Source organism: Populus alba, chromosome 5, assembly GCF_005239225.2.
Source record: "Populus alba chromosome 5, ASM523922v2, whole genome shotgun sequence".
NCBI classification, from domain to species: domain Eukaryota; kingdom Viridiplantae; phylum Streptophyta; class Magnoliopsida; order Malpighiales; family Salicaceae; genus Populus; species Populus alba.
In genome coordinates, this window is record NC_133288.1 from 10777062 (window position 1) to 10848117 (window position 71056).

A 71056-nucleotide genomic window follows, 5' to 3' on the forward strand; every position below is an offset into this window, starting at 1 on the left:
AAAACATCGCAAGCAAAGCATATCTGTGCACTCCTCATCATTTGTATGCACGTGCTGGTGGGGTTGCAGGCTCGGTATGCAGAACTGCATTGTAATGTCCTCTGAGGTCTGAAGAACAATGACAAAACATTTTTATGATATAACAAGAAACTAGATATGTTGAAACAATAATAGTATTTGGATCTGCCATGTGTCATTCACTCTACTTTGTTTTCATTATATTTTTCTTCTCAAGTTGGTAGATTGCCCTAATTATATGACTGATGCTTTCAAATTTTTATTGCAATCTGGGATGCTGTCAATTGTTTGTGTATTAAAGACCACTGTCTACCTGGTTTGTTTGGGTGGGGTTACAGTTTTTTAAAAAATATTTTTTATTTAAAAATATATTAAAATAATATTATTTTTATTTTTAAAAAATTATTTTAATATCAGCTCATCAAATATTATATAAAATATTAATTTTAAATAAAAAAATTTCAAAATTTTTAAAAATATTCTAAGTAGATCAAGCTATTATAGAATGGGCATAATACAACTCTATCGGGCTTGTTATCTTCCGCTAAACGACTAGCATTTGACATTTCTGCTGTAGGACATTGATGAAAATGACTCCTAGGCATGGAAGAGGAGACCAAGGACACCCATCATTGCAGGAATTCTTTGTAATAAAAAAAAAAATGACACGGGCGGTGAAAGTTTTCGAAAAAATAACATAAATTAAAAATGTATTTTAAAAATAGCAAAATTTAAACATAATTTTTTTTTTTTTGTAGTTTAACGTGGGTGTCCGGGCCAGCTTGCGCGTACATCGACTAATCCCACAGACCCTGAAGTTAACGACCATATAAGCCTCCAGTGGTCATCATATAAACAACCCAGGGTTCGAACCTGAGACCACAGAAGAGAGCAAACCTCTTGGTACCAAGCTCTTACCACTTAGGCCACCACCTAGATGGTTCAAAATTTAAACATAATTATGTTACTGAATATATATATAATCAAAGTTGAAAATAATAGTTATTTTAAAATCCATGTCTTGTCTAAATTAATTAATATATACAAAGTCAACATAAATTTTAAAAAAATCAATGACCAATTCATCAAATTTTAGATCTAATAATCAAATAAAAGAGAGTACATAACTTGATATAACAAGAAAGATAAATGACAGAAGAGAAAGAAATGATAGGTCATCGGGGCATATTATAACTCTGTTTTTGACACACTTGTACTATTAGAAAGATCTTAATGAGATGATTGTAATTACACCTTGAAAGATCATTAAACAAGATCGTAATTACTCCAACTTAACCCCAAACAAAATCTTTAATCAATTACAACTTCATTTGATGATCTTTTAATTTGTTGTTAGATCATCTTATCGAGAGATCTTACTAACAGTATCAATTGTGTAAAAATCAGAGCCCCAATATATCCTCAATGACCTATTTTTTCTTTCCTTTTTTTTGTTCCCTCAATTTCTCTCTTTGGTCAAATTAGCATATCCACTTTTTTTTTCTTGGTCATCATTAACTTTTATACATGATGAGACATTGATTTGAAAATAACTCAATAGTAGTTGTGTATAAAACCAATATTAATCATGATTGTGCTAAAATTATTTTATTTTTCAAATATTTTTCTCCTTTTATTATTTTCTCAAAACTCTTATTAAATTGTGTTAGAATAATACAAAAAACCATCATAGCATAACTTCTCTTTGAACATAACTTGTGTGACCTACATGATAAATAGTAAAAAAACTCTTTGGAGTTATTTATTTTTGTGGTTGAAACTGATTTTTGTAATTTTTTAAATTTTTTTTGCTTAAAATTTTAAAAAATAATTGGTGTTTTTTATTTTTTTAATATTCTATGTCAAAAATAATTTTAAAAAATAAAAAAATATTATTTTTTTATTTTTTTAATAAAAATAATTAAAAAATAACCATTATTATACTCTCAAACATTTCTAGATACATGTAACGCACCACAAGTTCCTGCAGTTACTAGAAACATCACAGGATGAATTGTTAGGTATTCTCATTTATCATATTAAATTATATAATGAGCACCTTATTTTGACAAATCATGTTGCGTTCAATTTCCCCAGAATTGGGAATCAAGTTGAGGTGGTTACTGTTTTGTCAGTTAACAACCACAGTGTTTCTTATGTGAAAATGGCAACATCTGAGTGCGCAACAGAGTATGGGCTAAAATGACCCAAATAAGAGTAGAAAATGGAAAAATAAGAGAGGCCCATTTAGGGCAAAGAATGGGCTATGAGGATTTATTAGTTATTTGAGGGTGTGATATTTAGTTGTTTTTTTAAAATATTTTTTATTTAAAAATATATTAAAATAATATTTTTTTTTTTTTTTAAATATTAATTTTTTTTATCTACACATCAAAACTATTAAAAAATATAAAAAATTAATTTTAAATTAAAAATTAAAAATTTTACCTAACTTCTATTTAGAACGCAATATCATATTTTATTGGTTTTGGTATTTTTTTTAAGAAATATATAAAAATAACATTTATGAAATAGAAAAAAATATTTTAGTATTTTGTTTAACACTTCCTTTTGAAGTGTATAAAATAATTATGAAAGAGTGAAAATAATATTTTTTTAATATTTATCTTTTTATTTAACATTTGATGGAGATGCTCATAAGTCATAAAGCGTTCACAATGTTGTTTAAGAAATTTTGAAAACCAATCCACAAAACAAGGATGTGAAAATTCTTTAAAACTGAAAAAAAATAAAATAGCTTCAGACCAAACTATCAAAATACATGTGGTGTTAATTTTAAAGGGTTTACTTGGTGGTGGTCTTAGGAAATTTCAAGACAACAACTTTGAAGAATTTGTATTTTTCCTTTTTTGATTTAGTCACAATTAACATATAATTTAATTGAGGAATATCATTTCCAATCCCATAAAAAAAAATACTTAAATAGTATTGTTTCCAACTATATATAGCATGGTAATTAAGAAAATACATATTATGAATCTATTTTCCGAGTCAAATTTTTTTTATCATAACCATGTTTTAATAAACATAAACCAATTAAAATATATAATTTATGCATCGAAGCCGAAAAAGAATAAAAAAAATGAAAGGCCTGCATCCAATGGGCCTAATGCAGAGTGTTTGAATCTATTTTTTATTTCTAATAAACTTTGCTAACTTATTTGAGCCCCATATTAATTTTTCTCGAAACTTCCACACATGCCGCTCAATATTTAAACTGATTTAATATATATTGTTTTAAGTGAAATATAACTTAAAATAATGTAATGATGAAATGACTATTCAACCTATTTTCTCTAAAAAAATAAAAAAAAAAAATTTATAAGCTAAAAATATCCTATGAGTTCTTTAAACTTCAAGTTCACAATCTATATTTTCAATTGTATATATATTTTCAGAGCCTATTTTTCTAAAATAATATTGTATATTCTCTCTCTTAAAAAAAAAATACTTAAGTACTTAAAATTCTCAATTCTACAAAAAATCAAAATCTTTAGTATATATCAGTTACCGTCTTGGCCTACAAGATACTAGATATAAGCTACCAAGTACTTTAATTATCAAAAATAAATCAAATTATTAAAAATAAAAAATTAATCTATTATCCAACATAAGTATTGTTTATAAATTATATGTAGATTTTTTTGAACCTCTCATCAAAGAGATAACAAAACAAAAGGAGCATAAATATTTAAATTAATTCCATCAAATATTCTACAAGATCAAAACTTAAAAATTAGGCAGATTATTCTACAATATTCGCCAAATTATTAATGGACAATAAAGAGTTTCCAAGGGAAGAGTAATAGAGAAAACGAATCAATAAACTATTTTAAATTGCTAAATACAGTTTGATGTGGCTCGGTTTGAGTTCCAGCTGATGAACAACCCTACTTGGAGATGGTGTATCACCTAATAAAATATCAAGGGAGGATAATCCTAGGCTTCCAACCTTGATTAAAAACAAAACCATAATGCATGCACGTAATGGATATGTCATACAAATTTAAATAATACAAGAAAGATAGCGAGTACAAAAATACTAAAATATGTTGAAATAAAGTATCAAATATAAATTAATATTATAAATTTTATTACTAATGTTTTTCCCTATTTTGGTTTGTCTTTTTAAGATGTATATAACTCTTTAAATAGGCTATAAACCGAACTTCACAAGGTAGAAAAATCATAATTCCAAGTCAAAATGAAAAAAACAAATATGAAATATGAAATTAAGCTAAAACTACAACAATAATAATAAAATTGTTTTAAGCAATATCTTGCCTACATTATACCAAGGGAAACTACTCGTGAGTGCTCCCACGCCACAACCGAAGCACTGAAGCAAAACAAAAGCAAAGAATCGAGAAAAAGATGCATAATGACACGGAAGAAAAAAACGACGCGTGCAAACATGGGATGGCCATAAAAGAAAGATTCTACTTGACTGTGAACCACAACCTGCTAATAAGACAGAAGCAAAAACAAGCTCAAGGGTGACCGTGGCATTAACATGAACCAAGCAAAATGTCTTCAAGCATAAAGAACTCATCAGTGCATGTAGTTTGAGCAAGATTCAACTCGATTGAATGGCATTCCATTAAGTTTCAGAAAAATGTTTTCCTTCGCAGAAGGATTTGCTGTGTGAGCTTTTCTTTTATATTTTGATTTGATGCAAGAACTCTTCAGGAGACTCTCGTCGATTACCTTTTCTTTCCATCATTCCATGTGAGGTCTAATGAAAGTCCTTCGCCACCAGACCTCAAAGGCTCTCTGAAGATTAGGACAATTATCACCGGACTTCAAGAAAGTTCCCAGCCAAGAGAGCAAAATGGTTTGTTGGTTCTGCAGGGGTAATGTGAGAATCGTCCTCCCAATCCCTTCCTCCACTACCTTCCCATCAAATGACCTGCATCCATGTTGCAACCAACTGTAGTCGCTGATCAATGGCTGCAACCAGGTTTGTAACAACAAGTGACGAGTGTCTTTTGAAGGTAGCAGCTCCCCTCTTCCGATTCCAACAAATAGCCTTGATGTGATGCAGCTAACATGGTAACGAGACACTATAGGTAGCTTTGAATGCAGGGCTGTCAACTCTTGCTGGCGAGACCACATTAGAGCAAATTCATCCGCTGCTTGTCTGTCAGCTAAAATCTCAAGCAACCATGAGAGATTATCAGCCTCGAGAGCTATTTTGCTTTACTACAGTTTGCTTACTGTTTACAGGCTTATCAGTAAACTCGGGTTCAGCTGCTTTCTTAAACAGAGATTGTAGTGAATTCAAGCAAATTCTGCAGGAGCTATAAATAGCTTCGTTGCAGATATCAGATGAACCTGCATAACCTGGAAGGCTGCTATTTTCATGAAGGAGCTTCAGTACTATGGATTTTATTTCACGGCGGCCTTTTTCCTCGTTGCTTTTGAGAACAAGTTCCATTATGTGGGAAATTGTATCTTTTAGATGGATTAGAAACATTAGAAAAGACTCGTTTCAAAACTGGTGTGACCCCGATACCTTCATTCTGGAGCCGTGTAACCAAGGAGACCACTTTCGCTTCTTCTTCTTCCCCAACCCATGGAACTGCTTCCAAATATTCCAAGCATGACTGGATGCATGTGTCGAAGCTAAGAAGGTCAGCGAACTGCAAAAAAAGTTCCATTTGATGATGGGTCATTAATGGATGTAAAACAGTATCACAAAATTCCAGATGTATTAATTTCTAAAGGCTGATTCAATACATGAAAATAAGGCCACATTATCCAGTATAAGCCGTATATTAGAAAAGAAAGGAACTAACACATGGATATCAAATCAGAGTATAACCAATATGTTGTTCCTGGATCTAGCGAAGAATGCACGGTGAGAAAGAGTACAAAAGTGGTCTCCTTGGTTACGCGGCTCCACATGATTCAGTACATGAAAATAAGGCCACATTATCCAGTATAAGGAGCTAACACATGGATATCAAATCAGAGTCTAATCAATATGTTGTTCCTGGATCTAGCGACAAATGCACGGTGAGAATGAGTACAAAAGCTGAGAGAGGAGAGAAAATATACATGTGAAGGAACTAAAGTGGTCCGTAGTGAAAAGCCAAGAGAATATCACATAACCACTACCAAATCACAACTTTGTGCCTTCAAGGCTTAGTTCTAGCCATTGATAAGATCTTGAACACAGTGGCCATGGCATGAATGGTATTATTCAACTTGAATTTGTAAAGAGAAGAAAAGGGCAGCCTATGCATAGTATATTTGTTAATGTTGACAACATATCTACCTCTTTTCTTTATAAAATCCCTTCACCTTTCATCTTTCTCAATCCCTAGCTTAAATCAATTTGAAAAATCAAGTTTTCCATCTTTGGCATTTGAGAATCATTCATAAATTTTACAAATTATCAGCCAAAATTCTGTTTAGTTGCAAAATGGAGACATGTAATGACTTCTCAATTTAAAAGTTGACCCAAAAAATTTTGGTTTCTTTGACACATGCCAAATTATAAGAAACATGATATAATGAGAGTGCTGCTGGAAGGGTTTTGTTACAGTATAGCTTAAGAAATGAAAGCAATTACAAGAGAGCAGAGGAATTGAAAAGATGAGAGAATAGTCAAACCACAACGTTAAGCTATACACATCAAGAAATCAAAGCCTGGTATGGTAAATGCTTATGTTCAACAGAGGACATGAAGCTTTAACTACAAAAAGGAGGGAGTTAGCTAGCAAGATACAGATATACAGTCCTAATAACAATAATGTTCCAGTCAAACTGAAACAAGGACAAAGAAGAACAGATAGATTGCAGCTAGCTCAAAGCAGTATAGATTTTCGATACCAAATTAATTAAGTTAGCCTTTTATATCTAATATAAGAACATATTTAATAAATAAATATATAAAACGAGATGTATACAGAAAAATTGCAATAAAACGTTGTGAAAAGAAGGAATTTGTTGCCAGTTAAGTACCTTGAGGATTCGAAGCACGCGTGAGACACTTTGCTTGATCAACCTCTGCTTCATCTCCTTGCAATACATCAGTCCCATAGTTTCAACATATATCTCAACATCCTCACAATCATCAATCTCTAGACAGGATAGATTAGACTCCTCTTCAGAAAGCTTGTTGGCAAAAAAGCTGCTATTCTCTTCTAGAACTTTTTTGTGGACACTCAGCTTCACACAAAAACCTTGCTTTCCTAGTAAGACTACCTTCATATCACTGGTTCCAGGTTCCCCAAATTCAATCGCCACCTTCCTTGGCAAACTTTCTATCTTAAGCCTTGGAGTTCTCTCGTTAACAATAGAAACACTAACACCAGGTGTATCTGAGCAACGATTTCGTTGATCATCGGAAACAACTGCTGATCTTAATGGAGTTGGTGGTGGCTTTCTCTCATTAAAAGGGGTCTGTTTCTTCTGGACAGTAGTCTTAGGTGTTGGTGAAGAGGGTTTGGTTTTGTTTAAAGGATTTTGAGCTTTAATGGTGTTTTGAAAGACAGCGGGAGAGGGACAACACCAAAAACCCTCTTGAGTTAAAGCAGTTGGGACATTTCTAAACTTGGTTTGACCTTGTCCTAAACTTGAAAGTCTAATTTCAGCCATCTTCAAGAACAACTTACAGCATTTATTCAAATCAAAATAGGATTAAATTTTCAATGATAACAAGATGACAACAACAAGCTGGTTTTCCTTCAAAAAGACTCCAGAGAAAATATAAATGTATATACATATTGAAACTGAAACGCTGTAATTCAAGTCAATCCTGGGAATCCGAATGTCAAAATTTTTATTTTCTCTAAAGCAAAGCAGCACTACAAACAAAAATGCTAGAAGCAATTGATAAGATTTTCAAGGAAAATGAATCACCTAAAATTCAATATACCCCAAATTACAACTTCAAGAAAAATAAACACAAGAATTATAGTTTAAAGTTGGTAAAAAGATAAGTACACAGTTCCAAAGAGGACCATGCTTGCAAAAAACTTATGCATGCAGAAATCTGCACTACCAAAACAGCAAAAGAAAAGAAAATATACAGGTTCTCCTTTCTACTCAAACTCTAAACTAGAACAGATTCTAGACAGAAATTCATAAGAAACGCTCATAAAAGAACCATAAACAAGCATGGAATTTAGTAACTCTGGAAGCCCAAAACACTAGAAACTTGCCAAAATTTGAAAATTTAAAGAGTTACTTGAAAACCCATCTCTTATCTCTTATTTTTGAAGGCCGCAAGTGCTTAAAATGGTTGAAAGATAGCTCTGGTGTCAAGCATCAAGGGAACCATGAACAGAGAGTTGCAGGGTGGAATAATGAGTGTTATGTCTCTTTTAACTCTCTTAAAAACAGAAACGAAAATAACCCCACAAAACATTCCCCCACTCCCACTCCCACTCTAATAAAAAGCAAAACAAAGTAGTTATGGGCTCATAGATTTGTGTCTATCTCATGCTTTTGATGATTGTATGTGATGCGGGTCTCAGAAGACACTCAGCCTGTGCATGTCTTTCCTTCCTTCTCTCTAAAAAACATATTTTCTTTCTTTCTCTATCTAAAAAAGCACTTTCTCGTTAGCCACCAAAATATGCTTGTCATGATATCATTAGTATTAACAAAAAAAAAATCTAATAATATCCAAAAATATCAACAGTGATCGAAATGAAGTATACTTATGGTCAAAGATGGAGATCACTCACTTGTATTTGGTATTAGTTCTCGCTAATTCTTGTTATTATTGGTCACCTTTTTTATATTATTTCATTCGATTCATTTAGAAAAAAATTCCCTTATCTCTTTTTATTGTAATTTATAAAAAGAGAAAAAAGAAATAAAAAAAAATAAAAAAAAACATTAAAGCAGACTGAATATTCGATTATAACATCACCAATAATATCTAAAATATCTCAATAAAACAAGTCTAATAACACCAATAAAAATCACAAATAATGACCGGAGTAAACCACACTTGTTGCTAAAGAAAAGTGAGGTAATTTTTATTTTTGGAAAGCTAGTAGATATATGGTCTACTCCAGTGATCATTGTTAACCTTCTTTTATATTATTAAATTCATTTTGTCAAACTTTTTTTAATTGTATTAATAATGTTATAATTAAAGCTTTTACATATATTTGCAGTCTCTTTCTTTATTCTTTATTTTTTTTTTCCCTACTCTCTTTTATCTTTTAATTGTAATTTATACCCCTCATTTTATACATTTTTTTAATTGTTGTGTTGAATGTTTATATTTTTCAATAGCAACATGTATAAATTATATTATTTTGCTAATTATATCTCATATCGTATCATTTTAACAATTAAAAAAAAAAACATTATGCTAATAAGAAAAAATAGTCTTGTTTCTTTTTTTCTTTTTTTTTTCATTTATAAGGGAATTTAGTTTAGGTGGTGCAACTGTAGGCTATTAGCTATATATAAAATGGATTTTATTTAAGCGAGGTGGCTCGGGTTTGCCCAACTCAAATGCCAAAAAACTACATTGTGCCTCCTATAGTTTAATCGTTTTTCCCATTTATCTCCCATGTTTCATAAATTACACTTTACATTATTAACTTAATAACTTTATATTACTTTACATTCTCAAGCTTTGGTGAAAAAAAATATTCAACAAAAAATATATAATTATTTACAAGTTTGTAGTATTATATTTAATGACTAAAGAGCATTTATATTAAATATTATAACTTTTTCATTGTATTAAAAAAAAAAAAAAAAAGAGGAGGAAAATGAAACCTACACTTTCCATTAAGCTCGGGAGGCACCGATTTCCATACAAAAAGAAGCCAAGATAAAATTATGGATGTCCTCTTTCATGGATGAAAATGTATCAACAAATGAGAATAAACACAGGCTACTTGCCGGGACATTGAGAAGATGATTGTAGCTCCAAGGACCACAGGCCTCCGGCTCCATTGCTTGGGACTTGGCCAATATCTTGTCAGCTTGATACCAAATCCACTGGGGCAGCTACTAAAAATTTGATCAGCCAATGAATAACAACCACAATACCCTTGAGCACATCCAATCTGATTCCTCCACATCCCATTATTTCGCGAAGGAGAGAGCACGATATATTTTAAGATTTAATACAGGCGGCCTCGGCACTTTGAAGCTCCACAATGGCAAGGATATCCTTCTCCAGGCAGCAGCTCATACCGATAGTTGTATGTCAGTTCTTCACCAAAAGCTATCTGCACATGATATGGTTAACCAAATAAATGAAATGTGCAAGTAATCTAAACAAACACAGTACTGAGACAATAAGTTCTATTAACAAATAGATGCAGTATGCTATGAACTGCAATAAAGTAAAGATGAACCCCTCATACATCATGCACCATGAATAAGCAAAGAGCCCAGAAAAGTATCCCACAAAACTTCCTTTGATAAGAACATCAATATTCTTAAAGTTGCATATAAGATTCAAGAAAAAATGTGTATCTCTACATCCCTCGTTCCATGCATACGAAAATTGATATTTAAGATGGAATGAGGTGATTACTTACATCCTGACTTGCATAAAGACCGATATGAGCACGCTGAGAATCCATGCTGTCAACCAGAACTTGGTGGTTCACAAGATTTGGCATGCAGCTTCCAACATGAACATATGTCAAGTGTGAATCAACAAGCACAGCCTAAAGCAGATAAAATAACATGCCAGAAAAGACTTAAGACAACTAATCAACTACCTGAACCCTATTCCATCATCTACCCCACTCTTGAGGCTTTTCTTCCCTTAAAATATGGGCGACCAGTCTATCCATGTGTTGATGCATTTGAAAGTTTATATGTTAAAATTACATGCCAAAAGCTAAAGCTTCTAATTTTGAAGAGCATGTCGTGAATTGACCCCGCTCCTTAGGTAGGAGAAGCAGGTGAATGGTAATGTGACTTATGGCATTGCTAAATTGTCATGTCCTTTTTCCCGTACCAATGTCTAAAACTAACCAGCCATCAAACTAGAAAAAAAAAGGCTACAGAAATGTCCTTGTGCAATCATAAGGATGTTGTTAACCATCACTTAAACATAAATATAACTATATAACTATATAACAAAATATGTCTACCTGTACTTCAAAGCAAGAACCTCGCATACATCTAGAGAAGTCCTCTAACAAAAATTCTTTTTAATATTTTGTTTTTTAGTTCAATAGAAATTTTCCTTGGAAAAACCAATGAGGTTATCGGTTTCCACTGGTTCGCAGTTCTGGCCAGACAGCTACTGCATGGGTTAAAGGTCATGAAGGGACTGGTTCCATGAATGGTCCACCCAGTACCCTGATTGGACAAGGTCAGGTCTTTCAAGAACTTCCTTCTGGAGTTGCTTGATGTTTCTTATAAGTTAGATCTTAGCAATTCTTATACTTCTCTTCTGTATAACTGGCAATCTACTTTGCTATCAACATTTCATCTGATAAAGACACATTAAGCTGCATATGATCATATGATCATATCAGACAGGCATCGTTTGGATTATGAAATGTTTTTAAGGCATTGGTATTGCTTTTTTTCATATGAAAATGGCAACTGAGCTTTGCAGACACATTTATCTCACAAATCCATCTTCATAAAGGCATCATGCTAATGCTAGGCATATCTAAAGATAGGCATCATTAAACCTAGATAACATCTTCACCTTACAGAAAATCAAATGGTTCAATCCAGTACGAGGAAATTTTAATTGCTTCACATTGATACATTTGTCTCCAAGAAGCAAATTTCTCAAACTATAGAGAAGACTACTGCAAGGAATAATACCTAACAGCATTCCCTACCTGTGATTGATGAATCGTGAAACATTCCCATACTTTGTAGCATCAATAAAATAATGGGCCTGTCCTTCAACCATTCTGCTCATATCATTGGTATGAGCATCAATTTTATACATATAGCTGCAACCTTCTTTGCCATACCTAAAAATCAAACAAAGCACATTCAAAACATAGCAAAAAAACCAAAATGAACAAAAATTGCATTTTTCAAAGTTTATAACCTGACACGCCTATTGCTTGCCTCCTGTTCATTTAAAACCTCTCCAATGTACTCACATATAAATGTACCACGTAGGATTGGTTCACCCGCCCTGACAGCCCAACCCTGTGCTTCAGCAAGACAAGTTAATATGGTACTATAGAGACAGTGAACAATTGAAAGCAAAACTCTAATTGGGAAGTATTGTTACTTTATTATTTGTTTTGAAGACTTCCAGTTTCACTCGTATTCCATTCTGCAAAACTCTATTTGGGCAAGTTTTATTGCAGTTGCACATACTATTGCACTCGTAAACAAGGTAACCTTCCTGCACAATTTAGCAAGAAATGTTTCAAATGCAAGTCTCATCAGCAAAACAAGGGTGCAGGCCACAAAATCCCCACCAACCTCTCACAAACAGGCAGGGAGAGAACCAAAACAAAAGGCTATATCTGCTTGTCAAATAGAGCTTGGGCATAGAAATGAGAAATGGAGTACAAAGTTTTACATGTTTAAGAACTATTTAACTCCGTCGGGGGAAAATTAAGACCTAGTGATCTCATGGGCCAACAGAATCCTGGTTTTTATCATTTATCAGATCAAATCTAGCCTGATACTAGATACTTGCAAGCATCTTGAACCAATACCATTCAGTTATCATATTTATACTTGAAGGCTTAATCAGAGGTGTGAGCAATTAAAAGATATGTGCTTTGTTCTGCATACTGTAGAATCATTAAAGTAGTAACATCCTTAACTTTGAGGAAACTCTAGTGGTACAGGGTAGCATTCCTCACTTCTTTAGGTTGTGATGCTTTAGGAACCTTTGGGAATGTTTACTTAGCTGAAATTTAATAGAACTTTTATGCTCTCGTGTTCCATTTTGTTTCTTCTATTGTTTTATGGGAGGGCGTCTCTTCTATAAATCCATATATCCATCCCATTCCTATACAGTTCCTCTTTCATCCCTCACAAAAAGAAAAAGAGCATTGGTATTAGTAGCATGATGTTTCATAACTAGAAAAATCTGTGCTCTTTTCAACTTTCTTGAAATTCAACTAGCTTTCATGCCATCTCCCTTCATCAGATCAAGTAAAAACTACTTATGAAGGGGGAATCGGTCAAGGTGGTGATGCGAATGGAAGCTAAATTTTTACATTATTTTCTATTACAGGATTCCCACATATACAGTTTATGGAATCAAATTGGCAAGTAATATAGAAGAGAGAAACAATAGCATGTATCAGTCACCACACCAGAGACTCTTAAAGCAGCAGGCCAATAAAAAATTTGCAGAGAATAGAAAGTTCAGGGAATGAGGAAGCTACTCCATATGCAGTCAATCATAGATACTCAGCTATCAAAAGAACATCAACTTCGGAGTGTAATCAGTAACTATTTGCACTGGTAAAAAGAAAATGAAATTACCTCCAGAACAAGCCGCCCCTTATAATCATACGGAAATCTGCCAAGCATGGATTTCCCATATATGTCCTTCGCATCTTCATAGTCATTATCAAAGAGATAGACATGATCACATGTTTCAGGACAGCACATTGAATATTGGCAAGAACACCTCAATTGCAAACCCTACATAAAAAGGGATGTGGGAGGAGAAAAAAGCAGTGTTTAATGCATTTCTAAAATTATATGGATATGCAGATGGCATGAATGAGCATATTTGTTTGGTGTTTGTCTTCCTTTCTCTCTATCTCTATGCATGTGTGTCTGTGTATATGTGTTTTATATTTCGAATTGCAGTGTCCTCAGCAGCCAATCAGGGTTCAATCATCTCCAATGTAGGATGACAACCAACAAGTGCATTCCACATCGATACAATTGGTCATAATCGAAATCAAATCAAATCTAAAAAACAAATTAGAAACCCAGCCAAAAGATACCTCAATGTCCAGACTATCACATTGATCATGAACTGGCCCTGTTACATAGGTAAAAGTATCCCAGGGCTTGGGGAATTTACTAATTTGACCATCATAGCCATCTGCCAAGACATGGAGGGAATCCAGGAGATCTTCATCTACAACACATGCCACTGGTATTGTCTCCTTCCCAAAGCTTATGTCAGGACACAAGACAGTAGCCTTTTTCTTAGGCCCCTCTGTAACATCATGCATATCTATAATATAGTGGCACTCATCCACGTCACACTCACTGTTTATATGATCAGATGAATGTATCATTTGTTTCCCCTTAAAACCATTTGGAAGAGCCATCAAGGGTGAGAATAATCCTGGATCCTTGAAACTCTTACATCCTCTGGAACAACTAAACTCCTCCTGGTGCCATTGTACTTGAATATTATGCTCACTGCAGAGCTTGGCGGCCTTCAAATAAAAGCGGTCTGGCAACACTCCATATTTCCCCTCCAGTGATGCTTTTAGGCTCACCTTGCAGCAAGCAGAGCGTGCAATAGCTAAGATATCAAGGTTATTAGGCCGAGGTTTTGTTTTCTGAACCTCAGAAAACAATATCTTTGCAACCGCTGAGCACTGAGATTCTGCTAATCTACCTAAAGCCCCTGCCTCAGTCAAATTAGACTGTATGCTTAGTCCCTGGCTGCTAAGTGATTTTGAAGCCTGGATACGTTTCTTCAGACCAGAAGTTATCCTGTTCCTGATGCTGCTATATGTTGCTGCCCCCGGACCTTTCTTAAATTTCGGGCGGCTAAGTCTTCCAGATTTTAATCTATAAGCATAATATCGAACACCTCTCTTTGGGGGGCGAGAGCTGAATAGATTTGGTCCCATATGAGCAGCTTGATGGTGGCGACCAAGATCAGGTAGTAAATCAAACTTCAGGCCACAGAACTTGCAAATGTACTTTCTTACACCACCTAAATTCTCAGTGTGATTTTGCATTGATGCTGCATTTTGCGGCTCAAGTTTTTGCAAGGAATCCTCCTTCTCTTCAGCCATAGACGGATTAAGTTGTTGAGCACCTTTTGGCAGCCTGAAATCAGCAGGGTGAACAGAGAGGACATGCAACCATAACTGGTCAGTGTTCCCAAAGTGGCTGGCACAAGGAATGCACTGGAACAGCATGCACTGTTCAACAAATTCCACATGATGTCTCTCCTGCACATGGGTTTCCAAACTTTTTCTGTCAGTAAAAGAATCCAGGCATATGGCACAAGCATGACCTCTGAAATACCACTGTGCTTCCTTTTTATGGTTGTCCATCCAGTGGTTTCCAAGCTCTTTATCATCGAGAAACTCCTTTGAGCATATTTTGCACCGAATAGAATTTTCATCATCATGGCTACAGTTGATAGCCAATGGAAAAATTGCTGGTTCTTCCATGACAGAGGAAATTTGTAAATCTTCATCCACAGCAAAGCCCCATAACTTTTCGAGTCTCTCCTTTTCAGAGAAAACTAACTTCAACAAGAGTTCCCCAACATTAAAATCTTTAGAAGCTTCAGAGAGAGCCCACTGAAGTTGAACCTCCATAGGAACTGGGTTTCTTAGAGAGAAAATGCTTTTGAAAAGCTTGTAGAAAAGCTCACATGCTTGATGTAAATGCAATTTCTGCTGCGATGAGCAACAATCCTTCAAAAGATCTATAAACACTTCTTTTGATATTATCCTACTTCTACCATTTCTAGCACGCTTGAGCCAACTAGGAATGTGTTTGTCACAGTACAATGAATAGCGCTTTGGACTCTCAGGACACAGGATACTACTATCAAGGGAGCTTGAGCCAATACAGTGCAGCATCTTCGAGCTATTGCAATCATGGTCAGGATGCTCAAGTTTCTCTGGTAAGCTTTTCCTTCCATGAAAGGCATCACCATCCATGGCTGAGACAGGTTGCACTTGAAGGGGATTTTCAACTTGTCCAGACAATACCATCTCTTTGCAATATGCAGTGTCTGAACTGGGAAAGCTCTCTTCATGTTTTCTCTTAAGGGGATTCTCTGGCAAATTTGAGGTCTTCTCTGCATCAGGCCAGGGTCTGTGTTTCTTGCAGAATGTGGTACCTGGTAGAGACCGATGTTTGCATCGAGTACCAAGAACAGTGGTACCTTCACACATGGGACTATGAACAGGACTTGCCTCTCCTCTAGTGGAGCTGCCAGCAAAACGAGAGGCCAGATGCACACAACAATAAACATCACCATCATTAGCCCACCTCACACACTGCCTTCCCTTAGATTCAATAAAAGCTGTACACTGGCGATTCTTACTCCCAGGTTCTATGCTTTCCTTAGCCAAAACTTCATTAACAGGTGTCATTTCTACACCTTTGTTCTGTACAAGCTCAGGATTTCCTGCTTCAACTACAATCCCATCCCATCTATCAGCCATGCTACACGGTGACTCTAAAGGTGCAGCTACCTCACCAAAACCATCCTCTTTAGAAAGCTCTGATTCTAAAGTATGAACATTGACAGTGTCTCGATTACTGAAAAACTCAGAGTCAATTTCGACATTCGTAGTTTGAAGTGGACTGCTGGACTCAACCTGGGAAGCATGTGTCTCTGCACGGCGAACTTCAAGCTTTGGCCTCTTACTTGTAGCTTGAAGACTGATGGTTGAGGGGGAGATATTGTCACAGTTCTGCTGCTCCATATCTCCACCACTTGTCACAGGTTGGGAGGTTGAGAACCACTTCATAGCTTCATGCTTCCAGGTTTTCCACTCAGATCCCAATGTCGATTGCACCGGTGCATCATGGAGAGAATCGACTTCATTCCATAGAATAGAATTGTACAATTCCTTGAATCACAGAAAGCCACAATCAACAAATGTTTGAAGACAAAGATAAAAGATTATACAACTTAGCACGAAAAGGGAGGTGGGCAGCGCAGGTGCAAGCTGAAGCCTAATGGCCCAGCAAACAACCATGTATCCTTGCACAAATGAAGCAACCCATGAGACAAGGTTAACCTAAATTAGGGACAGGCTTACTGTATCGAAAGTTCATATGGCCACAGGTTGTGTAGCATTTGCTTTCCATGTCAATCAGATACAATTGTGGAAATCACGTAGCACAGCTCTTACAACAATACATTAGATATGCATCAACTGGTTATTGAATAAACATTTTGAAGTTAATCATAAGAAGCAAAAACATGAATTGAATGTGGATGTTTTGCATAATAAATAAATTTTAATTGATTTAGGTAAGTAGACATTCGCATGCCCTTTTTTGTCAATTTTCTAGAAAGTATCATGCGGTAGATGAATATATCACATACCATATCAAGGAACAAAATTTATTCTATTATCATTTTGACATGACAGAAATGTTAACTCCAGCATGCCTTTTACATGTCAGAACAACCTGCAGTCAAATTAATGTGTCAGCAGCCAAGTTAATACATACCTCCCTAAGCAATTCAATGGATTCAGCACTACATGCAACTTGACACTGCTGTACCCAGGATTGAAAAGAATTCTGCAGCCAATCAGAACTTATGTACTGTTGCAAAATCATCTGCAAAGAAAGGACAAGTGCCATTACATCATCATTTACCAAGAGGGGGGGGAGATTGTTTGGTGTTTAAATTAATGCAAGGGAAAAAAAAAATTGGTGAATAGATGCAGAATAAAAAAATCCAGGTTTTAAAATGTGTAGGGAAAAAAGAAGTCTTCAAATGGCCCAATGCACCTAAATTATAGTCTACAAAGAAAAACACCAGAGCATGGCAACTTGACACGCGATGAAAAAAGACTAAATTTATAAACAAAAAACAAAGAAATGCAAAAGCAAACAACTTAATTTCCAAACAGTAAAGTTTATTCATAACTGCTTTCTCCCACGTTTAATGAACACATGTTTCAATGCATACAAAAGAAAGGAACAAATGCATAGCTTTAAGAAATCAGTTGGGGAGTTTGGCTTTTATAGATCATAAGTTCTAATTGCTGCATTGTAAAAAGAAAAGGAGGAAAAAAGACCTAGAACCTACACCATCGACAGGGAAAGGAGTTTACATTTTGAAGTTTCAGAAGCATTCTTCCAAGATCAGAATAACCACTACATCGTGAAGCCTCCATGGCAAATTCCTTCCAGACCATCACATCACGAGCTGGGTTTACTAAAGCCTATGACAAGTTTAAAAGAACAAAGAGAGAAATTGCAAGGAAACAGTAACAAAGGCATGAGTATCAATAAGTATTTGAAAATAAAAAAAAACAAAAGATCAAAAATCATACCTCAGAATGAAACTGATCGACAATATTCACCATGGCAACAGCCAGCTTTTTCATTATAAACCGCCGTGCAACACTCATATCTTTAACCATTTTTAGCCCAATTTTGTGAGTCTTATATGCAATAGGCTCTGGAAATCCATTGATTGGTTGGACAAGCAGCATATCTGCCCAGGAATAATTTCTGGTGTGAGGAAAAAATATCACAAAATACTGCTTTCGATCATGAGTTGGTTTGGCTCTCAAAGTTGACAATGGCCAGTCTGCCCGTGCACATCTGATTCCAGCCTGCCACTTGCCTCTCCACTATACTTAGAAAATCATACCAGTATCAGCATGAAAATCAAACTTGGGAAAAATCCCCAGTAATATACAGAAACTAACATGTGAAAGACAATGCCAAGGGGAGCCCCAAAAAACTGGTAGTGCACCACCAGCACAATCCAAGCCTCAAAAGATTAACATTGCAGGTGACATATTACAATCAACATTTTCTGTACAGCATTTGCTAAAGACCAACTGTTATTTCATGGAAGCAAGAATAGAGAAATTTAAAAAAAAAAAAAAAAAAAGTTACCTTGACCCATAGTGCCACAGATTCATCGTGTTCTAGCCAGTTAGGCTCTAAAAGAGATGGCTCTCCATACCTACAGCTGTTTGGTTCGCTTTCAATGGTGTCAACAATTAAATTAGAGTTTTCAGAGGCTGCATTGGGTTCTGTGTAATAATTCTGCACATTTATGTCCTCTTCTCCAAAATCCTGAGAATCACAGGATAACATTTGGCTCTCTACCTGACAATCAGAATATGAAGTTCCACCTTCGGAAATATGCAATTTGTCTACTGTCCCTAGTCCCTCACATTGTCTTTCTATACGAGACTCTTCTACATTTAGCAATAAGTCATTCAATCTGACATCATCCATTTCAACTTGTTCTACACGTTTAAAACCATTAGATTCTCCATCATAAGTAAAATCTGTCCCTGAACTCTGTCATTCACAATCAGATTCTCCAGCATACTGAACACCATTACAAGGAAGCACATCCATAATTTAAACTGAAATCTGCAGTCCCACAAAACATGTATTGGTCATTCCAAACTCATTTCCCTGTTCAAGTACAGGTCAATAAATCAAACAGTCAGAGAAATGTTCAGAAAAAAAAGCTGCCAGTCATAAATGGTGGTAATTAAAGGCGTCCTTGATAAGTAAACTTCCAAACAATCTGTAGTCCAGTAATTCAACATGGTGTGTTTTCTTGTTAGCTAATCAAGCCAACTATTGGCCCAACAAATTCTCAGATATGGAGGGAAAAACCACATGGAAGATAATCAATATGCATGCCAAATTTCCAGGTTTAAGCACATCAAATAAAAAGGAACCTCCCACCAACCCTGGTAATGAATGCTTTATCTGACTATAGTAAGCATGCATCAATTCAAGCCTTCTTCTCTATAGCAAGAGAAAAAGATAGTGCAGAAAAGTTTTCAAACACATAAAAATCAGCACTTTTTTCCACAGATTAGATATAGAGAGTACTACACTGTGGGCAAAAGCAACTTGCAAATACAAGCATACATAATAGCCTAATGGCTAGAAGGCTTGACAAAGAGATTGAAGAATCTTTAATCATAAATAATTTGATATTACAAAATCAGACTTAAAAAAAAATGTTCTAAAGCTTTCCATGTACCAGGGGACATTAGCAAGAAGAGCTCCGATTCAATACAACTTGGGAGCAGGGCCTATTGCTTTCATCAAGTATGAATTCCTAAGGTGCTAAGGCCAAATAAAATTCAGAACTGAACTTGGGATTTGTTTTTTCAATCACTCCACCATTGGGAAGCTCTCTTGTGATGAGGTAATTGGAGACCACATTAGAAAAGGAAGGCGATACAGGTGCAAAGGGTCAACGCTTGTATGAGGATATCATTGAATGATATCATTCAAAAGAAGCACCTAGAAAGGGGGGGTTGTGAATTCTAATCATTCTTGAGGTGGGGAAAGGAAACACCAAATTATCCATTAATATTGCAGGGACAGTACTGACTCAAGGTTTGCATATCATGACCTCATTCAGTTAATGACTTCTAATGTTTCACAAGACCACTACAAGAAAGGAAGATGGAATGATTGTAACCATCTCTAAAATAATGAACAACTCATCTTATCATTGAATTTCCACAGAAACCCACAACAATCTAACTGTAAAAAAGGTCATGTTTTCATCAGTTTGTGACCCATTATTCTGAATAAACAAAATTTCCCTAGTTTTCGCTTTTGCTAGTCATGTGATATCAAGTGAACATCCTTCAACAGTCGAAAACTGAAGTTATCATTCCTCTTTTCAGTTAATAAAACTCAAAGATACTGAGTTGCCTAATGATTCGAAAGCCCAACCTGGTTATTTGCAATTTCTACATCTTAATCTTTTTCTATATTAGTCCAGTAAAGTTCTATCACTGCATAAAAAAAAAAGTCAGTCTGAATGAAGTCACTTCCCTCTGTATCTCATCCAGGTCACCTTATGTGCATAACTTGCCGTGGTTGCTTATTTGTAATAAATTTGCAAGGTATTATCATTTTTTCCCCCTAAAACTGACCTCATTAAATGAACACAATGTGACTTCATTGATTAAAAAAAGGAGATATTGATATTTTAATATAAAAAGAGGAGCAAAATCTACTCCCATTACATTCAATTAAGAATCCCAAAAAAGCCATCTAATTAAAAAATGATTGAATTTTAATTTATCAAATTAATACAATGCAGATAAAAACAAATGCAGCTTTCATCAAAATCTAGGGGGTTTCCGCGCCTAGCAAAATTCAAATCAACATGCAAGCGTGCAGAACCCATGTACATTACAGAGGCTTACGAAAGCGAAAAATTAAATTTTGTTTTCTCTATGTACTCTTACAAACTTGTAAAACATAGCTTCTGCTACGGTACAAGACAAAGTAACACGACTAAATATCACATGAAACAAAACAAACATTATTAATTAATCGACAACAAATATTAAAGAAGGCCCAGATCCTTTTCAAAGCAGAGATTATCAGTTAAAACCCTAACCCACCAAACCCAGATACAAAACGTGCCATGGAACCGTACATTAGCATCATTTCACCATTAATCGTTGCAGTAACTGTAAGAAAACAACAATGGATTCACAATATCGAAAACCCACAACCAGATTTTTTTGTACATGATCAACATCATGTGAAACATGCATGACCTAGAAGATGATCCAAAATTAAATAAAAACCCCCTATTTAATTAACCAGATAGACCTAAAATCCCTAAACAAAAGTCCTTGTGCCCAAAGGGTTTGTTTTAATTGCATGTCTTCAATTTTTTCTCGGGGGTATTAAGGTGTTTTTGTACTTGTATAAATATATATTTGTTGGGACACCACCAGGCTCCAGCAGCAGCTATACACCAGACATACATGCATACCAGCAGCAGCAATAGCTAGGTCTTCCAATTGATTGCAAGAAAATAAAATGTGACACACATGCATAAAAATAATAATAAGTCGATGGACAAAACAAAAGAGAGAGACATAGTTAGGGACTGTAAATGTAGCTTTAAAGAACATGAGAGTGAGCTTGCAAGGAGAGATGAGATCACCTTTTTTTTCCCAGCAGTGGTATAATTGTTTTGGTAGGTTATGGCCTCGAGGGTTAAGGTTAGCGGGGCTGAGGGTGGTTTTTTTGTTTTTTTTGGTGCAAATGTCCCATGTTTTTATCAAAATTGGCCAGTGAGGTATGTGTTTCTGTGGGCAACTGGGGGGATATAGGTCCCGTGACCAAAAAATAACAGAGAGAGAGGAAGAGGAAATATATAATAAATCTAGAGAGAGAGAGGGAGAGAGAGGGAGCAACAAAAAGACGTGATCTTGGTGTGTTTATGAAGAGATGTAAAAGCTGGGTTAGGCAAAAGAAGTGCGATTCTAAAGGGCTGTTTTGTGGAGATTTTTTTTAAAGGAAAAATAGTACTTGCTGTTGTTGTGGTATGTATATAAGAGAGAGGTTGATTTTTATAATTATGATTATTTTTTAAAGTTTTTTTTATTTAAAATATATTGAAATAATACTTTTTTATTTTTAAAATTTTAATTTTGATATTATCATATAAAAACAATAAAAAAAATCAAATCTTTTCATTAATTTTAAAACACAAAAAAATTAATTTAAAATTAAAAATATACAAAAATTAATTTAAAAAAGATATATTCTTACAGCACAAAAACAAAAGCTCTTAAGGTTTTTTTTTCAGTGGTTTCTGTCGATGCTGTTGAAAAGGGTTTTATGTTTCCAAGATTACTAGGCATCGAGATACGAGATTTAGGGCACATCTTGTTGAGTTCTGTTTAAAGACCGTAGCCGAACTTTCAACAACGGCGTCGTAGCATCCCTTTCGTACTCTTTTTTTTTTTTTTTTTTTGGTTCAAGATTTATAAAATAAAAACTGAAAGGTAGAGTGAATTACGATTCGGTCTTTGTAGTTTTTATGCGTTTTGTAAATTAGTTTTCTAGTTTTTTAAAATTATAAGTTAGTCCTTTGACCCATTGTTGACTGTTAATTCTTTTTAAAATTCCCATACTGAACTCTTTTAAATGCATTTTAAATTTTGATTGTAGTAGGTGATAATTTGATTATAAATAAAGGATATTTTAGAGAAAAAAAAATTAAATGTTAGGAAAAACTAATAAAAGGATTGAGTTACAAAAAAATATAAAAATATAAGACTCAATATTGAGTTTTTTTAAATAAAAGAATAAACGTTTTTTTTTCATAAAAGGCAAGGATCAAATATATTGTACTAACATAAATTTCAAAATCTTTTAGCTATTTTTCCTTTCTGAGAGTGTGTTTGAGATTATAATAATGGTAACAGTTTAAAGTGTTTTTTGTTCAGAAATACATCAAAATAATTTTTTTATTTTTAAATATTATTTTTAATATCAGCACATCAAAAGTATCTAAAAATATATAAAAAAATTCATTTTAAGCAAAAAAAAAAAATCAAAATTTGAGAAAACACAGTTTGCACTGCATTCCCAAACGGGGCCTTAGTTTGATCTTAAATTAGGGAAACCACATTTGTACTTCTACTTTCATTAAAAAAAAAAAAAAAAAAACTTTTACTTTTACTCTGTACCCTTTGTTATTCTAACTATGGATGATAATATGGAACTAATTGCTATACAGCTAAATAACTAAAAATTTTTTTTTTACTATTTTTTTTCTATGAATATTATAAGCAGTTTCATTAGAGATAATGATGAATTCATGAAAATTTCTCAGCTAGATTTAGACTTTTCATAGTTATGTCCTAAGCTAAAGGTTTAACTCGCAAAACAAGTCTCGTATCATAATAGAATACTTTTTTATGTTTAAGTTAATAAATATAACAGAGATAAATTGTTTATGTGAAGACACAGTATATAGAGTGGAGAGTTATATATGATTTGAGTTTGAATGAGCTTATGTATAAAGTCTTATATTTAGGACTTGCTCTGCTTATCTAATGATTGAGTGTATTATACACTCAATCATGTAAACTTACCTCGTTGTTGTGTCATGCTTGTTACTGGTAGGAAAGGGTGGCCTTGAAGTGAGACAAATTGGAGGAGATAATTATTGATGTGAGAGGGCGTCTTTTACAAACTATGAGAGTAGGTACAAAGTCAAGTCAAGCATGCTAATGATGGTCATTTCAAGAAAATGTAGGGATTTTACACTATGATGTATCCATAAGAAAGATAGTCATTGGTAAAAGTAGGCATCTTTTAAGAAGAGGTTGAGAAATGGTGAGTAAGGAAGGTAGATATAATGTGAAATGGTAGTATTTAGAAGCATGTCATACTAACAAAAAAGATAGGTTAATGGGACTTTGCATTGTGGTGTGTGGCTGATAAGGTAGCCCTATAGCCATTTGTGGCCCGATACGGGTAAAGAGAGGGAGGGGTCTAGGTTAGGCCAATGAGAAAAAGGTTGGGTTAGGTTGGGCAGGGCCAACCAACCTTCTCTGGGCTTGTTAGTTGGCAACCTTAGTTAAACCTATTGTTAAATGGACTCGATTAGGCTTGCTAGTTGGTAGTCTTGATGGCTTGCTACTAGCTAGGATTAGTTGGACCTTTTTTTTTTTTTGTTCCACTAGATAATAATAAACTAAATATAAAGCAAGTCCTTATCAAATCATATCTAATAAATACCGATTAAAATTAGCCATCAGGTTTTGGGATTGGTGTGGGTAAGAGAAATCCTTACATATTATATCAATAAGTATAAGGTATCTAATTCATATCTTACTCATATATATTAGATACCAATGAACATTAAACAATGTAAATACATTAGATTCTTTTAATTGTATTGTTAAGCACAAAACTTTATGGAAAAGATTCATGTGTGGTGTTTAAACCTCATTATCTACAAGTTGTATGTTTTTTAAGTTTCAAGTATAAAAAATATTTTGAATTTGAAGTTATATATATCATGCATTATTTGAAAATAACATCATAGTATACATGCAATAAAATGATGAATATCTTTTCAAAATTTTTATTTTTTCAATTCAAAACTTTATTTTTATTAGTTGGAATGTAATTGAGTTTAGTAAGGTTGATTGAATTTTAATTAGATTAGTTAGGTTTGAAGAGATTAACATCATGCATAGTTTGATTCAAACTAATAAAAAACACATAAAAATGGCCTTAGTATATAGTTCCCTAACCTATGAATGTAAACGTTATAAAAAATCATTTTTGTTAACACTTTTTATGAAGAAAAAAACTGTCTTTTTTGGTAACTAAAACTAGCTCTAAAGAAATATAAAAAAAAATCAAACTCTAAATTTGATTTAATAAAAAAAAATCATTGACAACCGAAGTACAACAACATCAACCATGGTGATAAACTATCATTAAATGAAGAGCTCAGAATCCTTAACATCTAGCTACAAAACAAATGTTGCAAAAAAAAACATTAACAATGTTTGACAATCGAAGAAGAACATAAACCTACCAACCCCAAAAAACCCCAAATCATAGAGCAAGAAAATAGACCAACCAAATCAAGACACTAAGAACTTTGAAATTGTGCCAATAAACTGAATAAGGTTGAAAGAAATTATATACACCCTTTGTACATCTCTAAAAGAGAGAAGAAAGCAATTATATATAAAAAAGAAAACCAAACAACAAAATGATGAATGTCCCCGTCAATCACAAGCTCAAACTCCTGTAAAAATACATAGAATTCAACAATTTTAAAAGAAAGTAGAGAATGAACCAAACTAAAACAAGGAAAAAAGAACTCATCTCGTATAAACCAAATGGGAACAACTAACTACAAAGCTTATAAGGCATATAAACCTCAACCAATTTCATTCTAAATTAACAATACATCTAATCCTAAAGTACCAGCCAAACACTCTTCTAACAATCACCAAGCAACCAAGTACATTGTAGGTAGGGCGTGCATTAAATGCCACACTCAACAAATAAAAAATCTAAGAGGCCAACCAAATACCCGTTGACCAACCACAACTCAGTAACCAAGCCAAGCCTAAACCCAACAAACTCACCAGTTACACGAAACCAAATGATGCTCTTCCTGGGTATAGCCACCAACATATAGAGAAAAAAGATCAAAGATGCTGAAGAAACACACATAGCCACCAAAACACCCTTAACCGAGAAGTAACTGTCAAGAAACCCTTATCTCACACTAACAAAAGAACAGGGAAACAGATCTTTAGAAACCATCACATCGTATGAGAATACCATGTTGAAGCAAATCCTCACTCAAGAAAGATTGCTTCAGTCCACAATGTTTTTATTTAGTGACTACAATAATTTTTTGAGGTCTTTTTTTTTTTTGTAATTAACTATAATAATAATAACAACAATAATATAGATTTACTTTTCGGTCAGGCAGTTAGAACTGATAAAAAGGCTATAACTTACAAAGTATTTGGCATGATTATTAAACCTGGGACCCGGTCAACTCGATGTCTAGATCGGTCTGGGTAAGGTAAAAGATCGAGATGAGCAAAAACCAGTTGACTTGCTGAGTTAACCCATAACCCAGGCAACCCGGCAAAACCCTGTTGAGACCTGTTTTTTTTCAAATATGTTTTTTTCTTAATTGCCATTAATTTGTTCTTGAAATCTCATAGTTTTGTGAACTTATTTTTTGGGAGTCAACAAGCATTATTTTTTATAGAGTAACGAGCAACATTGATGTATGAATTTAATTATAACTCATTATCCTTATGAAAACCTTTGTTAGGAGCAATAATACATACAAACATTCTTTCATTTTGGCCAAAAACAAGAGTAATATAACAAAAAACACAAAAGCATTGTTATAGGAAACTCTTATTAACAAGGACTTGCAAATTATCAATTATCATTATTTTCCACTTCAGTAAAACCCATTTTCTTATAGAACGTAAATAAAATGGGTAAATGCATACATATAATTATGCGTGGCTATATGTGTATATAGCAGGAATAAATTAAAATTTTTGTGAGGACAAAAAATGACTTGTATTTAGTTGTATTTCCACTATGCCCTTCATTTAGAAAAAAAAAAAATGAGTGGTACACATTTAATAAAAATTAATAATTTATAACATGTATAATCTATATTCACATGAATTATTTTTTAATTTTTTTACATAAAAATATTTAAAATTTTAATTTTTTTTTAAATTTTCCTAGTTGATTCATACCAACCCATGTAATTCGAAACTTGATTTCTTAATTGAATCAACCCGTTAAGGGTCAATTCCGGATTAGAGAGGATAACTCTGGTATTCGGTGTAGAATAGAGCCCCCCTCGAGCAAATCATTGAAATAAAAAAGTAGACAATCACTATAACAGTTACTACGAATACTAATTAATTAGGTTTGGACCATCTAGCTAATGATCCTTCTCTGCTTGAAGAGGACCATTTTATCACAGAGAAGGTGGTGAAGTGGGGACAAAAAAAAAAGAGGAAAAAGATTGATGCCTTTTGCATGTTATGATTGGCATTGACTCCTTGTCCTAATGTCTTTAGAAAGTTCGCTTTTCTGTCCCAACTCCCAACTGTGGGATTCTATACCTTCTCTGTAGCCCAAAACAAAATGCAACCCTCTCCCATTTCCCCACCACTGCTCTATCACTACATTCACTTCTCTCTACATCTCTTATATTTTTGTGGATTTTGTAGGCTTATTAGTCCCCACTGGTGATATATATATCACCAGTGGGGACTGGTAATTTCAAATTGAAACATTAAACATAGAATAAAATTTGTGTTCTTGAGGCACACAATATTGCTCTTAAGCTCGCGCAAGAAATACCAAAAGTATCTACCTTTTCTGGCTACTGAGCATCACTTCATAGTATAAGGTCTAGAATTAATGAAAATTTATGTTAGATTCTTCTTTTCCGATGTACAAATGGTTTATTGCTATGACAAATCTTTATCAAAGAAGCAGAACATACACAGTGAAACTCCACAGGAAGTCAAGAACAAGGACCCGTCGTGTAATCACGTTACAATTCAAATCCACTGTTTTGGGATTTTGCAGGCTTCTTTGAGAACTCCATACAGGTTATTATAATAACTTCTAAGTTGTCTTCTTTGATAATTTGAATTGGACTTTGTGCATGATTTCTTGAGAACTGAAATTTGCATGAAATTGGAACCTGCTTCCATTTTGTTGCCTCCTGAACCTGTTTTTTCAAAACTTAACCGGACTTGCTGCCTTGCATTGCAAATCAAATTCATGTTTTCACTAGAGATCACAAACATGTCAGAAACTTGTAGGATCTTTTAGGATTGTTTAACCATCCAGCTATGTTTTTCTTTTCCTGCAATGAAGAATGGACATAAAAGTAAAGATACTTTCTTGATCTAAAAATCATAAAGACACATGGGGGTATCTAACCTCATCTCTTGCTTATAATCAGTCAAGTATTCAAGAAAAACTTGAGTGCCATGGAACTCTGTTTTAGATCATTGATTGCAACAGGGGATGTTGTTTTTTGTGATTCACAATTAAAGAATGTAATTAATGCAACTAATAGTTTCATAAATCTATGAAGGATGTCTGTCAGATCCTTAAAAAACACATAGTTGATTCACAATTGCTCACATTTTCAGTATTCTAAGCCATCTTATAGGCTCTATGGCTCTAAACTCATAGGTTAAATTAAGCTTCTGGACTACAATCTCAAGAGAAAAGTCTTCAATTAAACAAATCTTTACAGAAAGTTTTCAAGAATCAGTCTCTCCCTCTCTTCCTTTCTCCCTCCTTCCTTTTCTATTTGCAGTGAGAAAAGAAACTTCTTTTTTGATCAGGAGGTGAATATCAAGACAAAAAGAGAGAACTGACCACCTTAGCACACGCACACGCACACACTCACACACCCCGTCGCCTTTTCTTTTGTATCGATGTTGGAAAAGGACAGGCTCCATAGCTATATTTTATTTGAGGATTCTGTGACAAAAATTAGTCTGTTGGACACTGAAGGACAGTAAGGGGTATCGGCCTTAGCCTAATTTCTACAGCAGAGATTTAGAGAAAACCCCACAAAACCTCAATTACTTTCAAGCATCCATTGTCTCCTCTATCCCTAACCCTTCATCCCCTTTGAAGCGAGCCTGCTTTTGTGGGCTAAAACTATAATAACAAGGACTTAACACCTTTCTTGATTAATGCTCAATATAGTTGTTATATTTGGATGGACTTCACTTGAGCAACTTTTGGGTTGCTTTGGAATATTATTCTCCAGCAGAATTATGTATCTCGAGCATGAAAAGAACTGATTGGTACATTGAAAAACTTTGGTTTTTCATGTAATACAAGCTAAAAGTGACACTGGTTCCTTTCCCAGTTGATGGTGAATTAATTTTTCCTTGTATTTACTACTTCCAGCTATTTAGGGCAGTTCAATCAATCATACCACCTCCTTGTTCTGGAATGAGGCATCCCGCTGCTGCATTCTTCTATCCATTCCTTTTCTCCAAAAAAAGCTTGAAAAATAAATGCATGAGGGCCAAGTGCCATCCAGCATATATTTGGATGCATGGTCTGTTTAAGATGGACATAAAACTGGTCCTTGGAATATCTAAAATCTTAGTTAACTTAAAAAACAATACATATCTGTTGCAGAGAAATTACCCAGCACATACACAGTAGGATATTAAAAAAGTTGTTTGAAAATATTATAAAGTTGTTTTTAAAGTATTTTTTATTTAAAAATATATTAAAATAATATTTTTTATTTTATAATTATATTAACACATCATTCGGTATAAATAATTGTTTTAGAAATATAGTTTGGAATCGAATTCCAAAAAGCTTGAAATACGTATAAACAAAATAGGACAATTGGAGGGGGGTGCTCAACAACTCTCACTTGCTTACCAACAAGAGAAGAGAATGTGGGAATTGGACCATAAATTTATGGACATTTCTATGTCAACACTCATCACAGCAACTATTTATCTTCCCCTTCTTTGTCTCTTTGGCGTTCTCTCTCTCTCTCTCTGGTGAAAGAATCAAAGAAAATTGTTTTGGACGCCTTTGACATTTTAAGGTGCAAGGGTCTGCTCCATACTGTAGCATAGACTTGAGCAAACTTTCTTTCTTCTCCAATTAAAGCCCACGAGCTGGTTTACATCTTTTAATGCAGAAAGACTTTTAATTTGTAAAAGTGAACTGATTTAGACCAACGTGAGTCGCTTCAAGGTGAAGGCTCACTGGTCAAAAGCACAAAGGTTTTATCCTTCTGAACTATGTCAGGCTCTCTGCTATGTTCAGACACTGTTAACAGCTGCTAATGATCACTGCGGGTACTGGTTCTGGTTAGCTATATTACATGAAGACAAGTTCAGTTTTTGGAGTCTAATTAGACCTCAGTGGCTCCGGTTCTCTGATTCATCATTTCTTTAAAGATTCAATCTTGGGTACTTGCTTGTTTTGCTCCTGGAGTTCAATGGTATCTGACCTTTGTATTCAGATTTTTTATTTTTTTTACTTTTTTTTCTGTTTATTGGGAATGTTGTCTGTTTTACTGCTGTTGATTGTGGTGCGTTTTCTCTCAGTTTGAAGGTGGCGAAGATAGTAAAATGTATGGATTGAAAGTGACTACTAGACACAAGCGTTCAAAGAGGTAAGCTATTAATTCAATCTTTTGTAAGCTTGCAATTATTGTTCTCATTGCTCATTTCTGTTCATTGCTATTCTACTTGATGGGTTTCTTTAACTGGAATGGCTTCTGTGGCGGGCTTCATGAGTAAAATGGAAACTTGGGGCATTCATCACACCTGCTAAAAAATGTTGTTTTAAAAGTAAAAACAATGAGACTGCAGTTGTATAAAACCCCATGAAAGTTTTGGTTTTATTCTCTGAGCTATTTTCCAAGCAGAAAAGACTATGAAATTTGTGTCGTCCAGATGAAATTTTAGAGCTTCAAAAAAGAGGAACAGTGGGAGAGCTTTTCCTAAATCATAAAGAAGTTCTTGAAGATGGGATTTTAGAGTATGTTTCCCAGCTTGGAATTTGGGGGTTTTTCTTTTTTTTTTTGTTTTCATTTTCTGCCGAGTTCTTTCTCTGATAAAGCTAGCAATTAATGAGTAATAGATGCGGTGAATGAAACTGAAAACTGTTTCAAGTTGGGTCTTGGGAAAATTATTGCAAAGTGGATCTTTGGTAGGAGGTAACCGTTAACATCTGTAGCCACCTCCTCCTTCCCAGTTAAAAATAAAATCCAGTAATTGTGTTGCAGTCGCTGTGCTCATGATATAAGGGCAGCCAAGCCTTTTAATCTTTTTTTCCTTCTTCATTATATATCCACTTCCGTTTTTATGTTTGCTATTTGTGCTGTGGCAGCTTCCCAGATAAGAAAAGAGTCGAGGAAGATGACTTAGATAGTTCCTTTGAAGCATCCAGCCCCATAAAGCTGGTAAGACTACACCTTTTTTTATGGCCTTTTGCTTAAGAAAATATGAAAAGAAAAAGAAGCAGTTCAGTATCATATTTATTCTTTACAGTATCCAACCTTTCATCCCCATGTTTTATAAAGACCTCGAGCATAAGGCCAGCCAAAACTCAACTGTAAAATGACTTCTTTTAAATCTCCTCATCTGCATAAGGTTGCTTCTTCGCCTTCGAATTATTAGTCTATTTGTTTAGGTTGGGGCAATGGGATGAATAATTAGCTTAATACATTTGAGTCAAATTTTAGTTATGGTCCCCACTGCGGTGGTTTAGTTGAATGGAATAAATTATTCTTGTGATTTAAATAAAGAATAACTCATATAATTAACTCAAAAGCTAAGCTGATTTGGTAGCTTTTCCCAACACATTAATTCATTAGGTGAATCCTCCTGGACCATAACATAAGAAGCAATTACTAAGTATGTGATTTTTGGATACAATCTGATTACAGAATATGGGGCACTTGAAATACTCCGCCAAAGCCGAGAAGAAACAATCCCCTAAGACCGAAATGCAAGATTCTTTGAAGCAAGAGGTATGCAACTGAACTTCTTCATTCTCGTCATGTTCTTTCTTGCTCTGAGTTAAATATTAGTTGAACTCTTTTATGCAGATTCTACAGCTTGAGAAAAGATTACAAGATCAGTTTCAGGTCCGTCGGGCTCTTGAAAAGGCATTGGGTTATAGGACTTCTTCCCATGAGAGCATGTCTGAGCTGTCAATGCCTAAGGTAAATCCTTGCCATAATAATTTTATGGGAGTAGAAATAGTTGTGCTTATTACTGTCGTTCAAAGTGAATTTATATAGAGCTGGGGCCTTTCAGCAAAACTTGTAACCATGCCAACAGCTTACTTGCTGAATTCTTATCATTTCTTTGGGAAAATCTTCTGATAATTTGTAATTTCAGTTTCTTGTTCTGATTTATGTCACTTAATATGTAAAATGGAATTAAAATGTCAGAGTTCATTGTTAGGCCCAAGGTTTTTGACATGCTAGTTCCTGTGTTTTCTGCAACTCCAGCCAGCCACAGAATTAATCAAAGAAACTGCAGCATTAGAGTTGGAAGTTGTATATCTGGAACAATATCTTCTCTCCCTGTACCGGAAGGCATTTGATCAACGAGCATCCTTGGTTTCCCCATCTAACCAGGATCAAAGTTTAAAAACCCCTGTCACAACCCCGAGACAAAGGTTGTTTGATGTTTCCAGGCCTGATATATCAAAGAAGGAAACTTCAGCTCCTGAAACTGCTTGTCAGTCACTTGACAATACATGGAAGGAAACCAATAGAATAGGAGGAGAGGAGAAACTATTAGATTCTGGAGTTCATCGATGTCAGTCTTTATTGTCACAACACACTACATTTTCAAATAGAGCCTCTCCTCCATCAGAATCTTTTGGTAGAGCTGTGCGTGCATGCCATACCCAGCCATTGTCCATGATGCAGGTAACTGAGTGCTAGCACATAAATTATATCTTTGCAGTTTTTTAGTTTTGTTGTTTGAAACAACTACCAATGACGATGGAGCATGTTAAGCACAAGGTGCTTTTTTACTATTGTTTGCCGAAACAATGTGGAAGAACCCTGTCATTGGCTATTCATTTTCAAATTCAACAATTACAGAAATAGGGCGAATAATTTCATCAAATGACAATTTTATCAGCCTTGAATGGATTATAAATTTTGTGTTTTTTGGCAGTATGCCCAGAGTGCATCAAACATTATTAGTTTGGCTGAGCATCTTGGTACTCGCATTTCTGATCATGTTCCAGAGACACCTAACAAGCTTTCAGAGGATATGATAAAGTGCATGTCAGCTATATACTGCAAGCTCTCAGATCCACCTTTGACGCATAATAGCCTTTCATCTCCCAATTCATCTTCATCATCCATGAGTGAATTTTCCCCACGAGAAAAATGTGATATGTGGGGTCCGGGATTTAGGAATAATTCATCCTTTGACATACGGTTGGATAACCCTTTCCTTGTTGAAGGTCTTAAAGAGTTCAGTGGACCATACAGTACAATGGTTGAAGTCCCATGGATCTATAGAGATAGTAAAAAATTAGGAGATGTTGAAAACTTGCTACAAAATTTCAGGTGAGCCGATCTACCATCTGATTATTACCAGAAAACATGTTAATAATGTAGGTATCAGGTAAACAGCATGTGTTTTGCTGTTATGTTGAGATTCTTATTATGATTTTTGGGATCTTCTGCTGCAGATCACTTATCTGTCGACTAGAGGAAGTTGATCCTAGGAAGCTAAAACATGAGGAGAAGCTAGCTTTCTGGATCAATATACACAATGCGTTGGTGATGCATGTAATGGCACTTTTCGATAGAAATATTTAGTTAACAAGCTAATTCCATATTTTTTTCTTTTTCTGACACGAGTTTCTATCTTCAATATTCTCTAATAGGCATTTCTGGTGCATGGGATTCCCCAAAACAATGTTAAGAGGCTCTTTCTACTTTTGAGAGTAAGGGAAACCCTTTCACATTTTTCCTTTGAGGAAGAGATTTTGTGCAAATATACGTGTTCTTACACTCTTGCTCTATGCAGGCTGCATATAATGTCGGGGGTCATACATTTAGTGCAGACACGATACAGAGTTCTATCCTTGGATGTCGCATGTCTCGTCCTGGACAGGTGGATCTTTAGAGTTTTTCTTGAAACTAAAATTCAGAAGTCATTATTGTTAATATCTTGTCAAAGGGCTTTGGTGTGTAGGGTCTTGCAACTTTACCTGCCTTTTGTTGAGATCCAATGCAGGATTTGGCATGTAGAGTTGAGCCACCATCGTGAAAAATCTTCTCAAATAAACAAGGGCATTATTTTTTGTGTCATGAAAAGAACACAGGCATGCTCACACAAAAAAAAGACAATGATATATATTTGTATGTTCAATAAGCATATTTGTATTTGTAAAGTAATTCTCGTGGGATACAATAATGCACTTGTCAGTTACGTTGTAAATTCATTTGATATAATGATCCTGAAAAAGCTTGTCCCTAATTGCAGTGGATTCGAACATTACTTTCATCAAAGTCCAAATTCAAGACAGTAGAGGATCGGCAAGCATATGCAACTGACCATTCAGAACCGCTTTTGTACTTTGCACTATGTTCAGGAAGCCATTCTGATCCTGCGGTACTTCATTTTCCTTCATTTGTTACAAGATTTTTAGTAGATGAGTAGCAGTCATAAGTAAGATACTGTGCAGCATGAACATTGTTTGCATATATTATGTAATCGCAATACTGATTAAGAATAACCCAACCAAAATTAAATGCTATATCCTTTTTAAGTGTAAGTTTTTCTGATTAATTGCCTGCATTTTGTGTGTGCGCTGCCTTTTCACGGCACTCTTTCATAAAGAGCCCTTTTTTGTGATACCGTGCATTGGTTTCCAAAAGAAGTAATTTCCTTTTGACTATTCTGAAGTATATTATGAAATATCAGCTCAGTAAAAAGAACTGAACCTGGGTTTTACAGATTTTGTGGATTTTGGTCTTATTTTCTATTTAGTTTATCCTCTTCAAATGGAATTTATACAAGTAATTTTGCCAGGTCCGTGTCTACACTCCAAAGGGAATAATTCATGAGCTTGAAGCTGCGAAGGAAGAGTATATCCGAGCAACCTTTGGTGTACGCAAGGACCAGAAAATCCTGCTTCCAAAGATTGTGGAATCCTACACCAAGGATTCAGGTTTATGTCCTGCGGTTGTTCTTGAAATGATCCAAAAAACTTTGCCTGCTACTGTAAGGAACTGTCTTGAGAAATGTCAGCTAGGAAAACCTCGTAAGACCATTGAATGGATTCCGCATGATTTTACTTTTCGGTACCTGATATCTAAAGAGCTGGTAAAGTGATTGTTTCCGTGTGTCAAAAAGTTTAATAGTATTCGACCTCATATATTCATTCGCATGGTTCTCAAGGTTCTTATATTTTGAGATTTTAAAATTTTTCCTTGTATATATTAGGAGATGATGTCCAAAATGGTGGGATAGAACAATGCGATATTTTTTTTTTGTATAATGAAATCTCGATTCCGCCATTTCCGAGTCGTGGAAGCATTCATGATCTCTGTGATGTTGGGAAATGAAGTGAAAATGTGCATCGAAAATATACCTACTGCGTTGTTTTCTAGAGATACAACGTGGAGTATAATTCACCAGCATAGTTATTATTTGGTTGAATTTTGCTTAGGCGTTCGACACAGACCAATCCTATGAAGAAGATGGCTGTCATCAGTTGTCTCAGTACTGATCATGCCGACAATATATATCACACGACAGGTTGGATTTCTCAGATCTAGACATGTGCGCCAATGGTTTAGACTCATTGAATGATATTCCTTCATATTAGACTCTGCTATTTGTTCAAAGAATTCCCACCACACTTGACGATACCGGAAACTGAACCTTTGTAGAGCATTGTTCTATTCCTGGCAAGACCATTCTCCCTCACCTCGTGAACTGAAAAAGATCCTAGTAACTAGAGGTTGGTATAAAGTATAGCTTTTGGGGTTGTAGATGTGACCAACTCTAGCCGTTGCTCGAAACAAAAATTGTTTGGTTGGAACAACTTCTGATATTGAAGTCATAGATGATATAGATAAAAAGCTAGAAAATCTTTAAAATGAAGCTTCTGTAAAAACAAAAAAATACAAAATTCGTCTCAGGTAAGTTTCCAGGCAACATCAATTACTTGTGCTACGAGGATTCATGGCTTAATGATCAATAGATATTTTTGGGATAAAGAAGGGGGCGGGTGAACATGTGATTGGCAGTCTGTCGGAGCTCAATTATTACCAGGCTATCAGTGCAGCTAGTTATTGCAGGATGGTTCTGTCTCCACAATTACGTCCACACATTCTTCATCAGTGACAACCATCTACAGAACAAGTATTTGGAAGCAGTGTAATGACTTGTTCCATTCGATCTATGCTTTTAGAAAGATCATTTTTCACTTATTTTATACATGGTGAAAACTAGATGTAAAGCCTTAAGATCTTGTAGCATGGCTCTCGAGTCAGCAAAAACCTGCATTAAAATTGAGACAATTGTGCTTATGAACTTAAATCCATGCTCTCTGGCAATTAAAAGAGAGAAAAAAGAAGCAGCAATCTGCATGCCCCATACTCACTAAACATAAGCACTGAAATCTTCAAAAAAGGTAAAAACAACTCTTAATCAAGTTCCAACGATGCACAAACACAGTTAACCAGAGATTTAACTAGCTATAACTTGTCTAATATGGGCTTTCCCCTATAATATTCCCAGGAGGATTATAAAAACAAATAGTTAAGCTAGCTCGGTCCTTCACGCATGTAGCTTGTGCACACCCCAACTCCAAAGATTTCCTCCACACCACCTGTGTGTAAACTCCACACCTATGGTTTGGTGCACAGGAATTGTTAGTGTGGTTATAGTAATTCTTCTCTTGTACCCAGTGATCAACAGCCATGAGTGGAGTCACAGCCATGCCACTAGCCCATAACTGATTTGCACCATACTTACTGTTGCTCAAGTTTGCAAATTGGCAACCCATCTTGTTCCTTTGGTACCTGGCTAGCCTGCTTGTGGCATTGGCTAGCATTTCGCTCCACTTGAGAGGGCCAACACCAACCGCTGCTCTTGCTTGGTTGTGAGACTGTAGGAACTCTTTAGCCACATTTGGCAGTGGAACTGGAGCTGCTGTGACTTGGGTGGGGTTATGGTCTGATGCAGGAGCTGCACCATGGCTTGAGCTGTGGCATAAAGCTAGAAACAGAAGGGGAAGCAAGGAGTAGCAAGCCATTTCTTTAGCTAGATTTTTACGAGTTCAAGTGATTTTCAGCTGAGGGTCCAGTTTATTAATAGATTTGCTCTTCTGTGGTCTGGCTATGCTTAGGTGGTATGACGAGGTTGTCCTTCACAATGCCACCCTCACTTCCACATAGTTATGGTTTATACTGTCAATTTGCCACCATTTTTTTCCCCTAGATTAATTGGAAGATTCATGTTCTTCAATATAATTCTATGAAATAATTTTTTTTATTAATGTTAATGTTCAGATAATTTAGATGCACTTTAATTAACTCTATAAACTTTAAAATTAATAATTATATAAATCTTTAATTACCATCATATAAACAAAGTTAAAAACTAAAATCATAAAAAAAACAAACCTATAAGTTATTATCATTGACTATCTCCTGGTTATGAAATAATTTTTGATATGCAGAAAGGGGGGAAGGCATCATCCGCTGTGCATCGGGCCAGGAGATTTGTTGGGGACTGAGACAAGGAGCCTTGAAACCATGGGAAGGGTCAGACAGTGCCGCCCCCTTGACATTGTTTATTGACTTCAAACTGGATGGCACACGTGAGAGTACTGTTGACATTGATCTGAAATGCTGTGCAAATCTCAGTGAAATCTGGTGTTCCCATGTGGTCTGTGCATTTAGGAGTGGGAGATGAAGGCTTGATTTCTTGTTTCAGAGGATGGATGTGAGCAGGCACGGGGTAAAGAACTGCTACTAGCTAGAAGATGATGCAGACAAATAGGAATATACGACGGAGCTGCTACGAATGCAGGGCTTATCGATTTTACCCTCTAAAAGAGTGGTCAGAGTTGTTTTCTACTGCTTTCTTCGCTGTTCCTTTTACTATGTATTCATACAGACTACAACGTACATCATTTAGATACCCGCACTCCACCACAAGTGGAATTTACAGCTCGAATTTCTAGAGCTCTACAACTTAGTTATAATTTTTAGAATTTTTATTTTTATTTTTTATTTATATTTTAGGTCTTATTTGAGATACTTTGGGACTTATTTTAATTAGAATTGATGTTAACTATGATTTATTTTATTTAAAGTATAAATATTATTATGTAAGACAATTTTTTTTATGAAGTTGAATACAATATTGTCACATATTGTGTGTGTGATAGAGAGAATTCTTTTAATTTGATTTGCCATTAACTTAAAGAGTTATTAACCAAGTTTCACGGTGTTTTTCATACTTCTCATTCATGTTTCTTTATTAATATAGGGTGAGAGTTTGGTTTTTTTAGTCTTGATATCTCAGTATAGATTATCATTTGTCAAAATCAATCACAAGTCTGAATTGAACTTTTTTAAAAAGAATAATTTGCCAGTAAATTTCTGGATTTTTATTCATGCAGTTCATAACACCTTATTGTAATTATTTGGCTTGCTCCATGAAACAAATTTTAATTCAAACTTTCTCAAGTTTTTAGCAATTTCTCTTTCTTGCTATTTATTTTATGAGTTTAATTATATTTTATGCTTTATTATTATTTACATTCTTTCTTTACATGTTTTACATTTATTTATTACTTCTTCTTCTTTTTGCAATTTAATGTTTTCGTTTAGTCTTTAAAAGCATCTCCAAGAAGAGATGTTATAAACAAGTGTTAATTTTTTTACCTTTACCGTTAATTAGCTCAAGCTTATCTCTCCTTTGTTCTTAATGAGGAATTAACTAATACCTTATTTGTTTCTAGGAATTCATTTTTCTGAAAATCATTTTCCCCACTTTTCTATATTTGGTAAACATAAGGAAAATCGATCAAAGGAAACTGAATTCCAGTCAAAGGAAAAAATAAGGCTTTTATGGCAGGAAAGTGTTTTCATTTCCTTATTCTAAGAAAAACACTTTCCTTTTCTTTATTGACAAAAGGTGTGCACTGTCCCAAAATACAAATCCCTAAACTCTCTTTCTCTCCCAAATAATTTACGCAAATCAATTGGAAGCATCTCTTAGCTTTCTTTTAGGTAATTTTTTTTTCCTTAAATGTTTTTATTTATCTTATGTTTTCATCCTTTTTATTTTTAATTTGTAGTTATAATAATGGCATAAATCTTGTGATATATTTGCTGCGTTTTTTTTCTTGTTTATCTTGTTAATTTTACTACAACCCATGCTCCCATGCTCTGTGTAAACCCAAACCCCTGGGAAGGCAACCTATTCAACCATAGCAAACCCAAACCACTGGGAAAAATCAACCACTGCAAACCCAAATTTTTTCCTAGAAACCAAACACAGACCCATATACAAACACGGCAAACTCTAGATAATCATCATTCCCTCGTTTCGCCACTGTTGCTATCACAACAAAGAATCACCATTCTTTTATTAAGCCAAAGGCGCCCTTCGACCCCGTTTCCTTCCCTGTTAATCCACCTTTTCGCCAGGCAACCCATACATAGAAAACCAAAACCTCTATATTTTTTCCAGAAACCAAACACTGCAAACTCATACATAGCAACCCATACACAGAAAACCTAAACCCATTTTTCCCATGCTATGATTTTTTCACAGAAATCAGGTTTGCTGTGTTTTTTTTCACAGAACCCAAACAAAACATTTTGTTTGGTTTCTGTGATAAAAAAACAGCAAACCCATGCTCTGTTTCTCCTTTTGTTTAATCGAAAACATATGCTTTCAATTCCCCTCCATCTCTTCATCTTCCTCTCCTTTTCTTCAATTGTTTCTCTTCCAATAGAACCTAACCCACTCGATGTGATTTTCCTTCTTTGTTAATGAGTTGATGATATGTGTTTCATGTGCTTTGTGCATTTCCTATGCTTTCTAGGCATGATATGTGTGCGTTGATGATGATGCACAGTGATGTGTGCATTGATGATGATGACGATGAAAGGGGAATTGGTTTGGGTAGAAATCTTGACTGTGAAAAAGTATACCCGTTGCTGTTGATGATGCTGCACAATAGGAATTGGTTTGGGTAGAAATAGATAGTGGTTTCTTAATGGTTAAGTCGGGTAATTTAATTGAAACAAGGCATTAGTGAAATCAACGGTTGATGCTGCTGCACAATAATGAAAGGGGAATTGAGTGAAATATTAGATAGTGCATTGGTGATGATGATTATACACAGTTATAAAAAACTGAAATGGTTTGGGTAGAAAACTTGAGTCCATTAATATTTATATACAGAATTCATTAATAAATTATTGTATTGTTTGTTTTGGGGTACAAAATTCATTATATAATTATTTCCTTTAAGGCATTATTTGTGTTAGGAATCAGCTTCTTTGAGTATAATTTATTGTATTGATTATGTAAGTATTTTATATGTTTTTTTAATGTTTATTTCCCTAAATTTTTAGGTTTTGTTAGCAGAAAACTTCACTTTTTTTGTTATGGATAATAAGATTATTTATGCAGCATGTATAAGAGCAGCTGTAACAGTGATAGCTACAGGGGTAGCTATTATTGAACAAGAAAGAAATAAAAATTATATACAAAGAGAACCACGTATAAATACAATTGCTCAACGAGAATTCTATATGGATAGCATTTTGAATCGAGGTGATAGACATTGCGTTGAAAAAATTCGTATGAAACCACTTGTCTTACATAAATTGTGTGATATTCTCACAAGTCATGACCTATTATAAACGATCAACTCAAAATGTGTCTATTAGGGAGCAAGTAATTGTGTTCTTACAAATTGTAGGCCAAAACCAAAGATTTTGTTTTATTAGTGGTATATACTATAGGTCTGTTGAAACTATCCATCGTTACTTTAGAATTATTTTAAAAGTAGTTCTTAAGTTATACAAACATTTAATTAAAGACCCAGGCGATACAGTTCCCGCAGAGATAATGAATAATCGAAGATTCTATTCTTATTTTAAGGTATGAGAACAATGCCAATATTTTTATACATTAATTAATTACATCTAGAAGAAAAGGTTATAAATTATTTTTTTCATATTTATATAGGATTGTGTGGGAGCAATTGATGGTACCTATGTTCCTACAAATGTTCCTGTTGAGATTCAAGAAAAGTTTCGAGGTCGAAAAGAAGGAACAACACAAAATATTTTAACAACTATAACTTTTGATTTGAAGTTTATATATGTTTTAGCTGGCTGGGAAGGAAGTGCACATGATTCACGGGTTTTAGGTGATGCATTATCAAGACCTAGTGGTCTAAAAATTTCAGAAGATATATAATAAAGTATTTATTATATGCAATAAACATATAAAATGTTTAATTAGCTAAAGATAGTAATATGTTTTTTTTTTTTCTAATATTATTCTTGGTGATCGATGATGGTTACAGTATTCGAAAAGAAATCATTTATCCTTTTCGTGGAGTTCGATATCACTTGAACGAGTTTATAGAACATTCACCAGAAAATGAAAAGGAGTTATTTAATCTTCGACACTCTTCTTTGAGAACTGCTATTGAGCAAGGATTTGGTATTTTGAAGAGTCGTTTTAGATCAATTGATGGAAAATCTTTTTGGTCTTATGAAACACAAGTAGATATTGTGCTTGTATGTTGTATTATTAATAATCACATTATGGGAGTTGATTGAAATGACTTTTTTTATGGAAGAAATATGTTCGGAAAGTGAACCAATTAGATGAACAATCAACTTAAGTCAACGAGGAGGAGAGGGAAGAGAATAGAGAATGGATAACAAAAAGAGAAATAATTGCATCAACCATGTGCAATGATTATAACACTAAAAAAAAACTAGTAATTGAGTGTTAATTATATGTGTTTGTTGTCTTGCTTGAGTTTGTATTATCTTTGTTATGTATTTGGATTGTTTGTTGACTTTATTATAATTTCTTATGTATTTTATGTATTCTCTTTTAAATATTAATTGTAGTTTTTATATTTAATTTATTAAATCTAAATATTGTATGATTATATTTTGTATAAATTTGTAACCTTTTTTTTTTTTGTAGAAATAAGTACCACACGGAATGAAAAATATAAGGGTAAACACTTTACATAGTCTAAGCCTATGTTTCACATGCTACTTGAGATATTAGTTAAGGAGGCACTTAAAGGAAACAAAATTTCTTCTACTTTTAGAGTAGAATCTTTTGTTAAGGTGGCTACAGAAATTAGTCAAAAGTTTAACGTTCAATGCGAGCCTAAGCATGTTGACAATCATCTCAAAATTGTGAAAAAAGAATGGGGAATAATAACCAAGCTTAAAAATAAAAGTGGTTTTGGTTGGGATGATTGTTTGAAGATAATTACAGTTTTGAAAGATGTTTATGATGAAGAAGTGAATGTATGAAAAATATTATACTCTTCGTAATTTTTATTTTTACTTTTGTTTCCAAAATGTTATACAAGGAACTAAAAAATTTCATATTCTAAACTTTATGAATAGGCACATCCCAATCATGATAAGTATCTCAACAAAAAACTTGATATATATGAGGTAATGACAATTGTTGTTGGAAAAGATATGGCAACCGAAAATTATGCCAAATCATATGCTGATGTCAACTTGGAAGAAAACACTAAAGAGCTATCAATTTCAATTAAAAATGAAGGGGAATATAAAGAAACTTCAAAAGCAAAAGAGACATCTTCCTCTAGTGCACAAAAAAGACAACATAGAAAGAGAAATCACATGTATGAAGATGATAGTGTTGAAAAGTTGTCGAAAAAGATTAAAGATGTAGCATTTGCAATCTAAAACCTCAACAAAAATCAACTTGATGTTAATGAGCTATATACAGAAGTGATGAAAATTGAAGGCTTTGATGAGATCACTCTTGGGGATGCATTTGATCACTTGGTCCAACATGAAATGTTGGCAAAAGCATTTATGGTAAAAAATACTAATTTGAGAAAAATTTGGGTTCAAAATTTTATGAACCAACGCAGCTATAAGCCTGATTGCTAAGATGATTTCACTATAATAAAAAAGTTTATGTTTGTTATTTAACAAGTATGCTTACTTGTTTAATTCGGTCTAGCATACTTATGTTTGTTAATTTGAACTAATATGTACGAGTATTACATTAAAACTTAATATTTATGCATGACTATGTTTGATGTAAGATATTTATATTTATTTCTTAATACTTATTTGATATATATTAAAGGGATATTACAAAGATAATTGCCTATACCTGTAAAAAAAAAAAAAACAATTGTTATCCAAAAAATCTATCAAAATATTTTTGTATTTATTTATCTTTTAAAAAAATATTCATACAAAAAATACAAATATCTAACTCTTAATACCATAAACTAATTTAGCTTTCTTCATATGAAAAAAAAAATATTTTAAGCTTTTAAAATTGAAAAAAAAAAATAGGTTTTACTTTTGAAAAATTGCACAAGGTTATATCTCTATAATATTATATGACATATATAGTTATATTTTATAAAATAAGCTATATATGAATATAAGATATAATAAAAAAAAATCATCATTACACTTTTTAGATTCTATTCTTTTTATTGTAACTGATTAAATATTTATATTTAATATTTTTCACATATTAGATAAATTTGAAAAAAAATTAATTCATTAATAAATTATTTTCCAGTTCATTTTCCATAACATAACCAAATACTGGAAATTATTTTCCAGTTTATTTTCCATAATACTACTAAACATCGGATAAAGTAATTCACTTTTAAAAAAAACTACTTTTCAAAAGAAAATCATTTTTCTGCAAACAAACAAGGCCTAAGCATCCTTTTTCGTCTTCTAAAAATCATAGACTCTAATTTAAATTTTTTATAACTTCTCAAAAATAGCAATGTGGAATATCTTAAACAATGAAAAAAAAACATGATAGATAGATTATGAGTTATAATCTTAAAATAGAATTTAATTTATATTTATGTGGATTATCAGTCAAGTGCTTAATAAATACCTATTTATTTTTATATTTTAAAAGTGTGTTTGAAAAAAAATTAAATTAATTTTATTTTTTCTTTTAAATTAATATTTTTTTTAGTGTTTTTGAATTTTTTCATGAAATCAAAAATAATTTTTTAAAAATAAAAAAATATTGTTTTAATATATTTTTAAATAAAAATTATTTTAAAAAAAAAACTATAATTATTTTTCCAAACAGTACATACAAATCGTAGCAGTCACCAAATTATTAATTACAACAGCTGTGAGATTACCATAGCAAAGCACATCAATCTTATCTTATAACTAATTTCCTCGCCACCACACCACCTAATAGCGACCCCAAAGCCAATCAAAGCACTTATGCAGATTGAGGAGCCATAATATTACAGGTGTTAGGAAAACATTTATGCAGAAAACACCCCGAACAAAGCTAATAAGGCAAAACCCATAACGGCATGTTTAGTGTGATTGATTATTGTTTTTTAAAGTATTTTTTGTGTTGAAATTATATTAAAATAATATATTTTTTATTTTTAAAAAATTAATTTTTTATATAAAAAAATTTAATTTATTATAAATACAAATTGATGCGTGTTTCTAAATGTAGCTGTAGGCAAAGTGGTGTCAATCGCAGATTTTGCCTTGCCGAGTAAAATGACACAACATAAAAACGTGGCCACGCCTTTATGGTTAAAATGCATTAGTTGCATTAATATTAATTGTGCAGATCACAATAATAACATTTCAACCGGTCAATAATCGGATCCAAATCCGAAATTGAGAAGGAACCATATGTTGATTGCTACTAATTTCGAACATCAAGAATATTATTCTTGCTTCCTCTTTTCTCTTATAGGCCAAGATTAAACCTATAGTATTTACATATTGCAAACACCAATTTAAAAAATGATATCCTTTACTTTTTTTTTTTTTATGATTCACATGAGATATCCAGACTAACTTGAATATACTTTTAACTAATTTTTACAAATTTTAAAATTATCAAACATAAAACTTAATTTAAAAAAAAAAAAACAAAAAACCACCTTTTAATCTCAAGTTCAAGTCTTCAATAGAAAATAAAAAATAATATTGACAATCACAGAAACTTGAATTGGGAAAACAGGGAGAGAAAAAAAAAAAAAAAAAAAACCACCCTTTAATCTCGAGCTATAGTAATAACGCACGGAGCCATTCATGCTCACCTGTTACTAATAAGAAAAAATTAATTATTATTTTCGAACATAGAATCAACTCATCTAGGGGTAAATGGGTGACAGCCAGAAGTATCGTACCACCGAATCAGCTTACCAAGCACAACCTCCCAAGAGTCTCAACAATTTAACCCCCGTCATTACAATATTTACACCAATACCCCTCGATAAATTCCCAGACTATCCCTACTCGGGAATTGCACTCAACATTGCCGTAAACTTACTCCTGCCGCCATTTCTGCTCGGCCCACCACCGCGACCATCACTGTCTGCAGAAAACACCAATTTCTTGCGGCACCTACATCTTTCAGCCCCTCCAGTTTTCATTAAAGCTGAGCTAGCTTTAACAGCCAATGCAGCCATTTGTTCTGGCTGCAATGGATGCTTCAACCAGCTCAATGGCAAAGCAAAATAGAGCTGACCCGGCTGGAGTTCTTCATCATCATTTATAGCCGAAGCAACATCGTCAAATTCCATTTCATCGGCGTTGCAAATGAAGCAGGTAGGATTCTTGGCAAGAACATAAGAAACCTTGACTGGGTATGAGAATTCCTGTAACCTTCCATCTTGTAAAATCAACTTTGCCGTTGCTACATGTGCTGATTCACAAGAACTGCAAATGCCCATGAGTGTTTTTTTTATTATTACTTTTCTTTCTTTTTGGCTGGTGATGAGAGGTCTGAAATCCGAAGAGGAAGAGGGTGGTGCCTGCGTGCGTGAGTGTGTGTGTGTGTATTTTAATCAAGGAGAGATTGCTTCTATATCTGTATTTGGTTGCCACGTCAGATTTGTCATTTTACGTGATCACTGTGCAGGAGTTGCCAGCCTGTAAGTTGTGGGAGACAGGTTGTATGTATGTGGTATTTAGTAACCTCGATTCTAGGTCATATTACACAGACAGGGACTGCAGATTTTTGTGTTTTGAATTTCTCTCGCTAATTATATTTTATTATTTTCGTCTCAGCTTTTATTTATTTATTCACATTAAATCTGTTTTTCTAAATTCTAATACACTGAATTATAGAATATTCACACGGAAAAAAGATTAAATTATAAAGTAAAGTAATATAATCAAACATAATTTAGGATTGTGGTCTAGTTAATATTAATATGATATTTATTATACAAAACCCATTAAAGTTAACTAGAGCTGGTTAGTTAATTTTAATGGGCTTTGTATAATAAATATATTATTAAAAAGAAAACAAAACAACAACTATAAGCTTATAACATTTTTTTTTTTAAAATAACTTTTTCACATTCCATCTTGTTTCATTGTTATGTTATGATTTTAGAGCCTATTAAATAATTATTATTTTAAAATCAATCTTCTTCATAAATCTTTTTTACATCACAAATCTTTTTTTTAAAATATAACTTTTTAGGTAGCAAACCTTACTTTAGTGTTGCAACCCTCTTGTAACCCTAATGATATCAGCTCGTACCATTAACCCATAACTAACTTTCAACATGTTTATCATGACTCATTTAAATTTATTAATAGTAGCAACATGTATTCTATTAAAATCATATAACTAATAACATTATAAAAGTCAATCTAATCAACCTATAATATGTGAATACAACAATATCAACTACTCATGAGCATGCTAATCGCTTTTTTTTTTATTGGAGTATTATTTTTAATTATTGGTTGTACCATATCTCATGTCTTTTAAACCACTCTATTATTAACATTGACCTCTTCCTATACAACACGCATCATGTCTATGCACTCTATATTGATTGAACTACATCAAAAGCATGATGAAAGTGTCATAACCTAGTTATAATGTGGAAAGACCTCTAATGATTAACTTGTAATTTTTGGTAAACCTCTTAATCCTTTATATTTTGACATTTACCTATTCAAAGGGTTTAATACAGATTTTAATAATCTTGTCACTAATCTTACTTCTAGGGTTTAATTGGTATCCATTATTGAATACACTCTTTTAATGTTAACTAATAATTTTATAATAGGAATACCTTTCGATGTCTTTTTATTCGGCAAGGCAATGATGCCAATACCATATACCTAGCAACTTATCTTGCCCGATCCAATGTACCATAATTAGGTTAAGGACAATCTCCCTCTTTTTATAGCAGTGCATCTCTATAAAAGTATAAGACTCATAGGTTATAAATACATCATAAGTTGTTCAAGCTTTAAATTTATAATCTCTTATCTAGACTTTGTTTGGGTAAAACCATGAGTGATTGATCCCATAAATAATAATTAAATAATCATAAAAAAGAAATATATAAAGATATAGTGAGTACCCACTAAAGAGAATTTTGTAGATCCTCTCACTAAGCCATTGTCTATAATAAGAGCATTGTCTTTAAGTATAGCAATATGATATTGGATACATGAGTGATTGACTTTAGTGCAAGTAGGAGATTGTTAGTGTATACATTTTATAACTAATTGGTTGGTTACATATGACATTGACTTTGTTCATGTAAATATATTTAATTTTAACAAAAGGTTTTATTTATCTTTAATATCAAATATTTGATAAATAAATTTAATATTTGATTATGAATCTAGAGTAAAGATAAAGTTCCTAAGATAAAAATATTTTGCAAATAAAATTATAAAGTTATTATAATTATTGAATTCATATTGCATCAAAGCATTGTTCTTAAATATTCATGGTCAATACTCTATTTATACTAAATATTAATTAGAGTTGTTGAGACTGATACATATTATGTCTTTTCTTTTATGACAAAAAGTCTATGTTCTCATAAGATAAGGTATGGAAATACTTATAACTAACATATAAGTGCTTGTTAGATAACATATATACTGAACTGACCCACATGAGAATTTTATATGGAGAGATCACATATGTCTATAGAAAAACTCATGTGAAAATTGTGTAAATGATTTTTAGACTTGAGATCACTAAGTTATCTTATATATGAAATATTATATTTTGGTCCTACTACACGTTGTCCTAATCAAGGGTATTAAATAGTAGATATTGGGTATAACATGAACTATAGTAAGATATTTAAGTAATAAAGAGATGATTCATCACCCTAGATGAATTAGAAAAAAAATATTATATTTGTTCTCAAATTGTATTGATTATAAATCTTTGTGCAATGTGAGATAAGATTTAAAAAGAGTTTCAAATCTTATTCAAAGAATTAATAACTATGGTGTTGAAAGCAAACATTATTTGACAGTGTAGATACACTTGATACTATAATGTCTAAATCAAAATATTATTAATGAATGAATAATAATCACATTAAGAAATTGATCGCTAAAAGGTTAAGTCAAATCTTTTATGACTTTTCTAATATTTGAGAGATCATGACACGTTGCTAAACTTTATACTTGATCTTTAAATATAAATGAACTAATTATTGAATTCATAATAGATTTATTTATTTAATTCCTATTTTATTTAGGATTGTGATTTATATTTAGACTAATTTATTAGAAAACCAAATGTGTCACACATATAATAACCATTAATAAGAAATTAAACTAGGGGGAATTGATATTTTATCATTTATAGGGTTTTTAGGTTTTCCTATAAATATAATGTTATGCCTTTTGTTTTCTGTACAGTGATAAAAACTATGTAAGTTACAGAACACTTAAAAAACACAAAAGAAAAGAATTAACACTTAAAGACATAACAATTAAGAGATTTTTTATTGGTGGTTCATGTTGATTACCCTTAAAGGCTAAACAATTGAACAACTTGTGATTTGCAACAACTCAGCTTTAAAGTAATTATTCAAAACCGAGAAGAACATTTTATATTATGGTAATCTTTGATTAAACCCTAAACGACCTTAAATCTATTTGACGAAATCCTTGGGGTTCCTAAAAAAATTTTAAATATACCATTTTTGCTATGTATATGTATTTTAGAAAACCCAACCATAGGGTCTAATGAGAAGTGCTCTTCATAGCAACTCATTTGGAGAGTTGGATTATCGTGTTTACTTTGTATGTTGTTATGTGGTGTTTATATATATATATATATATATATATATATATATATATATAGAACTAAAGAACTAAAGTTATCTATGTGCATGTGGTGCATGTAATGGAGCTGTATATTATATTTCTTGTTGATGGAATGAAAGAGTAAGAAGATGTTTTTATATGGCTAGAACAATATTGTTGAGCACTTGCACTTGATAAAAATGTTGGTGAAGATCTAGAAGGACTAGAGTTTCTTTAGTAGAGAGATCAATTATTCTTTCATATTTTGGAGTTTCATCAACCATAAAAAGAATTTCTTGTGATGGATTAGAATGAACTAGCTTTATATTCAATTTTCATAAATGACACCACTAATAAATTTGTGATGTGATGAACCTCAAATTAGATATGAAATTATAAGCTAAGCTTCTTTTAATTATTTTCTATAGCAATCCACATATTACAAGATCATTAATTATCTCAACATCTATTGTCCCTGAAGTTTATTTAGTGTTCTTTAACAGTCTTAATTTCACTTTATTTATATATTGGCCCTTGAGTTTGTTGTATATTGCCCCAATTTATCAATTTCTTAACTTCCACCTTCTCATGTTTAACATTAGGAACAAGTTAGAAATGCAGTTTTTTTTAGCTTTTCTTCTATAAAGTGTTAATTTATTTTGATTTTATGATCCTTTCAAACAAAGATAAGTTATAATGAGAATTTTACTTTCCACTAGCTCATTCGGTATTTGAAACCTAGCTAAATCGTTAAAAAGAGAACATATAAATGATGTTAATGAGACATTAGTCCATTACTCAATAAAGAATTTAAAAATACAATTTTAAGGATTAAAGAAAATTTACTAAATTATCTTATTGACGAGGACTCATTATTAAGGTCCGGATCTACTGGGTTTTCTTATTGTTTTCTTGGTTTGCTTGATAACTAGTTGTTTATTTATTAGGTGGTTTGAATCTACTAACTTGCTTGATCTACTAGATTTTCATTTTGTTTTGTGTTTTGTATTTTGGTTGGTGGGTTTTGACCTGGATAGAGAAGGGAGAGAGAATGAGTGGTGTGATTATAGTTATTTTCCACACTTTAATATATATGGAGTATTATCATCTCTTTATTGATTTTTAAAATATACCTTATCAAAATTGCAAAGTATAATATTCAAACATTTAGTTTTAAAATGAAAACATGGCTAAATTATATGATGCTCGGAGTAATTTATTCAATTTGTATTTGTGATTAAAATTAAGAAATTTAGAAGAATTTTTCTTCTTGTGATCTTAGTTGAGATTTACATTTTATTGATTAAAAAATAAAAAAAGTTCCTCTTTAATCATCATTTTAACCTTCTTCTCTGTATAAAAACACTCAAGTTTTGAAAGAATTTAAACTTCACAAAGCAACTTTTTATGAAAATGACTTCCTTTTGCTGTTGCAACATTTTAGAGTGTATATATTCGTTGCACATGCTTATTAATGCAATGGATTGTGGCAAATTCTTGAAGGCAGAGTAAGAGAGGGGTACATGCATTAGACTGACCTTTTTTCTTCAAATTTTAATTAGCTTCATACTTTATTATCTCAAGATTTCGTATCAGGAGAGGCCATTTCTGTGCGTGTGCGGGCGTGCATGTTCTGTTGCGTTTAACCTATGATTCATAATTAGAAAGATTTATTATTGTCTTTTCGAGTAATTTATTAGCTAGATTTGCTGTTTCATAATTGGATAAATTATTGAGGGAATGAGGCGTCCCACCTCCCTGCACCACTCCAACCATCCAAAAATATTATGGTATTGTTATTAAAAATAAAAATAAATTATTTTAATACAATTTCAAGAAAAAACATGTCTTGAAAATCATGATATTGTTTTTAAAACTAATTTTTTTTTTTTTAAATCATTTTAATACAATTCTCAATAAAAAAAATATTTTAAAAAATAACCACCACATAAACAAACAGGCTAAATCCCACAACATATCCTGAAAAATTATTCATGTTTCAAGCATCTTAAATGATTGAACTGGCATTTTACAGTTACATGCTCTTAATAGAATTGATAGGATAATGAAGCATACTTAGTTGGCAAAGCCAAAAGCAAACACACACCAACCGGCAAAAACATCTTATATGTGCTGTGGTGTTTACATAGGCATCTGAGAAAGTCTAATCTAAATAATTTCAACTTGATCTATTGATCTTAGACTTGTGAAGTTAACCATTGACATTACCAGGGAAGCTCCTTCACAATTATTTTCTTGCTTAAAATCTAAGATAAAGGAGACCTTCTGGGTATACTTTTTCTTCCTTTTCTACCAGCGTAACAATACTGCTCGTCACAGCCATTGATGGAACCAAAGACCTCAATATCATCTTCTATTTTTCTTGAACGCTTTGATCTTTTCTGCAACCAAAATTGAACTTGTATAGTAAGCTGTTAATTAATCCATGATTTGAAAGAATTGTTTTATTATATTCCGTACATGTTTGCAGATATCCAGCAAGAAAAAGAGGCCCAGCAGCATTAGCATAAACGAATAGCAGTAATTAACAAACGAAGAAAATTAACACAGAAATTTGTAGTTATGAGAAGCCTTAATCAGAACTTACAACTTTGCATTCCACCGAGCAAAACTTGTAGCTATGAGATGAATCTTCTAATGTCGTTAGCTCCCATTGACATGATTCACACCTACGTTTCCTCTTATGATTTGTTTCACTGTAGTTGTGATTGATCAGAGGTCTTTGACTTTGATTTATTACTGATCCATTACTATTCTCTTTTGAAGTTCTTTGTTGGATATAAATAATAGAATTCTTATTAATGGAATATGGCTGAATCTCAGATATGTCGAACAGTGTTCTTATCACAGGTATTTTGATTCCTGGACTGTACGAAGATCTGTAAACCTGAAAAATATTCCAACAAACAATGATTAAATACGTTCTCCTAATTATTATATATAATTACGAAGCAGGAACTATAAATATATAACTTACTTGGATGACTTGGTGCCCTTTATGCACGTTGTTGCTGTTGCAGTGGTCACAGAACGGTGGTGATTTAGTGCAATCCACACAGAAGAAGTTGCAGTGTTTTGCTCTATTTGGATCATTATGATTCTCACATAGCTCGTAAAATTCTGTTTCTATCAAGTGCAGTAGCCATTGCGGAGAAGTTGCATGCTCCCCCATAATGGTCGCTATGCTTTCTGCCTCTTTTCACAATTTCTTCCTTCTTCTGCGAAAGCAAATTGGAGGAGAAGGCTAGCTATAAACCCTAAAACGTATTCTAGGCATATATTGCTCCATCATTCTCTATAGGAGGAGTCCTTTTTTTTTTTTTTTCCTTCCTGTTTTAGTAAGAGACAAAGTCTAGACTTGTTAGAGCTTCCAATATAGGAAGCTGTAGTGGTTACCAATTCCAACAGCTAAAACATTAACTTTTCTTAAAGAAAAACAAAACTCTTTCCTTTTTTCAAGGAATTGAGACTCAGAAAAAAGTTTGACTATGGACTTCCTGAAAATTTACTAGAAAATCTCTAAATTGGAGAAGAGAGATTCTACTCAGAGTTTCAGTAGTTATTATTTTTGTTATCAAGCCCTATTAGATTTAATTTTATCTTTATTTAAATCTTATAAAAATAATTATAATGATGTATCATCATTGATATTATTGAAATTATATTTCTTATAAAAAGAAAATAGGATTGCCAAGAAATATGGTGATCTATTTGTTTTCTAGTGCTGGGAAATATGCGTGTTTTTATATAATATGAAGATTCATTTTTATTTATAGTAGATGTTATTGAGTTCAAAACAAATACACTTTTAGGATTGAATGGGTCCCTCAAGCATGCATGTCATGGAAGGAAAGTTTCATTGGCCAACTGCTCTTTTATGATCTTGGAGCAAGCAATCTAATGATTTGGAATTAGCCTTCTTTTTTTTTTGTTTTTTTTTTTGGTGTGCGGGTCAGCTTACGCGCACCACGACTAATTTCATGGCCCACTGAATACCCTGCAAACCCAGTGGGTATGTAAGGCACCGTAAGGATGACAGACGTGCACATGAAGACTCGAACTCAGGAACAACGAAAGGAGACAAACTCCTCCCACCGCCAAGCCAAGAACCTCAGTGCGGAATTAGCCCCCTCTTGATTCAACTCTTGTTAGTTTATGTTTGGTTTTTTATGTGATTTTTCCTCCATTTTTATGGTCCCAATGGGCTTAAAATTTTGCATAGTACAGGCATAAGGTTCTGTCTAGAGGGCAGCTGTTTAGACCTCATAGCTCCTACCGTCCCACAACCTGCAATTATCTAACCATGGACCTTAATTTCCAAAGATTATTACAAAGAGGCTTGATAATTACAGCACAAAATAAAATAGTTTAGTGCAATTCATTTGGGTCACAGAAAAGTTTAGCAGCATTTTGAAACACTTAGCAAAATCTCAACCAAGAATAGCAAAATCTCAACCAAGAATAAATACACAGATTGTATACAGAAGAGCACTTTTATTCAAGCTGAGCATACCAGATCCCCTGGATCTTGACATCCTTGGGAGTCTTTGCTCCCAGATCAGTATCAGATGGCTGAAGACTCTCAAACACTCCTATGATCTCTCCAGTCTCAGGCTTGCTCTTGGTAACACTTAGGGTGATTTTACCTGTTGATGATGCGGTGTTCTTGATGTTTTCCTTGAGCAGTTCCTCCTCATCTCCTCTGCCTCCAGCAGGCAATGCAACTGCGTTGTCATAACCGGTTGAGCCACCTCTTCCCTTTGGGTCCAAGAAAGATGAACCCCGGTAGGATGGTACAAGGAACTCTCCACTGAAGCTCTCTGGTTTTCCTGATGCTGTTAATTGTTTAACGGTGAAAAGGAAAGGCACACGCTCGCCACCAGGCAGCTGAACGGTCACAGCAGCATAGTCAATACCATCTTTCTCCTCAAACTTGATGGTTCCATCGGGAGAGACCTCGAAAGGTCCCTCAATCTCGTCGAGGGTGTAGGTCAAACGTGTCATGAGCTTAGTGTTTTGGAACTCAGGTGGAGCATTCTTGCTTACACTTTCAGCCTTGACAGTGAATGAAGTTGGCTCCAGGCAGAACTTCTTAGCATTGTATTTGCCAGCCTTGAAGGCAAATGACTCAGCTCCCCCATCAAGGGTTGGGCATTGGTTAGCAGTTCCAGATCCTTTTACTTCCATGTATGTCTTGCTCTGGATTTCATCATAGGTCAGCCTCTTAGGGACTCCTTCAGCACTTGCTCCCTAAAATATGAAAAAAAAGAAACAAAAATATCAAACCTGGGGTTCGGATTTAATCCTCAATGTAACACTGAAACCTTAAATATAAATCTGCAGCAAAGGGATGGGCTCTAATAATCAATCCACACTGACTAATTACGGTGATCTTACCATGTGATTGCTTCCCTTCCCGTTGAGCAAGTACTTTATACGGCTCAAAATCTCTAATGCTATTAAAATGTCAAGGCCAAAGTAAGATGGACTTGAGCAATTTTGGGAACCTGGCCTTAAATCTCTCCTATCGAGTTCTCAACAGTTAATCATGCTGTTGAACCACGTACTTTAACAGTTTATGTCCAAAAAAAACACGCAAAGAAACAGGACAGGGTCAGCTTAATATATCATCATGCATGATATTGGTAGAGCAGGGCAATCATATTATAGTCCTGGTCGTCTAATATGAAGATGTTAAACTCTAAATTATATACCCGTTAGAAGTTTAAAAATATCTGATTAAGACATTCATACGTACCGAGGCGACAAGAGCAGAAGTAGCAAGAGCAAAGCCAGCGATCTTGCTAGCATCTACGCACTTTTGAGCCAAGTCTTTAAGGTCAGAATGCAAAGAGCAGGAGATCCTAGCACTAGCTGGTTCGAAGCCAAAAGCCTTGGAAACACTCTGAGAAGACCTGAGTTGAAGGCTGGTCCTAGAAGGCACACCCACCTTGGTGGGTTGCATCAGTGTAGCTGCTGCTTGTAGTGAGGCAGCCATTTAGTTCCAACTGCTGTCTGTCTGTCTGTCTGTCTAGCTTGGAACTCTGTATTCAAAAGAAAAGAAAAGAAAAAAAAAAACAGAGCGAGTGATCACAATAAGAAGTGCTTTGTGCTGGTTAAGGTGGTTGGTTTTGGTGTGGGTAAGATAAAGAGATAGGATAAGGCCTTCTCCTATTGGTTGATTGAAGGTAATGCCTCTGGTTTCTTAGTTTGCCACGTGGCAAGTATCAGGTTTGGGATTGCTCTCTCAATGTGACTGGATGGCGATGTTTGTGATTAATCCAAAAGAAATAAATATTTAAACTGGCCCATGCAGGTTTCGAACCTGCGACCTTCGCGTTATTAGCACGACGCTCTAACCAACTGAGCTAATAGGCCAACTTATTAAGGTTTTTCAATATACTTTATTTGGTATTTTTATCTGTAGCTGAAACGCAGAGTCCTGGGCTCCTGGCAAAGCTTAAACATATGAACAAGTTACGTACTCTAGTCGTTTCAATCGGACCAAGTTTTTAAAATTTTTTTATTTTTTTTTTTAAATTAATCTTTAAAAAAATTTTTTTTAATTTGTTTTGATATACTAATATTAAAAATAAATTTTAAAAAATTAATACATTTTCAAATAAAACATAATTTAAAAAACAATACCATTATTATTCTAAACATTTTCTTTATAATTGTCTTTTTGCGTTCACAAATGCAATGCCTTGGCATACTTATCATGTCAATTCAGAAACAAAACACCACAAGTAAACCTAAGATTGTCAATTTTATTCTGCTTCATCTAAAATGATTAATATTTTTTGTTTTAATTTAAAAATAAAATAATTTTTATCTCACTCATAATCTCTACCCATTCTAAAAATTCTGGGCAGAAGCTTTGTTCAAATAATTTGTTTTTTAATATATACTTTTTACTCTAATTTCAACCTTCAACACTTAATTTATTGAAGATAAGATTTCATAATTTATTATGGATTGTTTTTTTTATGGTTATCTCAAACTCATGTTTTTTTAACAAGTTTTTTTTATCTATTTTTTAATTGATTTGTTTTTCAATTTCAACATTCAATTTTTTTTTTTTTTTTTTTTTACATTTAGTTAATTGATTATGAAATTAGGTTTTCTCATTTGTTTTGGTTTGTTTTCTATACTTAAACCATGAATTTTACGAGTTGATCCAAGTAGACTTATATTATTTTATAATCTCATGATTCCAAGTGTATCTAATTTATTGTCATTTCAATATATTTTTTTTTTAATGAAACAATGTTTTTTTTTTTGCATTTTAATGAAACTATATTTTTATCGATCAAATTATTTTTTAACTCATCAAATCAATTCAATCAACTCCTTTTAAGTTAATTTATTTTTGAATTTAAATTGAAATTATCTTTGTTGAATTAACATATATAGCATACAACCTATTTTCTGAGAAATATTTACCTTCCAAAAAAAAAAAAAAAAGTCTTTCTCTAAAAAATGCTTTGAAAATGAGAAGATATACAGAACAACATTTCAATGAGATAGTGCTGAAATATTTCAAAACAACTTTTTTTTTAATTAAAAACAAACAAAACTCCAACTAAAACAGAATTTATAACTCGGTTCGTATTACCTTAGTGCAACAGTAATATTATTTTGTTTGGAGTTTTAGACGAAATATAATTGAAATTATATTTTTTAAAATTTTAAAATATTTTTATTTAAAATTATTTTTTTATATTTATAAATATTTTAATATAAAAAATAATTTTTTTAAGAAAATAAAAACACAAACCACACATCCATTGGAATGCAAACCTTGTTTTAATATATTATTATTTTAATGCATTTACCGTTACCAGTAAATTGAAAACCCTGTTTTTATCTTTCTTTAATCTGCAATGCATTATCATCTTATAGACAATCTATAATGCTTTACCATCTGATTGTAATTGGCTTCATTTCGAAGAAACCATTGCTTTCTCGTCTTACTGCAGAAAACTAGAAAAACCCAATCTGCTTCTAAACATTTTCTTAGGTAAATCACAAAATGATCGCATCAATTTACTTTTTCTCCCATTGTCTTGTTTAGGTCTCATCAATTTCAATATCCAAACTCAATTTTTTTCTCCAGACTGGAAAAAATTCAGTTCATCGGCTGAAGGGGGGAGCAGTCACAAGGAGAAGGATAGCCAGCTCAAAAGTGCTTGAAATGCAATCATAGGTAAAAACCCTCAATGCTTATGAGAGATTAAGATTGCTTTCTCATCATAGCTGCATCATCATCCTTCTCCCTCAAGGGATGCAAGAACTAACACAAAATCAAAAGAAAAGCAGGCATTCAGAATGAGTAGGAGGTGTTGAATCATCATACATGTAAGATAATTTAAACCTTTCATCATTATTGCCTGCCCTTCATCCTTTCAAACAGAAATACCTCAACCAAAGAAACAAAATTGGACATTGAGGTAACTATATTAGTAAATTGTTTTCAATGAGAAAAAGAATAAAAAGGATTCCTCTCAGACAAATGCCTCGAATTGTCCTCACAATTTGAAAGAATGGAAAAATGATCAGACTCGTCATCCATGTTTCTTCATCACCGAGAAATCATTGAAAAGAAAAGTGTAAACAATAATTAAAAAAAGAAAAACAAATGATGATTACAATCGTTAAAAGAGAAGGAGAGAAAAACGAAGGAAAATATGATTGATGGGAAAACGAAGATATGAGGAGGATAAGCTGGCTCCATCACTATTCGTGGCCTTCGCTTTGTTTTTATAGCTGAAAGAGTACTAGGGTTAGGGTTTTCTTGTTACTTCCTCTTCATCATCTGCTCAAATTACCAGGCTGCCCTCCCAACTTCATCCGTTTGACAAGTCGGTTATGGTTTTCTTTTCAGCAACTTTTTGGAGAGTCTAGTTTAGTTGCTAAAGAAAAAACACGTATTTTAGACACACACACACACACAAGGTATATTTTTTATTTTTATATTAGAATTTTTATAAAAGACAATGAATTATCTAAAAAAAATCTATGTAGTTGGGAAAAAAGAAAATGGTTCTCTCTATTTTCTTTTCTTTCAATGATGTGATCAATTTATGTTTTATTAACACTAGTTTGTATTTACAGTAATGATTTTCAAAATCCCTATTGAATTTTTTTAATAAATATTAATGAGAAATTGGTTTATTAATATTTGAATGGTGTTTATTGAATTTGTTTTGTGAAAATTAGTCAAAAATAGATTTTTAAATAAAAAAAACATTGAACCTAACTTTTCAATCATTTCCTTTGACGAAAAAAATAAATAAATCAATAGACGATAAATTATCTATCAATAAAAAGAACAATGGTCTACCTTTTATATATATATATATATATATATATAATATATGGGCAATGATATGTCATTCACGCACTTAAAAAGAAGTTGTCCATGGCCATGTGCATATGCCCTACTTTGTTATAGGCCAAACACGATGGCCTTCACATATCCAAATGTCTAGTATATTTTTTTATAAAGTTTTTATGGTTTTTATTTTATTTTAATTAATTTTTTTTTAATAAATTAAAGATACTATTTTAATAAATATCATTCTAGTTTTACTTGATTTTCAAGTAAGATATATATCATTTGATAATAATAGCTAACACACATTTTTTCTGGCTATATATATATATATTTGGCTGTCTTATTATCATATAATTAGATAATAAAAAATAAACACTAAAAATTTCTCCGTGGTATTGTGTGAGCAATTTATCATCCTTATATTTTTTTAAATGTATTTATAAAAAAAATATCAAAACATTATTTTTTATTAAAACTTGCTTTTATGATTATTACAAGTCTTTGTATAAAAATAAATATAATGGTGACAAAATTTCCAAAAACAAATGTTAATAAGATAAAGCGACTTTAATTAAAGAGATACATTTCTTATATTTATTTCAAATGATTGCTATTTATTCTAATTTATTTTAGCTTTTATCAAATAAAATGTATAGACTAATAAAACTATGTTTTTTGTTGAGAAAAAAAGATTAATAAGAAAAGAAAGAATTGCACGAGTAAATTACTTTGTATGTAATCAAATAACAATCAGAATTGGTTATGATAAAGTAATTAAGATTAAAGTTATGATATTATTTTATTAGATTCCATTCAATTTAGTGTATACTTTCATATAAAATTGTTGCTTTTTTTATGATGTTAAAATGCATTTTTTTAATTATTATATGTGAACACATTGTGTAGTTTTTTTTAAGTATGAGGTGATTAATATTCTATAAAACAAAGTTTCAAAACAAGAAAATTTTAGGAATATTTTATTTTGAATTGCTTTTACATTTTATTTAATGAAGCATGCTACTTATAATGAAAAATTGCATTAATCAAAAAACAAGGTTTTGATTAAAACAAAATACATTTTCTTCCATGATTTTATTCTCTATCTTTCTTGCTATCATAACCCCAATGTTTTACAAAATATTTTCCAAAAATCTATAAAAGCAAAAGGATAAAAGATAAATGTGTTTTCAATGCATTTTGAGAATGCACACCCTTTTTGTAATTTTTAGATTATTTTTCTTTTATTGATGTCTTCACAAAAAAAAAAAATCAAAGAAATACATTTTCAATGCATTCCCATCCATTTCATATTTCTTAATTAGTTATCAAATTGATTTAAAGGTGATTCTTTTAAAAAAATACAAAAAAAATTAATAAATTAAAATACAGAGCAAAACTGATAAAGGGACTAAAGTGCGAATTAAAAAAAATAGGGAATGTAGATAAATTGGAGTTGTTTGGTGACCAAGTAATAAAAAAAAATTGACAAGCATCAAGTGGGCTAAAGTGTAAAACAAGAGAAATGAGGGATTAAAGTGAAATTGAGTTAACTTGGGGACTAAGTAACTCAAGAGAAAATGATAAAGTATGTTGCTTATAAATAGATGAGTGAGTTGTAGAAAAATATAGGGGGTTACCATAAAAAATACTATTCATTATCTCTTCCAACTAAAACCCTAGCCACCATAATTTTATTTTTTTGGGAAAGAATATGAGTTGAAGTGTGGAGAAATAAATACTAGAAGAACATTAGTCATCTTCTCCTACCTTACCTTTCCCAACGTAAAAAAAACTCAAACCTTGTTTTTCTCTTTAAAACTAAGACTTGTTCCTTAATATCTCTCACATCCGTCCTCCACTTCCGACAAGACCAGCCATCTATAAAATTAATCAATCAATTGAAAATCAACTTTTTCATCATCATTGTCAATTAGAGAGAGTGAGTGAGAGAGAACAATCCTAAAAACTTCTCTCTATAATCTCTCTCCTCCATGCTCCAAACCATGCAAGACCATTATTATTCTTCTCATCTTGAAGATGAATACATAGCCATATAAGCTCTATAAACTAATAATCTCATTGTGAGCAAATATACAAGTTACAAAACAAACTAGTAGAGAGAGAAACGACCATCACAGCTTTTTGGTGTCATATCTCCCTCATCAGCATAAGGTGGTTTATACGAAAGAGAGCATCATGGCTCACTCTAAGGATCTGACCACGCATCAATAGATCATGGAACAACATGGAGAATATGACAACCCATTCCTAGAACATGGTTGCCATGCACCAACACTGATTTTCTTCACTTTAGAAGTGTTTTACCCCTTGTAGTCTCTTTCAGTCATCCTTAACCACTCTAGAAGGTTCATTTTGAATCCTGAACCTCTTAAATATAATATAATTTATTGCACATGATTAGTTTTTATTAAACTTAAGGAAAAAGAACAAAAAAAAATCACAAAGGGCATAACAAAAAAAAGGTTTGCTAATATAAACAATGGCATGATCTCATTCAAAAACAAATAAAAACAAATAACTTTATTTAAATGAATTTGAAGAGAAAAAATAATAATTTAGATCCTTAAGATGGAACCTAAGAGTGTAGGCACATTCACTTCTAGCCAAAACAATGAACAAGTGTGCAGAGGCTTCCAAGTGCAGGCTCAAAAGTGTGAACGATGTGGGCTTGCTACGTTATAGGTCAGATCAAAAATTGTTTACATAAAATAGATTTAGGCTGCGGGGAACTCTTTAGCATTATTATTAAACCCAACTAAACGGTTCAAACTTCAAACCTTTCAACCTGACTCCATGCCTAGCCCGGGTTTCAAATTTAATCGTGGGAGTTGCTCTAAAGTAATCTAGTCGCTTGGTAGGTCTTAAGGCAACCTGAACATGTAAAAACATGGTTTGGCTTTAAAAAAATTCAAGATGATAATTTCAAAGAAATATATATTAAGATAGAAACATATTAAATTAACCTATCCAGACTTCATGACTTTACTCATCAAAACCGTGACATGAGCTATGGATTCCATTGGATTTAATAACTTTGTTTTTAAAATCCATTTTTTTATTAATAATATATGATAACAAAAATAGACCATTGCAAAATTTAGCACCAACCAAATACTTGAACGTTTTATTCAAGACCGTGATAACTCTAGAAAAAGCAAACAAAACAAATAATGAAGACCAATTCAAAATCAATTAAATATTGAAGGATTAAATTGAAAAAAAAAAAAAAAATTAATAAAACACACAATGTTGAATGATAACATTAAAAAATAAAAATTAAAAGAAAAAAAATCGAACGAAAGAAAAACACACCACGAAAGCCTAATAGCAATGAACGTCCGAGTCATAATTTTTCTCAGAAGAAACACCTCCGCTTCATAATTGCAAATATATGTTTATTTCACTAACTCTCGTCCTATTTAAATCAGAAATCTATAAGAATGGAGTTTGAAAATCCAGCAATTCTCCTAGACAAAAAAAGAAAAAAAAAAAAAAATATATATATATATATATATAGGCAAAGGCCCATGCGACCCCATGTGATAGGGGTTCGTACCATGTTTCGCAAAATGATTCTTGGACAGAATGCACAAGACATTGTTCCATACCAGTCTTCATCATGAATCGAAGGAAATTTAGAACACAGGAAGATGTTTGTGTCATCTTCACCTTGACTTCCAGCTCATCACAGAACGTTCCAAGAGAAAAAAAAGGACAAATAATAGGACAAAAAGGAATAGAATATGGATGCTTCCAATGATATATGAATGCTATTGCCAACCCTTAACTTCTGGGAGTGACCCACAGACACACAACACAGTTCAAATTACACAAACTTTATAGAAAGAACCTGCAATTTCCACTATCCTCCATGCTTTGCGATGCCCGTCACCTTAAAAGATGTGTCAATTTGGACACTCAACAGAATCATTGGTGCAAATACAGCATCCTTCAAAACAAAAAAAAGTTGTCGTCTTTTATAATCACAGGTGGAAGTAACTTACATGTGCTAAAAATAATAATTTATGGACACCCACTACGCAGTGTAATTTGGTCCACTCAACCAAGACAACGTATACTAAATAACAAGACCACCTGTTCCTTACTGAGACATCTACTGTTGATGATGATGATGTTGTCTTCCCTTCCTAGCATTTACAACCGCTTGTTCATGAGAATCACAAACTTGGGTCTTAAACTTGCACCCAAACCTCCTCGTCAAGGACCCTCTCCACCCTCCGTTATGCTCACCTGGACCCTCCTTTTCAATCTTCTCAATCACCCTCTTCATATTTGAGCACTCTCTTTCAAGCTGATGTACCCTAGTCCTCATGCTATCCATGTCTAGCCTCAGCCCTTGATTTTCCCTCACCGCTCCCCTCCAAGCGTTACCGTTACCCTCCTGCATTGCCCCTGCTTCTGCCTCTGCCTCTATCTCCTCCTCCCTCCGTCTTAGCAGGGAGGGCCTTGCAGAATCAGCCTCCACTGCAATCAATGTCCCTGCAATTGTGTGGCGGAGCTGTAACTGCTCAAAAAACAAAACTTGAACCACTGCACGCAATGGAAGCCGCTCATTTTGTGCTGCGTGCGTGCACGCTTCTATTGTGAGCTTTTGGCAATCCATGATTCCACATATCTTCTCTCGCTCCTCCTCTGATGTCCATGGATGTGACTTCAAGAATAAAATAAAATAAAAACAATAAGCTTTTTTAACTGTGAAGCATAAATTTCCATACAGGGATCATTATAACAGACTATTGAATCATGCATTGTGAAAACAAATCAACCTGACCATCTACTACTATAATTCTTCTTTATAGAAATGGTGATCTACATTAACACAGCACTAAATCTATCTATAATACGCAAAAATACATGACTGCTCGTAATATTTCTTTGCACAATTAAAAATAACTAAATGAACAAAATGTACCTTGAGGTACACATCTACAGCTCGGTAAAGGCCATCATCAAAGAGTCTAGCTTGCTCCGGTAGTGAAATTGCGAGATTGTAGAACCTATCAGACTTTAAATTTGCATCTGATCCAATCTCGGCAAGATAGCCATCAATTAGCTTTCCTACAAGCATTAAAGCGGGTGGTCTCACATTGCCACCTCCACCATCCTCGCCAGCTTCAATCTCACCTGCGTTTCTCTCTTCTTCAAGTCCATCCAAGAAGTGGCCTAGGATTCTCTCCAAGCAATCCACATCATATAAAGTCTCGTTCAAATATGAATAGCTAGGAATCAATAAATCATCTAGTGTTGCTTGCTCTAGTTGTAACCCAATCTTCTTCTCCAATGTGGAGCGACACTCTTCAGCTGCATTTAGTATATTAGCAGTTCTTAACAAACCAAATAAGAACCTTGTAGTTGTGGAAGATCTAGAACTTTTGTGCAATGGAAGATGGGAAACAATAGTCTCCAACACTTCCCTTTGTTCACGCTCTGAAGCAATTGAAGATGATGATGATGATGAAGATGGCCTCCTATTTGATCTTGATATGCCAGGAATGTGCTTCTTGGCATAGTACATTAAACAGCTCTCTACAATCTCCGGATTCAGATCTCCCACTTTCATAGCCAAAATCAACCGCTTGAACAACTGTAAGCTCAAAAGTGTCAAATCCTCAAACCAAGAATCAGCATTATTGCTTTTGGCACCGCTTCCTTTTCTTCTTACCGTGGATCCAATCCCGTTCCATAGGGCCTGACTGGAACTAGCTCTAACATTCTCATTTGCTGCTTCGCTGACCGGCCAGCCAAACAAGGCTGGATCGACAGAGGAAGCTCTCGAAGCAATAGAATCGATGCATCTCTCAGTAATGCCTAAACTCTCAGCGAGTGGCATCACCCGCTCGCAAGATTTTAAGGCCTTAATAGACTCCTTCAGACTTTTAAGCACAGATTGAGAGAAAAACCTCTCTGTCTTGGAAATTAAGTTATCTTCTGAATACTCTTCTGTCATTTCAAGAAACTCTCCGGCACAGCGAAGAGGAGCAATGATGGATGAGTTTAGGTCTACCTTTACACCGTAGCAGAACTTTGCAGCCATCTCAAAAGTTTCAGAGCCTCCTGGGAAGTCCAGGAGAGAAATTTGACAAAGGATTTCTTCAATTTCATCTCGTTCTTCTTCTGTTTCTTCTTGGTGGTCATCTCTTTGAGCGGTTGAAGTTGTGGGATTTGTTTCTTGCTCTGCTATTAGTTGATGAAGCTTTCTACTTCTTGACGTCAAAGGAAACTAAACCACCGAAAGAGAATACAGAGCGGTAGTGAGCAAGAAAGAAAATGACTTGAACATGGAACATTGCTACAAGGGATATACTTTACCTTGTGGAGGTGAAAGGTCATGTCCTCTACTTCAATCACAATGTCACTTGGCAGCCCAGTTGTGCAAAACCTGCAAGAAAGAAGCCATGAACAAACAGTCTATGTTTGAGCAAAAAGAAACACGGGCAAGAGAAGACTAGGTAGCTTTGCAAAATAATCCACTAACCATGCCTGCCCTTTAGAGCTAGGCTTCTCAGCTGCCATTTTAATTTGAAAGAAAATCTGCTTCTTTGAGAGGCTGTTTCTTGAAAACTAGGCTAGATCCATGAGAAGAGAGGGAAAGAGAGAATGAGTGATAGGAGAAAATGTTTGTTTAGGGCTAAAGTAGGATTAATGTGGGTTTGGGTGACAACAAATCATAAAAGTGAATCCCACAGCTCAAAACGGACAAACAAAGGTTGAACAGATTTCTACAGAGGGTTTCAATGACATCATTCTTTTTCTTCTTTCAATCGAGATTTCTTTCGCTTTTTTCACGTTTGAATGAGATGAGGATCTCAACTAATCTAAATTGAAAAATCCCCCTTTCAGTAGTCGAAAGGAAGTCTTTAGGAACAATTTTCTTTCTTACACCCTGTGAAGACCATCATTATAATCATCATCATCCTTATCCATTGCCATTGCCATTGCCATTGCATCTGGGACCTTTTTGCTTAGATTAAAGTGTGTGTCTACATGTATATTCGATTGTGACCTTCGAGGACCAATCAATTTTATTACTCAAGGTTAAAACATGTTATAATTGTATTATTAATGAAATATTTGAAGTGGGTTTGTTTCTTACATTATTATTTTGAATTTGTTTTACTATTTTATTTTTGTGATTCAACTTGTTTTTTAAATTATTTTTCATTTAAAAAAAAATATTAAATTACTATTTTCTATAATGTTGTTTGGTAATTTGAATATGTTGATATTAAAAATTTTAAAAAATATATAAAAGGATTATTTGGAACATATCTGACGGAACTGGAAATAAATAGTTAACAGCAAAGCAATAGAAAGATGATAACCCTTTCATTTTCTCCTTTTGGAAGCTAATAATATCCTAATCAAAAGTGTCAAAGGAGTAGTTAAAAGACACAAGAATAGCCCTCTAAGGTGGTGCACTAATTAACACCACCATTACAGTGGTTGCCCATTTAAAGATGGATTAGAGGGAAGGGTCTTGATGCTTAAATTAAAAAATAAAAAATAAAAATGGGGTCACCTTAAGATCCATTCCATGATTTTAGCCCTACATAAAGGGAGATCGCATGAAAGAGAAGCAAACACCTCCACGATTTTAATTGGCTGATATCTTAATCTCTTGTCGGCACCTTGAAAATCAGGGAACAGGGGCGCTCACTTTCATTTATGGCATCATATCTACCATCTCACCCTACCTTGCCTCCATTTATGACCATATTTATGAGCTGACGAGAAGGGGTTGAAAGCTGCGGTCTCCCATGAACGGCTAACACTATAGTAACAAGGAGGACCGGTGTCTCTCTGCCGGTTGAGGTAATTGAATCTCACATTTGTGGCTGCAGCCATAGCCGAGAGGTGCATGGGTTCATTTGTATTTGAAAATGTGATTATAATTGTCTTTTAAAATATATATTTTTAATATTAGCGTTCGTTGAAATGAAATTTAAAACAGGGAACAACAAGGAAAGGGAAGAAAGAATGAAAGGAGGGATCCACGAGAAAAAAGAAGAGGAAGAAGATAAGGATGTGATTAGTCATGTGAATAATTATCAAATAATGAAACAACTTTGGAAATAAAATAAGAGTGATGGCGATGTCAGAAATAGTTGACGAACTGAGACTTGTGATAGAATAATTGCTGCTAGATGAAATTTCAAAGGTAAGGAGGGAGGATAATTGTGTTTTTGTAGAAGTGGACTAATGGAGCCCTTTGTTCCTACATGCACGTGCTTTAGTGACTAATCACTCGACAAAATGCAAAAAGGAATGATAGAGCTAGGCTAGCTGCTTCATTTTGGGCACACAACTCTTTGTGTTCTCTTCTCTTTCTTTCTTTCTTTCATCATCTTGCACTCAAGGACAACAAGATACAAACAATAAAGAGCCACCACATATTTACCAAGGTCACACTAATGCTTTTTTCTTATTTAATTGCTCAAATGTGGGTATCTTGTTTAGTTTTTTTTTGCACATTAAAAAAAAATGGAAAAATACCACAATGAAAAACATATTTGGGGAAACTTACCTGTTGCAATGACATCTATGACTTGAGAGTCATAGATAAAAATTGCGACTCAAATTGATTAACACCCAAACTCCTTTTCCTTCTCTTTCTCCTTTTATTCTCTATTTCTCACCATAGTCACCACCCTCATCCATTCTTGTTGTTACCTTTTCTCTCTTTCCTCTTCACGAAACACACCTAAAACCATTGTCCACTGTTGTTTCAATTTCTCTCTTCCTACCCTCCCCTCCCCTCCTCTCTCTCTCCACCCTCGGGTCACCCATTGAAGTTTCGGTCGTTGCCACTATCACCTATATTTAACACTTCACCTCTATCAATTTGATAGATAGCTATGAAATACATGATTATATTGATGTCAGTAATGAGCTGTATAATATTAGTCATTAGGGTAAGCATGAACAAAATTGGCAGGTGATTTAAGCAACTTACCTTGATCTTTAAGCTGACATGAGGGATTAGATTTTTTAAGAGCAACATCCAATAATTGATCTAGATACCTATATGAGATTGTATTACATTCTAGTTTGTTACACCTATGTTGTGCATTTCCTGAGGCATCCACACAATCTGATGTATTATGCACCTTGATATCCAAGACATAATTGATTGGTATGTAATATTTTTTAGATATAAAATCAATTAAATATTGTTAATCTTATTATAAATGATGAGTGATAATTACTTTTTAATGTATGTAAATAGATTCATTATATATCAGTAAGCAACGGTGGTTATCGATAAAGACATCGATGAGATGAGATGTGTAATAGCCTATACTATGCTCAATTTGTATCATGGTGGACTTCAAGAGATTGAGGGGCTGAGAGTCTCGAAGCGATGTTATTGAAATATGAGATCGCTTATCATGAAAGTGTTGGAGATGTTGGTCCATCCACAAGCATCTCATACTCGTCTACGAGTTAAGGTGATATTAGTGTTGATCCCTACACGGGTGTTACATACCCATCCTCGAGTTGGATGAGTTGAGGTGGTGGTTCAAACTTGTCCACAAGTACTCTGAGTCTGTCCACGAGTTGGAGCAATTTTTAGATGTAGTTAGATTATATAATATAATGTTATAAGAATTATGAATAGATGTAGTTAGTTTAATTTTAATAAAATATTATGTTATGTGAATCATTGTGTTTAATTATGGTTTTAGATTGTGAATTATGATTGAAGTTGGATTGGATACATTGATAGAATTGGTTTAGTTTTTTTTTTTTTTTTTTTTCCTTCAGTAAGGAGCTAGAAATTAAAAGAATTGCCTCTGAATACCTTTTTTGATCGAGTCACAATCATTATCAATTGCACATACGAGTCATAGATAACAATTATGAATCGTGAAACTATATTTGATTCCTAAATGTTTTCTGGGTTGTGTTAATTTACCATTCTCTTTTTAAAGAGGAAAAAAACTCTCTTGTTCTTGTTGTTGTTGTTTACTTTGAGAATTGAGAATATTAGAGGAGTTGGTGTTAATGTTATTGCTCTTCTTCATCTTCCAAGAACCTCACCTAGTCACACATATAGATTTCAAGTCTCTTTGTCTGACACACTTAGATGCTTTCTGTAGCCTTAAAAATGGCAATTGAAAAAAAAAAAAACATAATCACACTTCATTATATTATTAGCAACTCTTACGAGATAGTAAAGCTTAGACAAATATTGTGGAAGGAAACAGGCATCCACACCACACCATGACTCTAATATGGCACTCTTTGTCCAGCATCCATCTTAGGATTTCTGAGTGACTGCAATTGAAAAAAATAAAATCAAGAGACCTTTTTCTTGGGCAGATTTTATATCCACAAGAAAAGTGGAAAAGAAAAGTTGAATTAATAATTAATTTCACAAACTTCAGTATGTTATACTTAAAAAGCTCTATATGATCTCCGACCCTTACAATTATCGTTTCAACTGATTTCCAAAAAGATGATTTATATCAATGGTTAAATTTCTTTTCCTTTTCCTCTTTTTTTTTTTTTTTTATGTCAATTAAAAAAAGGATCATAAGACATTGGGACCCATATGTATTGAATGCAAAGCCAAAATTCCGTGTATTTGAGCTAGTATGGTAACGCGTCTCAAAATATGTTTCATAAAAATTTGAATTTTATTTATTTAAAATTAATGTTTTTATGTTTTAAAATGTTTTGTTAGACTTTAATTTTACCCCAACTTTGTAGTTTAAGACTTTTTAATGTTTTCCTTCTAATTTTCTGAAAGTTCCAATATTACTCATAATTATTAAATAGGCTACTGTTAAAATTTGATTTTTGAGTTCTTGTATATGTTTCTAAATGTTTTTGTAAAATAATATTATAACATATACTTGGGCATGAAAGGGGAAATAAGTAACAATTAAGATAAAAAATACGAAAAAGTTAGCTTTTTGTTAGTTAGTTAATAGATAGTAAAAGGAAAAATTGAAACTTTATAAGAACTATAAGGGTAACATTGAAAACTCTTAAAACTATAAGGGTCGATGTGAAATATTAATAAATAGATAATGGTCTATAGTTTCCTTGAATCTGAAACAAAAATCAAGAATCCCATTTCTTGCAAGGGCTACTACTCCCTAGAAATTTGCAGAGAACACAGAATTCATGCCTGCTAACATTAAAAATTAGAGGGGGAGGGATCTTGGAAGCATAACTGATATGGCACTCAATGTACTGACATCAAAATACTTGAGAAAACCATGCGGATCTAACCACATGACACCATCTTCCTGATGCCCTACATAAATTAAAAAAAAAAAAAAAAACCAAGATATTTACAAGAACCCATTTCAGTAGACTGTTCAGTCAGTGCAAAAATCGAGAAATACCTGTAGTGGTAGTAGCTGAAGTTGATACACCTCCAGACGGTGTTTGCTCAGTCGCTGTCTCCTCCGTTGGGACGACGACACCAGGCCATGACTTGCACATGCAGTGCTTCCCCTTGTCTATGCTTGCATAAAGGGTGGCGAGGTGCTCGCCACATCCACCCCGGGAATATTTTTTGCATTGCTTGCACTCTACTCTATAGCACATGATTTTAGCAGTCCTGGACTCAAGAGCTTGTATGCTATCGATGCTGCTTCACCTCTCTTGTCCACCTTCAGTTATAAAGCAAGTTATCGACCTTTGCGTCACAAAATCTTCTTTTATACTGTAAATTAAACTAATTGTAATAGAAATCATCGATCTGCCTGGTGCCATGCGTGTCGTTCAGACTTGGAGCTTTTGATACTCCAGTCAAGTGGTTGCAAAATTAAAAAAGCTGCCGCATTGTAGCAACCAATGATCCTTTCCCTGATCAGATAGATAACCATTTACAAGTTCTCCTCGTATCATCGTAATTTGTACGTACTAGGTGGACGCACGATGGAAACTTACAACAAGAATAATTGTTTTCGTCTGCTGTTATGCCATCAGATACCTTGTAGAAACACAAAATGTTGGAGGTTAAAAGTAGCGTTTGTTTTTGCAGTTAAAAAATAAAAAATATTATTTTAATATATTTCTAAATAAAAATTAAAAAAAAAAAAAACAACACCCAACATACAAAAACAAGAATTAAAAGTTAATCATTTTAATGTGTATGTGCATGCATGACTACAAATTCTTGCAACCAGAGCTACAATTCATGTCTCCCCGAACAGAGGAAATGGAACATTGGGCAGTAGGCTTCCCAGCAATCATTCATCGCTGACAGCAACCATAGGGTCGACGTGAAAGTTTTATGAGAAGATATCCTCTAAAATTCGGTGTAGAGGACCCAGAAAGAGCTGGCTAAAGAAGTCTCCTAGGTTGATTAAATTGTTGCGGCATCTAAATACATTTAATTATCAGCTGTACAGACCATTAAATGGCTAAAACACATGCCACTGGACCATATGCTCAAAACGTTTTTAACTGTACAAAAAAAAAAAAAAAAAAAAGCAATCATGGAATTAAACTCCAATCCACAAAACCAACTTTAAGCCGGGGCTTAAATAAAGTTCAGCAGGAAGCAGGAAGCAGGAAGCAGGAACCGT

At 33.4% G+C, this 71056-nt stretch overlaps 7 protein-coding genes, 3 non-coding genes and 1 pseudogene across 18 annotated transcripts in view; 1 reads left to right on the forward strand and 10 right to left on the reverse strand.

Annotated features, from left to right (window-relative positions):
* Positions 1–4231: 4231 nt before the first annotated feature.
* Positions 4232–8629, reverse strand: LOC118048207 (BTB/POZ domain-containing protein At3g50780-like; annotated as a pseudogene).
* A 1153-nt stretch (positions 8630–9782) lies between these two features.
* LOC118048176 (histone-lysine N-methyltransferase SUVR5) lies at positions 9783–22173 on the reverse strand. 6 transcript variants are annotated; one of them, XM_035057766.2, is made up of 12 exons: positions 21848–22173; positions 18790–19278; positions 18216–18518; positions 17994–18104; positions 17383–17493; positions 13935–16772; positions 13462–13623; positions 12245–12361; positions 12056–12159; positions 11838–11975; positions 10566–10653; positions 9783–10250 (listed from the first exon to the last, which is right to left on the reverse strand). In XM_035057766.2, the coding sequence occupies exons 2-12, from the start codon at positions 19135–19137 to the stop codon at positions 10143–10145; spliced, it is 4428 nt and encodes a 1475-aa protein (XP_034913657.1). In that variant the 5' UTR covers positions 19138–19278; positions 21848–22173; the 3' UTR covers positions 9783–10142. The 6 variants fall into 6 exon arrangements, 5 of the variants coding, with proteins under 5 accessions (XP_034913657.1, XP_034913649.1, XP_034913665.1 ...); XM_035057758.2 differs by having other exon boundaries at positions 18790–19323; XM_035057774.2 differs by lacking the exon at positions 21848–22173 and adding an exon at positions 19907–21828.
* Positions 22174–29657: 7484 nt separating this feature from the next.
* On the forward strand, positions 29658–35290 carry LOC118048325 (uncharacterized). The gene is made up of 12 exons (XM_035057945.2): positions 29658–30226; positions 30333–30400; positions 31120–31192; positions 31679–31762; positions 31841–31957; positions 32249–32674; positions 32928–33328; positions 33454–33553; positions 33652–33711; positions 33795–33881; positions 34254–34382; positions 34803–35290. The coding sequence occupies exons 1-12, from the start codon at positions 30224–30226 to the stop codon at positions 35103–35105; spliced, it is 1851 nt and encodes a 616-aa protein (XP_034913836.1). The 5' UTR covers positions 29658–30223; the 3' UTR covers positions 35106–35290.
* A 610-nt stretch (positions 35291–35900) lies between these two features.
* On the reverse strand, positions 35901–37867 carry LOC118048335 (STS14 protein). The gene has a single exon (XM_035057953.2). It carries the CDS (start codon positions 37033–37035, stop codon positions 36487–36489), a length of 549 nt encoding a protein of 182 aa, XP_034913844.1. The 5' UTR covers positions 37036–37867; the 3' UTR covers positions 35901–36486.
* Positions 37868–45309: 7442 nt separating this feature from the next.
* Positions 45310–45750, reverse strand: LOC118048340 (uncharacterized). Its single transcript, XM_035057967.2, has one exon. The coding sequence runs from the start codon at positions 45748–45750 to the stop codon at positions 45310–45312; it is 441 nt and encodes a 146-aa protein (XP_034913858.1).
* Positions 45751–53419: 7669 nt separating this feature from the next.
* Positions 53420–55233, reverse strand: LOC118048348 (oxygen-evolving enhancer protein 1, chloroplastic). The gene is made up of 2 exons (XM_035057980.2): positions 54885–55233; positions 53420–54376 (listed from the first exon to the last, which is right to left on the reverse strand). Exons 1-2 carry the CDS (start codon positions 55122–55124, stop codon positions 53621–53623), a joined length of 996 nt encoding a protein of 331 aa, XP_034913871.1. The 5' UTR covers positions 55125–55233; the 3' UTR covers positions 53420–53620.
* A 197-nt stretch (positions 55234–55430) lies between these two features.
* TRNAI-AAU (transfer RNA isoleucine (anticodon AAU)) lies at positions 55431–55504 on the reverse strand. Its single transcript has one exon. It is a non-coding gene; the product is annotated as a tRNA-Ile (tRNA).
* Positions 55505–57452: 1948 nt separating this feature from the next.
* LOC118048396 (small nucleolar RNA Z105) lies at positions 57453–57521 on the reverse strand. Its single transcript, XR_004687460.1, has one exon. It is a non-coding gene; the product is annotated as a small nucleolar RNA Z105 (small nucleolar RNA).
* A 107-nt stretch (positions 57522–57628) lies between these two features.
* Positions 57629–57719, reverse strand: LOC118048402 (small nucleolar RNA SNOR75). Its single transcript, XR_004687461.1, has one exon. It is a non-coding gene; the product is annotated as a small nucleolar RNA SNOR75 (small nucleolar RNA).
* Positions 57720–62121: 4402 nt separating this feature from the next.
* LOC118048353 (BTB/POZ domain-containing protein At5g66560) lies at positions 62122–65447 on the reverse strand. 3 transcript variants are annotated; one of them, XM_035058019.2, is made up of 5 exons: positions 64984–65447; positions 64818–64887; positions 63421–64728; positions 62594–63159; positions 62122–62436 (listed from the first exon to the last, which is right to left on the reverse strand). In XM_035058019.2, exons 1-4 carry the CDS (start codon positions 65019–65021, stop codon positions 62602–62604), a joined length of 1974 nt encoding a protein of 657 aa, XP_034913910.1. In that variant the 5' UTR covers positions 65022–65447; the 3' UTR covers positions 62122–62436; positions 62594–62601. The 3 variants fall into 3 exon arrangements, with proteins under 3 accessions (XP_034913910.1, XP_034913893.1, XP_034913884.1); XM_035058002.2 differs by having other exon boundaries at positions 62583–63159; XM_035057993.2 differs by having other exon boundaries at positions 62122–63159.
* Positions 65448–71055: 5608 nt separating this feature from the next.
* The window catches only part of LOC118048377 (NASP-related protein sim3), a 3705-nt gene continuing 3704 nt past the window's right edge, over position 71056 (reverse strand). For both annotated transcript variants that reach the window (XM_035058045.2, XM_035058036.2), the window contains exon 7: position 71056. This exon is cut by the window's right edge and continues 228 nt beyond it. The gene's annotated coding sequence lies outside the window, so the exon portion shown is untranslated.

Excerpts from the sequence above, each read along its gene's own strand:
- LOC118048176 (XM_035057766.2), bottom strand. The coding sequence starts at position 19,137 with ATGGATGATGTCAGATTGAATGACTTATTGCTAAATGTAGAAGAGTCT. Across the intron at positions 18,519-18,789 it reads CTGTGGCACTATGGGTCAAG|TGGAGAGGCAAGTGGCAGGC; the intron begins GTAACTTTTTTT and ends TTCTAAGTATAG. Across the intron at positions 12,362-13,461 it reads AGGGGCGGCTTGTTCTGGAG|GAAGGTTACCTTGTTTACGA; the intron begins GTAATTTCATTT and ends TAAATTGTGCAG.
- LOC118048325 (XM_035057945.2), top strand. Across the intron at positions 31,193-31,678 it reads CATCCAGCCCCATAAAGCTG|AATATGGGGCACTTGAAATA; the intron begins GTAAGACTACAC and ends ATCTGATTACAG. Across the intron at positions 33,712-33,794 it reads GGCTCTTTCTACTTTTGAGA|GCTGCATATAATGTCGGGGG; the intron begins GTAAGGGAAACC and ends TGCTCTATGCAG.
- LOC118048348 (XM_035057980.2), bottom strand. The coding sequence starts at position 55,124 with ATGGCTGCCTCACTACAAGCAGCAGCTACACTGATGCAACCCACCAAG. Across the intron at positions 54,377-54,884 it reads CTTCTGCTCTTGTCGCCTCG|GGAGCAAGTGCTGAAGGAGT; the intron begins GTACGTATGAAT and ends TTCATATTTTAG.
- LOC118048335 (XM_035057953.2), bottom strand. The coding sequence starts at position 37,035 with ATGGCTTGCTACTCCTTGCTTCCCCTTCTGTTTCTAGCTTTATGCCAC.
- LOC118048340 (XM_035057967.2), bottom strand. The coding sequence starts at position 45,750 with ATGGGCATTTGCAGTTCTTGTGAATCAGCACATGTAGCAACGGCAAAG.
- LOC118048353 (XM_035058019.2), bottom strand. The coding sequence starts at position 65,021 with ATGGCAGCTGAGAAGCCTAGCTCTAAAGGGCAGGCATG. Across the intron at positions 64,888-64,983 it reads AGCTCTAAAGGGCAGGCATG|GTTTTGCACAACTGGGCTGC; the intron begins GTTAGTGGATTA and ends TCTTTCTTGCAG. Across the intron at positions 63,160-63,420 it reads CTGTAGATGTGTACCTCAAG|TCACATCCATGGACATCAGA; the intron begins GTACATTTTGTT and ends TTATTCTTGAAG.